The sequence below is a fragment of the Gymnogyps californianus genome, chromosome 5 (genome assembly GCF_018139145.2).
Source record: "Gymnogyps californianus isolate 813 chromosome 5, ASM1813914v2, whole genome shotgun sequence".
Lineage (NCBI taxonomy): Eukaryota > Metazoa > Chordata > Aves > Accipitriformes > Cathartidae > Gymnogyps > Gymnogyps californianus.
The window spans coordinates 17,931,121-18,001,407 of record NC_059475.1 but is presented as its reverse complement, the minus strand read 5'-3'; the positions used below and the strand labels follow the sequence as shown (position 1 = coordinate 18,001,407).

Genomic DNA, 70,287 nt, shown 5'->3' with positions numbered 1-70,287 from the left:
GGACATGCATGCCCGTGGGTGGTAAAACAGTATTAGCATGAAGGAAGGTGCAAAAGGCAGCACTGCAGACCTGGTAGAGGGAAATCACATGCTGGGACCTGTTTAGGCTTAGAGAGTTGTTTTTAGCATCAGTGCCATTATTAGCCCCACATGTCCCACAAACAGAGAAATAGTGTGGAGCAAGATGTTAGCAGGTCACCATTGGGGGGGAAATGCAGCAGGACAAATGATGATCATCCTCATCCAGGGACCCAAACATGCGAGTCATCCATACAGCAAATGCAACAGAGACACAGAAGCAGTGAGAGAGCCATTGCATCTCTTATTAAAGTAACATTCAGCAAAACCATACGAAGCTGGACTTCGAAGGATAACTTTAAGTGGCACCAGACTTTGGGCAGTCGAAACATATACTGTTCAAGCAACGTGAGTAGTGTGTGCACAGGGCCCAGTGCTTGCTGCACAGCTCTCTTTTGGGATGTGCATATTTTGTGACCTCATTTGAGGCACCTGTTTTTGAAAATGTAGCCCCAGGGCTTTATTTTATAGCTGCCTTCAGTGATAAACACTACCTCCAACCAGCCGAAGAATGAAACACTACCTCCAACCAGCCGAAGAATGCAGCTACGAGCGTGGCCAGCTGTGAGCAGAGCAATAGCTCATGAAGTCTTTCATACTTTGCAAACACAGATCAACCCTATCATCTCTGTTGGTATAAAAAAAGCCAAGGCAGGGGAAGGTGGAGTGAAGTCCCAAAGGTCATGCAGTAAATCAGTGGTGTAGTTTGGCACCTTGGTTGCAGACTTTTGGTACACCAGTGACCTGTGCACAAAAGAGGTCTCAGGAACCACCCGTAGGGCTGGATTTTTCACGGGGCACCGGAGCAAGTACAGGGATCTTTCTGAAACTATCCCATTAGGAGGGCTTGAGCGCATTTATAATACAGCTCCTCACCGCCCCCGTAGATGAGGTTTCACCCACCGAATTGCACCAGCCTAACCAAGCTGCTGGGGCCTTTCCTTAAGTGCCTCAACTCTGTGCAAGGAGGGAGTGGGACTGGAGCTGCGCTCAGGCAGGCAGCACTGCCACCCTCCAGCTTGCCTGCACTGGGATGCGCCTGCCTCTCCCTTAGCCCAGCAGGCCACGCGTGCAATGGGAAATTGCCTGGGTTTGGGCTTGACTGGAGGGAGATTGTTTTAACGGACTCCTTAAAATTATAAAACTGAGTCATGTAGGGAACTTTATATATATGCACGCACACACAACAAAGCTTTAAAAGCCTGTGGAGCATTCAAAAGAGGTTTAAGGGCTGAAGTGTTGACCTGGGTGCCTAAAGAAACAGACAAGTCAGTACCTAAAAATGTAGATTATAATCTAGTAGGCTTCTGAAAAGCTCAGTAGGTGCTCAGCTGCCATATGGGCCTGAATCAGCTAGCAAACCCAGCCCTCGGTCAGCATTGCTAATACGTACTTAGCCAATATAACATGTCTGAAGAAAGATTTTCATCCATGTTACACTTAGTAAAATGTTATAGCATCAGTATAGCTCCTTTGAAGAGATCCTTTAAGGACACAGGTAGCATGGGAAGCATAAAATGTATCTGTTATTGCAGGAAAGATTATTGCAGAAGAAAAAAAATGACAGATTCTTGTTAGCTGTCCTCTGCCATGACAATGAACTGCAGCTGGGGGTGACAAATTTCTCTTTGAATCATTCCTGGGTCAGGTTTGCCAAGATCTCAAATCAGAGAAGCAGAAACTCAGCCCATGGTGAGGTTCCTCCTGTTTCTTTGATTTGCTTTGCTCATACAACCTTTCACAATCAAAACTTCAACTCCTGCTCAGCAATGCTCCAAAGAGCTGGCCTGGAAGAGCTTCATGCTCTGCTTTGAAGTGTTTCTTCTGAGTAAGCTTTATCCACTTTGGCAATGAGGATGAAAAGCATGCTTATTCTGGTCTTGGTGTAGTCTAAACCGAATAATAATTTCACAGAGCAGTTATTATGGTAAATTTGTAAATGCAGTGGAAGGAGGTGTTTTGAATTAGTAGCTTATGGTATTCATGCTGTTAATAGGGCTTTCCCATTCTGTTTCCAAAGAAAGCTCTCAAAATAGGTCAGGGTCTGCGCATTTTGGGCGTTCAACGTTCGTCCCTTCTTGCAGAGGTTGGCACCAGGCTTGTAACAAGCCACATTGCACAGGTGAAGCGAATGACAAACATATTTGCTGACGATTGATGGGATCATGGTGATCCAGCATCACTCCAGCAGGACACAGCTGAAGGAAGGAAGACCACTGGGATGTCGGGACACGGTTTAGCCTTCCCACTACAAAGTGGAGTCCATCATCTGGCTCAGGGGTGGCAAGTGGCACATCCCTGAGGGAAAGCTTATGCTACCGTGCACCAGCATTGCAATCCGTCCTTCTCCCGCCCAGGATGGAGGGGACCTACGAAGCCTGGCGACACTTGCAAACTCATGGGAATGGTGCGGGATGTGGGGACACCAAAGGCCATGTCCCCCTTGCCTGGACCAGGGAGGACAAGTTGTCGGGAGGGCCAGCCAAATAAGTTAAAAACACACACACTGTCTCCGGTCTGACTCTTGTTTCCTGGAAGAAGTTTTATTGCCACTGAAATGCTTCAAGCTCTGTGAAGCCTTTGCCAGCTGGAATCGTCTCTTTGCACCTGTCTTTTTGTTTACACAAATCCCTTCTCTAATAGAACTAATCACTCTGCTTTGATAAATCTGCCAGGCCCCCGATATGAGCTCCCTTGGCGCTAAACAAACAGACCATTGTCTCGGCTGGGCCAGCCAGCCTGTTAATGGTTAAACTGGGAGCGGGCAGGATGGGGGGAAAGAGGCATTGGCCACAGGTGGCCTTTTTTTTCCTCCCCCCAAATCTGCAGGTTTCCCCATCCTTTGCAGTGGCTCACAGCTCTGCATGGGTCCCTGCTGTCGGCTGGGCCCCGAGCGTGGTCTCTGGCTGCTTGGGGACATGCAATTCATTGGGGAGCATCTAGTGCCAGGGCGTGGGGTAGGACGGCCATCCCTGAAAGAGGAGTGATAGGGTGGGGAGAGGCGCTTTTAGGATGTACAGAGGAGAGAAAAAAGTTAAGGCAGACTGAGGAGCAGGCCAAAAAAGTGAGGTCTAAGGGTGTCCCAAGTAAGGATGGGTGACTATCGAGAGGAGAAAGTTGGAGATAGAAAACTGAAAGCTTGGGCATAAAATAACACAACCTAGTTTTGAAGCAAGGGACAGGAGACATTTGACTTCAGCAGTGCTTTCCTCTGGCAGCTCTCCTCCAGCTTTGGAGACCTGATCAATGCCGAAACCTCGGACTAATGCAACAACAAGAGAGCACCGCATTATTCCCTGCACTCTGCTGCACCCACATAACCCTAGTGTAAGGTGGGTGATGCCACCATGAATACAATTTTGGTGCAGATTTCTCTCTCCTGAGAAAGCACTACAAGAACTGTTCCACACCACAGGGCCTTGGCTGGTCGTTTTTCAGCTTGTGTTGCCAAACCAGACTTTTTGGACAGTTAGCCACCTCCAGTGACACTGGCTACCCAGACTCTTCTGCGTGCATAAGATGAGCAAATGCAGCATTTTGATATGCTGTTTCATGGCAATTAAGCAATGCCTTCAAAATTTGGTCATGCAGACCAGCTCCAAGGTAGAGCAGCAAACAAGCATTAGCTGCCGGCCCCTCGCTGGTATTAGCTGCATCTGTAGGAAGATCTTTGAATGTAATAGCCAGGAAAGCTCTTTAGCAAGTTGTAATCAGCCCCACAGTGTTCAGATGAAACCAGTATACCCTTTACACCAGCTAACAAATCCATCAGCACCAGCAGATGATTTCTTGATTGCTTTGCTTGGGCCTGCTGTGTGCCTCAGGCAAGCATTATTTGTTTAAGCAGGGAGACAGGAGGTGCCCCAGAGGCAGCTCTGGCAGCCTCAGTTACACTCCAAGCACCGGACAAGGATTCAGCCTCGTGTTCCATCTGCATTTGCATCATGTCCAGCCTACACGCATCCCCGCTGCTGTCACATAACCCTGTGTGCCTTGATGTCCTTCATGGCTAAAAGGGAAGAAACAGATCCCAGATTATTGTTGCTTGGAGATGCTGTGCATAACTGGTGCCCTTAGGGTCTCAACTTAAAATACATGCACTGGTATGTCAAAGTGCTTGGAGCCACACTCATGAGAGGAAGAGAGCTCTTCAGCTGAGGTTGGCACAGGTTTCAGGCTGGAAAGGGGGGAGGGAAATGGCACCAGAGCTGCCACAGCATCATCCACACCTGAGCCCCTGCAAGTGCTGGTGCTGCTCACCAGAGGTGCCACACATTTGAGACATGGAGAGTAGCTCCCCGCCGGGAGGGGTGAGGTGGCTCACCGGGAGATTGCTGAACCATATGATTAGGGACTTGTTCATGCACAGTCTAATCCTTCTCCACTGCTTGTGTGGGTGCAGGAGCCTTCCAGCTCCTTTACACCCGCCCCCAGAACAGGACAAAACTTGTGCCCGAGGAACTCGGCAATGAAGGAGAGCCGCGATGTCAGGAGCCTGGCAGCGCCCTGCAAGGGATTACACACGGTACACGGAGAGAAAACAATAGCAGGAACCAAGAGTGATACAAGACGCTAAGAGGTTTAAACCACCAAGAGCTTTAGAAAGCATGCAGATCCTCATGCATCATCCAGGAATGAAGCAGTAGAGGGAAGGCAGAGCAGATGCAGGACTGGCACCCAATGGGTTTGGGTGCGAGGGCTGGCTTTGCCGCAGCACCCACGGACTCGCTCGCATGCCCTGCACCTGGCATCGCATCCCCTCCTGCCTCCACGGGCGTGCAGCACCCACCGCGACACAGCCCCGCACCGGCTCGCCTCCTCGGCTGCTCGGGGCACAGGCACACGGCCACACACGCGGCAAGAGGAATTTTTTTTTCTTCTCCTTCCCCAAACAATTAATGTCAATGTGGAGAGGCAGGTGCTCCTGGCACAATGCCCTCCGTTTTGTTTACAGAACACTCCTTGAAGATTATTTGTGTTGAAATCTTTCAGCTTTTCTCTCTCTCCCTCTTTTTCTGCCCCCTCCCGTCTCTCTTCCCCCCCCCCCCCCCCGCGTCTTGTTAGCGTTCTTCCAGGCAGTTTTCGTGCCCCGCAGGCCCTGGACAACAAGCCCAGCTGCAGCCTGCGAAGCAGCGGGGAGCCCCGGCAGGGCTCGGCCCCTCGCTCTGCCCCAGGCCGGAGGAGAGCAGAGAGGGGCTCCTCCGGCAGCGTCTCCCCTTTCTTTGTAGCCTCGGGGAGTGGAGCGAAGGAGGCCATTGTCCAAGGGCTGCTGCTGACCCCGCCATTTCCATCTGAAAAGATGCTTTCATGTGAAAGCGGCAGCTCCCCGTCCCCTCCGCTTCGCCGCAGACCCCCTCCTCGCCCGCCGGACCCCTTCCACCCTTCTCCTCTCCCTCGCTGTGCGATCAGGCTGCCTGCCCCCTCCTAGTCCCTCCTGCCCTTCCTCCTCTCCTCTTCCTCCAGCCCCACCCTGCACCAGCATCCTCCTCCTCTCCCCCTCCTCCTCCGGCTCGGGGAGCGCCAGGGCAGCTTGTCCCGGGTGAAAGAGAGGGGAAGGAGGTGACAAGGGGGGCAGCTCCAACCAAAGCCCTCGGGGGCATGCGAGATGCTCATCTCTCCCTGGAGCATGAAAAATCTCAGCTGTGGCTCTGCAGAGCCTTTCACTTGCCTTTGTTACCCCTCTCAGCCATAGAAATCTTTCAGCAATGCTTATAAAGAGATAGCACAGGGTCAATGGAATAAACACGGCCTCTTTTCTTCAAACCCTCTTAAAAGCATGCCTTTTTAATGGTAAAATGCATGAAAAATTAGATAGCTGGCTGTATCACCTTCCTGAGAGGTATGTATAGCAAAACCAGGGTTTACAAAAAACCAAATCACCCAAGTTCCTGCATTAAAAGCCTTTATTGCCTTTCAAATCTGCTCACCTGGGTGCACATTTCTACCCGTTGCTCCCACCAGGCGGATGGGCATGAGGCTTCAGGAGCACCCCTCACTCATGTCCACCCCTGCCTGGTCCTCGCTTCGAGTCCCACTCGGGGACCGTGGAGCCACCATCGCAGACCTGTGGCATTTTGGAGTGAGTCACCGAGGTGAGACAGACAGATTATAGAGAGCTTTATGGTCGTCTTCTCACTGTTTCAAAACAGAAAGCAGCCGAAACAGGTTTGAGGCAGCATTTGAAGGTTGCAAAAGATTGAGACAAAAGGCAACAGTGCACTCTTTTTTTTTAAAAAAAAGGAAAGAAGAAGTTGGCGGCACTGAAATCTGTTGTAAAAATCCCCATCGACTTCACCCCCACCAAAATTTCACCCCACGTGCTGGGGATGGCTCTGCTCAGCCACAGCCCATGCTCCTCCCTGCAGTGCAGAGGGGGGCTTCCAGCAGCTCCCCGTCTGAAGGAGTCCATCGCAAAATGCCGAGTGAGCATCCCTAACACCCACTCAGAGGGAGAAGGTGGCCTTGAATGGTATCTGCATCTACTCAGCTCCTCCTTCGGGCTCCCAAGCAGCGGTCACCGAGCTGAACTCTTGTTCTACCCAGTCACAGAGTTCTGGTAAACAATGAAGGATGCTCTGGATAAACTGTTGCAGCAGTCTGGCTCGGCCAAATGTTTCTCTGCCTGTAAAATAAGCAAACAAACAACCGTTTAAGTTGATTGGTAGGAAAAAATGGCACATTGCAGAATAAACTCCTGAGGCATTAAGAAACCACGTGGAGAAACTGCCCAGCACAAAATGAGACATGCAAGCTTTTATGCTTTGCAATGTATAGCCACCACATGAGCAGGAGAGCTGGGTATAGTGGCAGTGGACAAGAGATTTACACAAACTGTTAGAATATTTACAGCGGGTCTTTAGCACGAGAGATGTTTAAATCTTCATCTTGAAATGACAGGACCAGTGACTTTCTGTCACTTCGTTATGGTCACGTTGTCGTCTCTGCTGCTGCTGCTGTTAGTCCTAGCCCAGCAGCCAGCATTTCTGCCAGCGAAAATAGGTCTAGCTGTGTTGATTTTGGTAGTGCTTTGTCTCATTTACCCTGCTGAACTGGGTTCAACATCTCTGGCAGGTTTATCACGGCAGAAATATTCCAACCAGCCAGGCAGGGAGGGCAAATGCCCAAGGAGCCCCTGGGCAGCCACCCAGCAGCTAGCAGCTAAGGCAGCCAGCAAAGAGCTGCCCAGCAAGCTGCAAGTGGCTCCTCCGCCCGGCCAAGGCTCTCAGCTGGGCTTGCAGGCAAGGAAACAGCTCTCAAGCCACCAGCAGCTCCCTAGAGCTGCGGTTCCTCCTTGCCAACACCGACCAGTACCTGAACGTGCAATTTCATGGGTTAGATTATTTTCTTCATTTTTAGCTCTAAGTTTCATTTCTTACTCGTCCCGGAGTACCGCAGGCGGTGCCTTTGCGAGGCATTACTGCATGGCTCAGATGCTCAAAGTCACCCCCTTCAGCCTGGTGCCTCTGAACACCCCTGCGGCAGAGCGAAGCCCCCAGCAGCAGCATGCTGCTTGTCAGGTCGCATTGCTCACACAAAGCATGCAGTGCTTCCCCCCGCCACCACCAGATTTCCCCCAGCAAGAGCAGCACCACTCCGACACACTGCGCACAGGCACAGCATCCCTCCTCACGCCGGAGCCAATGGTGCCTGCCCATCATTTATGAAGTCGTACTCTTGCGATCCTCGCCCTCTTTTTGCAGAGAGCTGGGTTTTGAAACAGGCCGGTTGCAATGCAGAAATATTTCTCACTGAGCAGATAGATAGGTTAATTTTCACACAAAGATGTTGGTCCTCATTGAGGAAGGCAGCTATAACACCTGGAAGAGAGACCAACAAGGCAGGCAGCTGCCATGTCGCAGCTCCCACCTCTTCAGCTGGTCACAGCAGGGGAGAGGAGCAGCCATGCCAGTCCTGATAGTGCTGCCCATGCAAACACACAGAGGGAAACAATGAGACTCAGCCTCCTTCGTAGCCCTGTGTGACAGTGCACGGGGACAGGGACCACGCCCACAACACGGGGTCTGCTTCTCTGCCTGGCAATGCCAGGGGAGCTGCATTACATATATATAGTGTGCACATCTGTCTGTTTGCACATTTGCATGGGTCTCAGGGATAGGTGTTTTCTAGGAGGAGAAGCTGTCAATGTTGTGAGGTTTTTCAGGGAGCTACCTTAACCTTCGGCAGAAGCATAGGGCTCCTCCAGGCTGCACCCCACAGGCAGAGGCTTTAACCCTGGGGTTGGACAGTTGGGCAAGTCAGATCTATGCTTTTGAGCAGCCATCCTGCATCTTCTTCAGGCACCTCCATGCCAGCGCCAGGACAGGGCAAGAGAGGTGCCCATTACAAGGCTCTCCACAACCAGGCAAGCAACTGAAGTGTTTCAATAGCAGCTTCCTTTTGAAACCAGAAAAAAAGCCAGCAAGCAGTTTCAGCTAACCCTTCCCTCGGCGTGTATGTTGTTTGTGTACATGCATGGCTGGGTGGCTCTCCACGTGTGCATGGGGGAATGTTAAGCCTCCCCAAAAAAGAAGAAAGCAGGGCAGAAAACCAATCCCCCCAGGAGCAACAGAAATCGGTGGATGGGTTTTAGCTGTGCATTTTTTTTTACCCAAGAAAGGCGGCTTTGCAAAGGACTTTCTAACTCATCGTCTGGGCCCAAGACTTCCTTGTAAAAGGCTGTTGGGCTTGTTGCAACATATTCCAGGTGTGTAAGTGATGCCCTGCCTTGCGCCTTTCACAGCACAGACCCCGGGGCCTCGAAGCGAGCAGGGAGGAGGAGGGAGGGAGAGGTGCGTGTGTTCAAATTAAATGAAGCAGAAAGAGAAAGCTGGAACCCGCAGTGCCTGGGGCACCACTAATTGAACAGGTTGAACCTGATAGCAGCGCAAAGGAGGCAGCAGGAGGGATCTTCCAGCTCCCGGCCGATGGTGTGGAGCCGGGCACAGTTCAAGAAGCCAAGCTTGTAAAGCTCAGGTGGTGGGAGAGGGGGGACAAGGTGAGAAGGCGGCTTATTTGGGGCTGGAGGAGGGAGACTTCAAAAGAAAAAACTAATTCTTCATTGGTATGACAAAGGGAGGCAAATAAGAGAGAGGGCAGGCATACTCTTACTCGCTTGCTCCTGAGGTCCCTAGCTATTGCCCAGGGCTTGGTGGGTGCCCTCCTTGCTGGGATCAGCTCTGTCCCACCGGGGGACCTGGGGATGCAGAGATGTGAGATGAATGAGCACAGAGCCGCTCAGCAGCCCTGTGCCCGCGAGACCTGGGGGCTCCTCCCTGGCCGCCTCCTCCACAGATCCCAGCTAACACTACACGCAGCATCCACTATCCCTCCTTCCCCAGCAGTGCCCCAGTTGCAAGGATGTCATCCAAAAGCCAGGGCATGGGGACAGCTGTATTCTCTTTCCTAGTCTTAAATGAAATAAAAAACACCAAAAACCAGGAAAATTCCCATTTTCAGGCTTTTTTTCAAGATAGCCTCACTAGACAGTTGCCCGAGGCTTGTCAGCTATTTATTCTGGAGGGACTCAAGGTACAGGCTGATAACATTTTCCTCCTGGCTCTGATTTGAAGAGTCAGCCGAAGGGGGTGGAGGGACCCTGTGAGACAGAGAGGTCCTGGGGCAGGAGGGCTTGCCCTGGGTGAGAGGAGGAAGGTGGAGAGCATCCAGGTAGCCCCCCAGGGAGGGCAGCGGCAGCAGGACTTGCAGGTGCCTGCACAGCCCCAGTGCTGAGAGTGGCCAGCGCCCTCCGGGTCTCTCCGCTGTCCTGAGCATACCACGAAGGCTGTCGCCTGCTTTTCAAATAGTGGCAGCTCATTGGGAAGCTGGGAGACAGGGGAAGAGGCAGTCAGAAATGCAGGAGCTTTGCAATTTGACAGCAATTCTCCATGAGTGCTCAAGGGTGCCAGGCAAGGGCTTGCCTTCCTTTGCAGCAGCGATGGAGGGTGGCTGGAGGAAACACCCCCTATTTAATTAGTGATGCCCAGGAAATTCGAGAGCAGCAGGAGCTCTGGCCTCTGCCATCTCCCAGGCTCTGAGATTGCTATTTCAAACCCCAGAGGCTGCAGGAGCCGTCACCCATTGCCTTTGTCCAGGGCTACAAGCCACAGGCTGTGGGGCTTCACTCATCCCCTGGCTGCCTCCTGCCCTGCAAGGGAGCCACATCGCCACTCTCTCACCTGCAAGATAGTCCCTGTCACCCTGTCCTGCATGGGAACCAGTGGTGATGGGGCACTGCAGAGGACCATGCCTGCACTGCCGTGATGCCTTCTCATCCACTCCCACCTTCTGCTCCTGTCTCGGCCCTGTTCGGAAAGAGAAAAGGCTCCCTTGGTGGGAGAGAAATGGCTCCCAAACTTTGCAATGCTTGCAGGGCCTGGAATGTCATGCCTCTTTGGTTTTTCCTTTTTCTTTTTTTTTTTTCCTGCTTCTCCCTCTCTGTGGCCTCTGCATCACAACCCAGTGAAAAATAGCCTGAGGGGAGAAAACATTGCATTGAGGAGACAAACCCTTTGCTACTAATGACTCTGGCAAAAATAGGGGATGTGGTAAGTCAGTGTCCTTTCTGGACCTGGTTCCCAGCCACTCCGTGCGCTCTGCAGGTCTCCCCCACCCTGAGTCCCCACTGGTGGCCCCATGGCAGAAGTGGTCCAGCATGGTCCTCAGGATGAGATCCACGGACACACCTCTATCCCCCACTGCTTAAAACAGGGCAGTTCAGAAGCATCCCAAGGTGCAAAGAACAGTTTTGTCGGGATCTGGGCTGAAAAGCTGGGTTGAGCTCGCGGTGTTTTCGTGGGTAAGCTCTTCAGGGCAGGGACTCTGCCTACCTGGGTGCTTCCTCACCGGACAGCACAGTGACTCCACGCTGCTAATTCAGACCTGTAGGCATTACTGCAATATAAACTGTGAATAGTCATAATAATAATTAATAAACATGCCGAAACAAAAACGTCCTCCTCGTTTAATTAACATCGGTCTTCAGCAGCTTTATCTTGGGGTGAGTGGCTACTTTGTTGGTGCTCTGCCTTCACACTGTGCCTTGCCTTCTGTGGCTGGGGCGGGCAAGTCTTCACTGTGCAAATGGGAAAGTCTCTTTTTCACTCAAGCTCCTACCGAATAATTTTGAACTAGCATCTTGCAAACTATCTCTCACCTGAGAGAAAGCTTATAGCAAGAGAAATAGCAGCTGGAGGAGCCTGCTAGCTATCTTTACCTTGCTCGGAATAGAGGCCGAGTACATCCAGGGACAAGCTGTACTCTTAACAGCCAAAGGAAAACAAGAAGTGGAAAACTTTTGGGTGAACAGGCTTAGAAAGAAGCTTATAAAATAATGCACAGCTTGAAGTGGGAAGCTGGCAGCCCCCTGGAGTAAGGGACATGCGTTTGTATGCCGTACGTCGTTCCTCTAAGGAGCACAGTGCTGCAGGGGGGCGTTGCAGGTTCAGGAGTGGGGGGGTTACCTGTGGGCTGCAGAGCCTCCCCAGCACAAACCAGGGACTGGCTGGCGACGTCCAAAAAAACTTCAGGTATAGCTGGGGAGCCACAAGCATTAGATGTCGAGTCCTCACCCCTCACCCTGGGGTGACAGCCAGGTTTCTGAGGGGCGCTGAGCAGCACTTGGGTAAAGTCTCCGGAGCAGGAGACCTGCCACCCATGCAAATGTGTTCCTGGCTGAGGACATAGCACTGGCCACACCAAACACCAAGCTGAGGCGGCTGGAAGCAGGCAGCGAGCTCCAGCCTTGCTCGTGGCTCCCTCCCACCCCACTTATTGGCAGGGCTGAAGGCTCAGCCCTTGACCCCTCACAAGCAGATAAGGCGGAAAGGCGTCCCCTTGGGCTCGCGTGGCCCCGGCGGGAGCAGGGTGGGCGTTCGCCTGCCCTGCGCTCCAATATCTGCCGCTTTGAAGAAGCACGTCTGTAATCTTTACGAGGCCTTGGAGATAGGAGTGCTCCGGGTACATGATAAACCGTGCCAGCCATCTGCTCCCCTCTCCCTCTGCTTTCCCCCCAAATCCCTCCTTGCTGACCCAATCCGAGCCTCAGCCATTGCCATCGCACTGAAGATTTATAGGGCTGTACCTGCCGACAGCAAGCCAGGTAAATTCAAGGTCCTGGGCTCCTTTCTAAGGCAATTGGGAAGGAGGTAACGAACGGGAGGAGAGTGGAGGGATGGCCGTGCTGGGAGCTCGGGCAGCATCTGAGGCCAAAAGGGTGGCAGGACAGACAGATGAGCAAGGTCAGCGCTCGGCTGTCTCCTGCTTGGCCTCATCCTGCTGTCACCCTAATGCTTTGTGTGTCCAAGAAATGCCCTGCTCTGCTGTGGGGCTTATTGGAGAAGTATGGACCAGAGGGGCCATCAGAGCTGGCACCGGGGTCCGGGCAAGCACATAATTCCCAGGATCTTGTTGCTGCCTGTTCAAAAAGGGATATAAAACATACACGGCATGCATTGTGGAGGGCAAAATGGGGAATATAAGGGAAAATAGAGGGCTCTCAACACCTGAGCTGCCTGGCCATGTTGGGCTCTCGGTCCAAGCTAGACACTGTGGTGGCCCCAGAGGCATTTCCCAACAGAGCTCACCCTGGGCAGCACGAAGGGTTTGGACTTGCCAAAACAGGGACGGGACGGGGGTGCTGTGGACCAGAATGGTGCAGGCAGGCTCTACCAGTCTGCTGGCCATGCCCTCTCCCTCCATTGAGATGCAGGAGATAGGGCTGCAGCTCGCCCGGCCGCCTGGGTACACCGGGGATGCAGACATACATGCAGGCTCTTGCAGGCTTAGGCTTCCTGATGGGGATCTGCTGTCCTCCTGTTTTTTTAATGAGAACTTCTTGTAATCGCCCCTGTAAAACTCAGGGTGGGGAGCTGTTACTTATTAACGTCCGTTGTCTCCAGGGAAAGTGGAAAGGGGGATATGCTGGCAAAATCAGATTCAGATGGGCTGCAGCACACCATAGTACGGCAGAGACGTACGCACACCCGCATGTGCGTGTACCCACACATGCGCGCACGCTCGTCCTCTGGCTGTCTGGTGTGAGATGCCATCACCAACCCACCTCTGCTACCACGTCCTTGGGTCTCTGTGAGTCCTCAAAGTTCTTTGCAGCAGCCTGCAAAGTGGGAATGATAGCAGAGGTGCAAAAGTCCTTTCTGGTGATTAATACATCATGTGTACAAAGAAGGTCTGTGGTGAACAGAGGCTGGAGCCGGGATTAATTGCATACCTTGAAGTGGAGAGATTTATGTAAGGAAACAGACTTGGCGGGCTGCCCTGCTCCAGGCTGTGTTTACCTGCCTGCGCCTCCACACCTGTCATGCTGCAGCAGCAAAATATTATTTAATAACATTTGAAGGGAGATCTTAATAGCTGTGCACCCTCCCCGCCTCGCCCCACTTCCCCGGGTGCCGTGGTGAAGCTCGGCCTAGCTTTTCCAGCCTCTTTGGCGGGCTCCTTGGGCAGCGAGTCAGCCCGCTCCCCCCCAGCACTCACCTGCAAGGGGCAGCCCCGTGGCACCCTTCAAGCACCCACAGTCTGGGGTGAGGAGGGATGGGGTGGCCAGAGAAGAAGATGAAACAGGCTAATGCTGGAGGCCGACCCCTGAACTGATGCTAACCCAAGTGGCTCCCCCAAAATCCACAAGCAAAGCGAGCTTTCCTCCTCCTGAGCTTGAAAACATCAACTGGACACACAAACATTTGCATGCATGCAGGACTGCATGTGTGTGTGTATATATATATATGAACAACACCGTTCAAAATGTTCATAATGTCCATTCAAATAAGAGACAAATATTTGGTAAAACCCTGTTCAGAAATGCTGGAGCGTGAGGCTGTTTCTTGAAAGGGATTTGGTTATTAATTGCAGTTCGTTTGTTGATTTGCATACTTATCAGCAAGGGACAAGACCAAAAAGGGCCCCACGGGCCTCTAATGGGAGCACGTGCAGCTTTATTTCTTACCAGCAAAGCCTCTCGGTGATTATAAGCAAACGAGGGAGTGCTAAGGACTGTTGGAGGAGGGAAAGGAGAAGTGCATCCCACCTGCCAGAGCATGATCTCTCCCACCAGAGCTTTCCTCCTGGGATTACAAGCCCTGGGTTGGTCTCTACTGAATGTGCTGGCTGTTTCACATACTCCCCTGCTGTCGCAGCCGGTGTGTGACCCATCAGATGCTCACCCTGCACTGACAGCCTTGCCTGCCTGAGAAATGCCAACCCCAGCAATGAGCCACCACCACACAGGCAGGCAGGCAAGCAAAACCTCTCACCCAGAGGTGTAAACTTTGGCCTTGAACACCTTCAATAGAAAATACCCTGCATTAACACGGAGCGCAGCAGCGAAACACCGGGTCTTAAGTGCAGGTGTAGTTCAAACGGTCTCATTGGCTTTTCCACCTCAGCCTGCCGCAGCGTGCCAGACTGCAGTGCCTGGGAGCCCCACGTACCCTGCTGAGGCTGGGCTGAGCTCAGGGCAGCGGTTCCATTTTAACCAGGAACCTGAAATAAATCACAGGAGACTTGTTTTCATATAGGTACGGTACTTCTGTCCCAACAGCACGCAAGGTGCACCGTGCCGCATCAAGGCAAGCCACGCTGCTGCTTGCAAGGACATCAGTCTGGGTTCAGACAAGCAACCCCGAATATAAGCACTTGGCATAGGCAGAAATGGGAGCACCTTCCCTTTCCACCCCCCTCCAGTGGCAGGGATGAACAATCCCGGCTGAAGCCATTAAATGACATTGTAATAAACTAAGAAATCATTGCCATGACTTCTTGAAAGCAAAGACTATATTTCATCCTGTGTTGGTACAGCACTAGCAGAGCCAGGGTCGCCTGATGCTACCCAGACAGCAGGGAAAACAGGGAGAGGTCAAGTGAAACTCTGTCCCATATGATAATTGCCCCACGGTTTTACACTTTCTCTTCTCGTACAAGGCAGGTGAGCCGACTCCTTTTGGCACCACCATTGACACTAACCCCGACTGTCCCAATCTTGGTTCCCTCCTGCATTATTGAAGGAAAACGCTGGGGTTTGGGGTTTTTTTTACCCCTGCAGAACAAACTTCAAAGGAGCAATTGAGACCTCACCATTTCAATATGAAAAGACCAGAAGACCTGTTCTCCAGGGCCCCCCATACATACGTATCCCGCCTCATTTCACCCGATAATCTCAGCGGGGGGCTCCGGAGGAGGATGGCCGGGGGGAGCAGGGGAACAAGGTTCCCCAAGGTTAATCGCAAACTGCCTGCCACATTCATCACAGCAGTGCTTGATTGATGGGCACCATTAATCACCGCCCAGAGAGGCTGGAGGTAAGGCAGGAGCACTGAGGGGGCTGCAGCAACAGGGAAAGGGTGCCAGGATGGGAGCAGTGACACCCAGCCAGCTCAGGTTGGGAGACAAACAGTTGCCACATCTGCTCACCTACAGAAAATACATATGATACGGCTTCTTTAAAGGCAGAGAAGTATCTGTCCCTTCACTCGCTGTGTTGTATTTACATGCCCTCCTGCAATGCAAAGGGCAGAAGCAGAGGCAGAGAGGAGAAGGTCTCTCCAGCCCTTTGAAATTGCCCATGGCTTTCGGTGGGGGATAAGGATTTGGGATTCTGGCAAGGAGGAGGGCTCAGGGCAACGTAGGGGTGGGCTTGTCTCGCAGCTGTAAGGTAATTAGTAGAGTTTCCATCTTCTTTATGGACTGAAATCCATCTGAGATTTTTATAGGAACAATGAAGGCAGTAAAAGCCACCCAAGTGAGGTCAGATGAGGAGCTTGTGTGGGTGAGTGACTTCATTTAGAGATAGGATACCAGCAAGAGCATTTTCTATCATTCCTGACAAATTAATATATTTTTTCTTTCATACTGGTCCTAGCTGATGCTCACATTTCTAGACAGGCTGGGGCTCTGCCTGCAGTAATGAAATTTGCATCAGTGTTAACTACCTGGCTGCAAAGGATAGCAAGGGCTTGCAGCAAGGCTTGACATGCTGCAATGGAACCTGCTGCCTTACGGAAGCAAGCCTTGCTTTCCACTGCAGAGGTATGAGCCATGCTCGGGCAGCTGTGCCAGGAGGCTTGGGATGATTTGCTTGTCCCATTGCAATGGCTTGTGACATGGGCTGCAGAACAACTCATGTTTCTAAATGATCCGACATTTCTCAATTGTCTTCTTCATCCCACCTCCTGATGTCACTTGCGTTGGCCACAGGAGTTAGTGCCTCAAGAATGTGTGCACACACCAGTCCTTCTCCTAAGCCTCCTATCCAAAGCAACAAGAAGGAAAGTGTGATTTTTAATAGAAATATCCTGCAAGTTCACTTTTTTAATTGTTTTCCATTAAACAGCTGTATGACATTTTCAGGTTTTGCTCTTGCAATGTCAAAGGCAGTAGCATTTGAATCCCATATGACTGCTAGGACATGAAAAACATATTACCCAGCATTTGCTGGATGCATTTAGTATCATTTAAAGATGAAGGCTTGATGGCCAGTGGATGAGGCTGTGGGCTTTTTCAGTCTGATCCGTGTTGTAGATCAGGTATGGTGACCATCAACAATAAAGCGGGGTCCATTTCTGATACTGCCTCAGATAGTACAGACGTGATGCAAAGGCCACTGAAAGCTACAGCAACCTGGACTTCAGTGAACTTTGGGCTGAATAGGTGTTGTTTCAGAGATGACTTCTTGGACAGGGGGAAGTGCTTCAGCCTCCATGAGCACTCGGGTATATAGGGCAGGAGGCAACTCATCTACCCGTGACCACCTAAAGCTGGCTACGACTGATGCATCTACTCACCACGGACCCACCTACAGCCATCAGGAGGGACAGGCATCACCCAGGGGTGGTTGATCCCATGTCAAATAGTCATCCTACAGCAAGCAGAAAGAATTGCTCTCAGAAAATGCCTCTGTCTTCGTGGGCTATTAAAGTAGATGACTAGTCAAATGACTAACTTAAAGTAGACACCACACACCTAGATGGCTGAAGGGAGATATTTGGGCTGCATTTTTGTCCTCTCCCCTTGCACCCAAGAGTGCCTCTTTCACCAGAGGCTGTTGACTTTCAAATGGAGTTTCTGCAACATCCACTGACAGAGAAGAAATCATCAGAAAATGTGGTTTTCTTTGATTTTACAATATTCTTTCCATAACTAAGGCTATCAGGCTTGTGGACACAGTCATTTTTTTAAGTATAGCCATCTCTGACCCCCAGGTAGGGCTCTGTAATTCAGGAATTATGCTGAATTAACTTACTCTACGTCAGTTATCCCCTCCCAGCAGCACTCCTTCCTTTCTCTTTGCTCCTGGCCACGACTACGCTTAGTTCTTTCACAAAGAGCATCTTTTAGCGTAAGAGTTTTCCCCCAGAGAGTCAATCATCAATAGCTACCTTACTTTAAGCCCCTATTTTAATCTGAATTACATTCCCTGTGTAGACCAGCATTAAAAAAAGATAAGCGATATGAGTTCCTGTTAAAGTGAGTGCCATCATTGCCCAGTTGCAGTGGGTCTGGGCACTTCCAGCATGGTCCAGGCCTCTTGGGGGTCTATGGAAAAATTAAGCTCCATTGGGAACCTGCACTTAGGCTTGCTCACCGGCTTGGGCGGCCTGGGTGAATCGACATCTTTTACCATCACCGCCTCACTTCTACTTCTGCTTCTCGCTCCTGCCTTACGAAATCTGCCTGTTGAACTGCATCAACAGGGATGAGGGTGGGCTGGGCATCTCAGAGCGGGCGGCTTCTTTGTGGGAAGGGAGGCATGGTCCTTGGGCCTGGAAACATCTCTAAGTCAGGGTTGTTTTGCCATCCTGAGTGCATGTTTCAACGGCAACATTATTGTAAAACAGCTTTGTGTTTACTTTGTGTACAGAAAAGATAAAATCAGCATTTATATGCAAACATGAACCAACAAGGAATTTCAAAATCCTGCCATTTCACTCCTCTGAGAAGGAGAGCCAGGGTTATTGTGTAACCAGAAACATCTGAAAGCCGGGGATTTTCTGGGTCTAAATTCAATTTAGATTATAAGAGGCTAATTTAGGATCTGACTGTATCACCTTGGGCAGCCAAAATAGGATCTGAAACACACGGAGACAAGGACTTTGGGATGGAGAGTTCTCTGTTTCAGACAACCTGGGGCACTGCGTGGATCTGAGCTCTCCCTTTACAAATAAAGACAGTGAAGTAACAGGGGCCAGGTGCTCAGCCGGGATGAGCCACCCGAGCCTACTCCGATGTCCCCATCTGCCCTGGGGGACAGGGGATGTTCATGCGCCCACCCCAGCCCTGCCTTTCTGGGGCAGCCAGCGTGCACAGCTGGAGCAGAGATCAGCAGAGGTGCAGCTGCTGATGTCAAGGCCTGAAAGCATCAAACATGCAGAATAAGGGCTTTTACTGGGATTTCATAGCTGGAGAGCTGTATCGTGCCTCCGCGCATTTGTGATTGCTCAGGGACACGTGCCAGGCTGGGGGGGGTGGGGGGAGGGGGGGCAGGCTGGGAAATACAGGGTTCACAGCAGAGAGTTGCTCATGGTTTTCTAAAAGAAAATACGCACCATAAAAACTTCAGGTCACAGGTGTTATCCATCTCTTGGAGGTCTTGGTGTCTGTTAAGTAGCCTGGAGAAAAAGGCTGCCTCCATTTAACGCAGCGCTTTAGCCCTAGGCATGCAGCCTCAGCAGCGGCGAGTGTGGCTCTGCCTCTGGCTGATCAGAGCTGTGTGCCTCTTGCTCCTCCAGCGCAGCTACACCAGGCCCAGGGCATCATTTCTAAATACCTTCACCAGCTTTAAAAATCATATGCAAGGAGAGCCCAGCACAACAGATGCTTGCTTTCACGGAGAAAAATAACCCCATGGGAAACACTTGTGAACAAGACCACCTTCCTCACCACGTCCAACGCTGTGCCATCAGTCCCAATGGTGGGTTCAGCTTCCTGTGGGCAGGTGCATCCCTGCCTGGTAAGTGGGAAAGCAAGGTGCCCAGCGCTGCCTTGCTGCCCACCTGCCTGCCTGCAGGGAAGCAAGGGGGTGGCAGGACAGGAGGGTGTTTCTTAGGTGACCTGAGGAAGAAAAAGAGGAGTGGTGGGACTGTTTGGGGTGCTCACTGAAGGGACCCCATTGCACCACCATCCCCTGCAGCCAGCAAAGGCGAAGCCCCCATGCAGGGCCACAGGCCCAGCAGGTGACTGAGCTCTACCAAAGCGAGTGGAGACTAATAAAGATTGATAAACCAACAGGAACTGAAAGAAAACAAATGCAGGGGGGAGAAAAGCCAGGAGGGAAGCGAGCAGCCCGCAGGCACAACAGGACGAGCTGTGGGTAGGCTCTTGCTGTGCCCAGACCAGCAAATGGTTCTTTTTTCTCCCCCAGCCAACATCCTTGATGCAGGCTGTGGCTGAATATTTGTTCCTCAAAGGCCCATGCGCTTGTGTGTGAATGCCCTCGGCCACCCCAACCCAAAGCTGGCTTGGCTCCCTCCCACAGGGCTGGCTGCTATGGGCATTTATATAAAGTGGAAAAGGGGACGCACTCTCTTTTAGGGCCAAATCTACAAAAGCCCTCTGCAACTCCACCTCGCTGCGGGATGCTGGGCGGGTAGATCCAACCCCGGGCACACGCCACCCCCTAATAAACTCCCCATGCTCATGTCCCTGGGGACACCCCTGCCTCGCCAGGGCTAGTGGGTGTGCAAAAGGGAGCATCTGCCCCAGGGCCAGCACTCTCCTTCCCAGCTTCCACCTTCCCCTTGCCCCGCGGTTTATTTACCCAGAGGCACAAGGATAAACGGGGATAAGGAGGTAGAAAAGGTTGCCTGGGTGGTGGCCACAAAAGGGGACATTGTGCTTCCAGGGAGGGGGCGGAAAGGCTTGGGTAGACAGGGGCACTTTGATGCAGTCTGGATGAAAGCGGGGAGGGGGGCAGGAAGAGAGGAGGGAGAGCAAACAGGGGGAGAGGACGACACCAAAACCTGAAAGGCAACAAAACCTCTCCCAGCTGAGACAAAAGTCAGGACGGTCCCTTTATTTAGATGGATAGAGCCAGGCACAATGTGGGGCAGCCAGGGGCCACCCTGCCCCTCTCCCCCCCAGCCCTTTCAAGCCCTTCCTCCTCCCTCCTCCCCTCCCTCCTCAGCCTCTCACTTTCTTCCATTTTTTCCATTTTCTTTCTTTCCTTTGCTCCCCTCACTCCACCTCCCACTTCAAGCTTTCTCCCGTGGTGAAAGCACCAAGAAAGTGGGGTGATATATGATGCAAAGTTAATTTTAAGCAGAGGTGGGGAGGGGAAGACCAAAGGCAGCAGTGGAGAGAAATGGCTTGGGGAGCCTATGAGGAGACGCCCTCCATACACACAAGCCATGACATCTGTGTTTCAGCATGGTTTTTTGGTCCCCGGTGCAAGCTGTGTGCGGCAAATCCTATGGCAGGGCTGAATCCTGGGCAGAGAGTGCTTGGGGTTGTTACGCCATACAGATCCCTGCCCTCTAAGATGCTTTAGGAGCATAAAGGTGGAGCATCAAGGCTACCCTGATGGCTGGAGGAGTTTGGGGACAAGCTGTCTCACACATCCACACCTCTGCAGATGCCCCCAGCTGCTCTTACGGGGGTTGCTGGGGGCAATTTCTTGCCATGGGGGGGCTGCAGCCTGGGGCATTGCCCCTCACATGCCCGAGCTCATTCCTGGCTTGAATCTCCTCGATGTTTCTAGCCCCTCAGTAAGGAAGGAGGTCCAAAGTCCTACTGGCTCAAGTCAAGACACAAGGCAAGCAAACAAAACCAAAACCCCACCACACATGTTATTTCTTCCAACCTGCCAGTTTTCAGCTGGCCACCTGACTTTTTCTAGCACGGACTTGCTAGCACTTTGTTAAGATAGAGGCAGAGCCCAGGATTTTTCTGGTAGTTCAGATGTCGTCGCTGTACTTTGATGCTATAATTCAGAGGTGCTTCAAAATTTCCAGAAAACTGGAATTTTAAAATAAGTTGACCCAAAGTGGAGTCTTTGCTTCAGGAAATGGTCTGTTGTATATTTTGACCATGCAGAACTTCGGAGATTTCAATAAAATGTTTAACATTTTGGAATTAAAAGTTGTTCCATTAAACAACTCCTGAAATGGATCGTTTTGTAACTCAAATGCTGCACTTCTAAAATCCTTCTTATTCACTGCATCTGCTTTTCTACTGAGGGAAAAAAGCTATATGGAAAAAATCTCAATTCAGACAATAAATTATCAGGGAAAAGAAAGCAGCAACAAATTCTCCACTTAGTTTATTTTCAATAAATAACTTAATTGGCTCTGGCAAACTAATAGCTTCCATAATGCTCAGCTCAGAACTTAGTTAGAAGTTCATTACTTGCTTTATCGCGTGCTAACAAGCAATGCTTGAAGTGAATTATTTTAACTCTCCAACAGAAGTCTCAACTCACTTCTCTATTAAAATAGAACAAAACAAATCTAAATGGGCACGAATAAATTAACACAAGAAATTTACTTTGCACTTAACTCTTCTGGCTTACAACAATTTGCTAGAAAAGAGCTATACAGCTCTTCAGATTGCCTGTGTTCAAGGAGGCGTGCATCGCAACCTGCTGCCTTGCGATGCAGAAGCTTGCTCCAGAGCCAGGGCTAATCCAGCCATGCAGCGTGGCTCTCTAGCAGGATGAAGTAGCCTACGCTGAGCTCCTTCAGTGACGCCTAAGCTGCTCCTTGCTGTCTGTGTACCGACTGCCCTCCGCAGTGGCTGAAGAGAGCAGCCGCAAGACCTGGTTATTGTATCCTGTGCAAGGATGCAGTGATGCAATGGTGCACCAACGCGGTGATGATGCTACTTCATCGGGTCAAGGCTGACGGTGGTGACAAGTTGGGATGTGAAGGTGGCAGCACAGTGCAGGTGGCGATTTGGTTCACTCACAAGGAATGGTCCCCAATCCTGTCCCCCGAAACGCAGCAGAAGCAAACAACTTGCAGGCAGCCTGTCTTGCCTCCTGCCCCAGTCTGTGTCCCCAGCAGCCCGAGAAGCCCTCTTCCTCTGCTCCCTGTCCAGCTCTCTGCTCCTTCCCTGGGTGATTTCTGCCACACGCACACCAAGTGCAGCCCCTGTCCTATGCCCCAGATCCCACCAAGGGTCCTGTCCATGTAGCTCAGGCCCAAACGGCCATGGGATGTGCAAGACATGGACACCGGCCTTGCTTTCTCCAGTGAGTTTTACTGCACAGAGGGGGTTGATTATGATTTCTGCTGGGCCTGAAAGAGTGCTCAGAGGTCCCTTTAACAAGTTGTGTGATTCTCTAACGGCAAGACTTGCCTGCCGGCAACCATTAGCTCTCCTCAGCATCATAAACAGAGTCAAATTCAGCTTACACCACGTCTGAACTTGGCTTAGGCACTAGTTTTTCTGCCAGTACATTGCTGTTTTCAACTCCAGTCAGCACTGGTTTGAAGTTATTACTGTCTGGTGGTTGGGGTTTTTTTGGTGGTGTATGCATCCTAAATGAGCTTTGTGGTCTCCCCACTTCAAAAGCCTCTCTGCTCTCACCCCTTTTTCCTGGCTGTCCTCTAGCAAGACCAAAGACTGAAGGGTATAAACTATCTCAGCAGCATCCCAGGTCCATGCAGCATGCGGGGATGCAGCCTGTGGGACAGTCGTGCGGGCTGGTGGAGAGGGATTTTGGGGGAATCGGGCAAGGAGACGGTGCAGAGCCATGCCGGGGCGTACCCAGACCTGGTCCCCGTCCTTGCCTCCATTCAAATCAGACCCAAATACAGTGTGCGCTGCGAACTTCAAGCTTCTTAAAGCATGTTTCACCCTCTCCATTGTCCAGTTTGCTCTGGTGCCAGGTGTCTCCTGGGCGAGGAGCAGTGATGGCGGCCGGCTGGCTGGCACAGAGCCCCCTCGGCAGGGAATCGCACGCAGGTGCTTCACCAAGGGGAGCAGCCGCTTCCACTGACACCAGTTGGGTTCCCTTCGATACAAGCAAGCCCACACTGAAGGCAGGCTGGTGCTGGGGATGTGTGAGCTAGCAGCCTGTGAGGAGGGCTTTGCAGGTACTGTGCTGGTAAGAGGATGATGGTATTTACTAATACTTCTAAACTAGATTTTTATTTACCCAGTGGGTTTCACCTGCTCTTTCTGTGTATGGTTCTGCTAAAGGGACTGGCTCCTTTGTGGAACCTTGAAGGAACTGTGTGTGTGAAAGTGGGAAACAGAGAGAAAGGGAAAACGTGTTACAGTATTGCAACACTTACTCCTAATGTTTAATATCCTGACAAAATTAATAATTTAAAAAAAAAAATCTTTAAGTTCTTCACTCAAGGGAAAGATATTTGCTGTGTTATAAAAGTGTCAACATTTCACTTACAAATTGGTCATTCTTTTGGCAGTGACTTTAACAGAAAATTCCCCTTGGGGCTATCATGCCTCTCTGTTGATTTTTCTTCCCCTTTAAAAAAAACAAAAACAAACAACTTAAGAAGCAAGCACAATTTACTGAGTCTAGTGAGTGGATAACTATTGTACTCCAGGCTTTAAGTGGTGGGGCTGAGGCCGGGAGATGAAAGGAGATCAAGAGGGGAGAGAACTGAGGCTTCTCCAGCAGCAAGGTGGATGCTCGTAGGTCAAAGCTTGAAGCGCTGCCCCAGTACCTGCAGCCAAACAATCACCTTACCAGAAGTTTCTCCTTTTCTGCTGTTTATACCTCTGATCTTACTAACATCTACCCATAAACAGAAGCTTTTACAGAGTTGGGGAGGGGTCACAGCCTGATACTTGAAGTCATTTCTCTGTGCTTGTTGCTCTGATTTAATGCACTATGCCTTCCACTGCTGACCACTTTCTTGCACTTGTTTCTCATTTCCATGTTCTCCTACATGACTGTTTATTTCTCCTCTATTGTAAAACAACACTGATAACTTGGGCAGATATTAAATGTCTGTCTTGGGTTTTTACTGCTCATTGTGTGTGAATGCTGGTGTTGGAGCCTACCATCTGGCTGGGGTTTCTCTGAGGATCTCTCTCCTGCCTCACCTGTATGTAGCACAGCCATGCTAGGACTTGTGTGGGTCACTTCACTTATTCTTTTATGTGCCCTGGGACAAAAGAGAGGTGACAACAGGAGTGAGGGGGCAGGCAGCACTCTGCAGAAAATGAAGATTTATTCATCCTGATCTGAACAATGATCTCTCTCTGATTGTAGGCTCTCAAGAACAGGGGAGAATCTCCATTTAAAATACAACTGAAATCCCAGTTCCTGATGGTTTTGCCACACTTTACCAAAGCTAAGGATGCTGATGTTCTCCTTTAATTTTCCCCTCTTGATGATGGTGACAGCAGAGGTGCAAAGCAGCCCCTCTTACTGGAAAGTGCCTTAGCTATGCAACTTCTCCTGTTCTTGTACTAGCTTTAGCCTCTTCCTCAGTAGATCTTTATTATGGGAAAATAATGGATGGAAGAAATTACTTGGATATAATAAAAAGACTGAGCACTGGTAAGTGTAAAACCTCTCCATGTCCTCAGACTCAGCTACAGGAACATCCGCTCACTTCTCCAAAGAGCAAGCCCCAGGAACTGGCTTGAGAAGACCTGTGGTGAGGTCCCAAGGGATGCTCTGAAAGCACCTGGCAGAGCTCCTCTGTTCATGTGTGCCAGGGTGTGCACAGAGCTCAGAAGGAGTCGGGGGTTCATGGTGTGCCCAGGACTTTAAGTCATTTGTTATACTGCCCGATAGCTTCTTAAGGGTGCAACATCAACTTGTTAATTACAGCTGGTGCTGCTTTAATATTGTTAGTCCCATTACTCCCAGGTATACCTTTGGCTAATGCTTCATTGATGGTAGTTTCTAGGAAGAAAACCAAACCCTTGTTGGCCAATGCCCAAACTGGGCAAAGCCAGGCCAGCTCTGCCTGCCGTTGACTGTGCAAGGGGCTGCCTTTCTCTCTTAACTACGCACACTCCCAGGCTCCTGGCCCACATCCAATCCAGATAAGAAATGACTGAAAATTGTTACTGTTAGCCGGCTATTCTGTGACCTGCATGAAAAGAGTGAAATGACCTCAGGACTAGTCTTAGCACACAGCCGTCTGCCCACAAACCATGGCAGACGAGAAGCCTTGGTACGCAGACCAAAGGCTGGCAAGACAAGTATTTTCCTGACAGCTGCTCCCCACAGACGGGAGAGGAGGCAGAAGCAAGCTGATATGCAGAAGCTTGCCTCACTGCCTGCTGTGCTTGGCCCCTAACAAGATCTTTATGAGGTGTTAATGTAAAAGTGAGTTGTTGTTATAAATTGAAACCAACCGTTGGCTGTTCTCTGCAGGAGGGTCTGTGGTAAAGCTGATATTTGCTGGTGATATCATGTGATGGTAGGAACAGGAGAAAGCCCTCTTCCCTTGGACTCTTCTCTCTTAATGTGCTCCGAGGCAGTGCTCTCCTGGAGACCCCTGCGGTGCTGGAGCTCTGCTGCAGCCACTTGCCCTGCAAAGAGGACCAGCAATGCCATCCTGCCATGGAGATGCTGCAGGGCACCCTCGTGCCTGCTTCCTAGTGCTTCTTGTGCGCAAGCCTTCAAGCAGGCTGCATAACCCTTTCCTACAAAATTACTCTTTTAATAACGTGAAGAAATTTGGAAGGAGTGTAGCCATGGAGCTGAACCTGAGGTTGCCCATGAGGGGTGGTATCACCATTTGAACACTACAGCACAATAATGCATGGTTCATTGCAAGGAACTATTTTTACCACGTGCTGGGCTTCTTTATGTGCTTTGGGTAACAAGAAAAGCTTCAGCCTGAGCAACTCAAAATGCCAAAGGAAGGGACCGTGGTTGAAAATTGAAGGGTTCTTTCAGCCCAGGGAGGGGGGCAGCTAATCCTGACACCATCCTGCAATTTGTTTCTGCTTCATTAGACATGTCTGTGACCTGTGAAATGCTGCTCAGGAAAATGGGAACCCATCGGTGGATGTAGATGTGAGAGGTTTACAGAAGTGTGTTTTGTAGCTGCACACTGACAAGCCTGTGCCTCCTGGCGCCCTCCGCTTGCTGCTGCCCTTTTTTTTTTTTTTCTTAATTCTCAGAATTCCTCAGCATATTTCTTCTGCCTGAATCTGACGCTCCTGCAGCCCTGTACCTTAGGGCTGGGTTTGTGTCTTCCTGAGGAGCTGGAGTTTCCACTTTAGGCACTGAATTTCTAGTTATACATCTAAAGAGAAATGATGTGCTCATCAGAGACATTCCCCATCCCTGCCACAAGTGTTTTGGGTAGCAGTTTAGGCAGGCACCCAGGCTTCCTGGAAGTCCCCACAGCAGCCCTTCGTTGATGGCAGCTAACCCGGACACTAAAGGTCTCACCATCACATGGAGGTGGCCCCTCCAGGCAGGGGAAGCATCTGGCTGAGAAGGCAGATCTGGTGTTACTCTTGCTGCTTATAGGTGACCCCAATGGCCTTTCATCTCCAAGTCTTTGCTCTGGCACTATTTTGCATAAATGGAGCAGAGAGGTCTAGGTGTGAACTTTTAGAGTCAGGAGTCTTCTCAACTTGGTCCAAGCAGTCCTCAGGTGGCTGCTGAAGAGAACAGGAGTGAGCCAGGCTGTCTGAAGGTACCTGCTGTCTCTGCAACTGCCAAAGAACCTACCTTGCATCCTCCCTAATGCTTTCTTAAAAGGCCAGAATGATTCAATAACCTTCTCTCTGGTGTAGCCTCTTTAGCAGCTTGATCTGAGAATCTGCTAGTGACTTGTGGTCACCGTGGTGGCGGAAAGAAGTCCGTCTGTCCATCTTGTGTTTCTAAAACAGGCATACATCCTTCTCCCTGCACCCTCTTTCCCCTCAAGTGTTGGGAAGACTCATGACCACCTTGTTTTTTTCAAAGTAAATTGTACATTCCTGATTCTCCCTATTTAGTTTCTACTGAAACACTGGCTAACAGCATTAAGGTAACTTGTGATGCTGACTAAGCTCTTTTTTTCCCTAATATTAATATTGCTTAAGTAAAAACTGTTCACAGCTGATTTCTTGCCAATGCAGTTACAGTTGATGCTTCTTTAATGTTGCTGCAACAGTATCTTGGGTGATCTGATGAACCTAGTAATGATGCTGGGAGTTAGTTGACTGAGAGCCAAATAATTGCTTTTGGAAATACGAAAATGATCAGCGCTCCCAAGGAAGGAAAACAAACACCCTGCCAAGCAGTAGTAAAACTCTCTAAACAAATGCATTGTGCCATAATGGGACACTTGTGCAGATAAATACAGCAGTCCTGATTTCTAAATTGCTTGGAAAAGATGGCATGCTGGTTTAGGCTGAGAATAAGTATGTGGGAATCTGCATGGGTTTATGCCTGACTGAATTCTTGGAGGTCATCTGTGAGGATGAAGCCCCTAAACCCCCACTGGGGAAAGGTACCACGTCACCTCCCCACCCCAATCTGCTGCTGCCAAGTGTAGCAGATCACTTAACACCCAGGTCAGCTCACAGCTCTCACCGCTACCTGTGGGGCTGTTGAAGAGCCATACAGGGCAAAACCTTTGCAAGCAATTTATTAAGGACTTGAATTCCCAGGGCCTTTTGAAGGGACTGTTTATTAGAGCAACTTTGATTAAGTAACGAACTTGAAGCACAATAACTATTGCTCTTGCTTGCAGGCTCCTAAATGCTACTTACTGTTAGAGCCTGCATTTTCCCATGGGTTTTTTTGCTCTTCAAATGGAATCATGTATGCAGAATACTTTATAGATCTGGATTACAGAGCACCCACTGCAATTACTGAATTTGGGACTGCCGAGTGATCATACTCCTGAAAACTTCTACCTTCCCAGTACTAATGCAGCAGAGAGATTATACACACAGCCACTGTAAAGTAGGTCAATTTTAATAACCCTTTCTGCTTTGTGTTCACTCAGCATATTCTACAGGCCAGCGCATTTTGCCCCATTCAACTAGTAACATTCACTAGAGCTATTTAAGGGAAGTAACAGCCTCTGCTGTAGTTTTTCATGCCATCATCACCGTGTTTTGCTTCACAGCAATCTGTCTTACCTCTGGCTCACCTCCACTGAAGCAGGTCTGCAGCATGAGCCCAAAAGTAATGGACAGAGCTTAGGAGTCTCTGACAATAGTTTCTAAGGAGCAATTCATGTTTGCTTATTGCCTTTAGACAAAGTATATGTACATGCAGCTGAAGTTAGAGTAGGTCAGAGTGGGACAGTTGGTTATGTGTGGTTTTTGAATGACAACGCTGTTCTCCGAGATGCTGCTCCCCTGAATAAAGACACCCCAAACTAACTCCTGACAGTAGCTGCCAGCACAAACAAACTTCAGACACCCACTCCCTCCTTATCTTCCCGTGACTCTCCCATCACTGTAGGCAAGGGCAGCACAGCCTGCAGCACCTTCTGCATGTCCAGGAAAGGAGTTACCAGCACTGAACCTGCCTTGTCTCCTATACACATCTGCATCTCCCCATACACCATCTCTGCAGTACTTGCACAAAGTGCTGAGTTTATAAAAATTGAAAGGGGGGGGGGGGGGGGAAGCAAGTCTGGAGGTTATGCTGTGCTGCTCCTTACTCCTTTCTGCACGTGAAACCTGGTCCAGGAGAACTGCCTCTCTGCTGTATCACTCATTACTCCCCTCTCCCACTCCCTCAGGCAGAAGTTACTTTGGGCATTTCTGGCAAATACATGCATCTTACAGCCCTGAAGCCATTTATAAATAGATTTTTATTTATAAAGTCAATTCACATAAAATATGATACTCTTTTAAAAACTGCATATGTACAATTTAAGAAATCCTAGCAAGTGCATATAAAAATGCCTTCAATACATTTTTAAAAAAAAAAAAACAACTTCAGTTTTCAGAGAAGTGGACCTTCACACCAGGCAAACTCAGACACCACGTTAAGACACAACATAACTTTACATTTTACTAAAGTGTTTGGAGAGGAAAAAAACCCCCACCTTTTTATCTAAACTGTGTATGTTCCCAAAACATTCTAGCTGGCAGTGTTCAAGAACAAGGGAATAGGACTTGCTAAAAATAGAACCATCTCCTCACCCCTTTTCTCTAAGGCTTCTTGTACAAAAATAAGTCTTCATACACCAGTGTTCCCACAGGCTGTTCAAGTTACATATAAAATAGAATCTGACATGATAAAAAATTCCCTCCCCCTCCAGAAACAAGGAAGCATCAAGTGTTTTTAATTTCTTTTTTCCCACCCCTCCAAAGCAACACCAGAAAGCAGCCGTGGGGGGAAGCGGGGTCGCTCGGGCCTCCTCTCCGTCGGCAGCTCCCGGCGGGCAGGTGGAGCCGCTGCCCCGGAGCAGGTAGCGGAGCCCCGCCAGTCATTTACACCATTGCACTTTCCACAGCCCGAAGACGACGGCTGAACCCGGCGAGAAAAGCAGCCAGTGGGGTCCCGCCGGGGTGGGGGCTGAGTATTTTGGGGGGGATTGCTGGCTGCTGCGGAGAGCGAGGGCGCTGAGGTACTGCAGGCTGAGAGCGGCTGCGGAGAGATTTGCAAAGACCCTTGATGGGTACGTGCCCCGCTCCCCCGAGCGCCGGGGGATGGGGGAAGCTGCACCCCCCTCCCCTCCGGCTCCCCCCTCACCTCCCGCCGGGTCAGTAGCTCCCGAGCCAGCTGGTGAAGTCCAGCAGCTCCCGCTCCTCGGGGCTGAGCGCCGCGTCGTAGCCGCTCTCCTCGGAGGAGCAAGGCGAGCCGGGCACGGAGGAGGCGAAGGAGGGCGAAGCGGAAGAGTAGCCGCCGCCGCCGCCGCCTCCTTCCCCGACGGCGGCCCGCCCGCGGCCGTCGGGGAAGGCGGCGGCGGCGTCGTGCTCGTCGAGGAGCCGCTGCAAGGCGCGGATGTACTCGACGGCGGAGCGGAGGGTCTCCACCTTGCTCATCTTCTTGCTGGCGGCGCCGTGAGGAACGTGCTGGCGGAGGGCGGCGAAGCCCAGGTTGACCAGCCGCACGCGGTTGCGCTCCCGCTCGTTACGACGGGCCACGGCAGCCGCCGCCGCCGCTCCGGTGCCCGGCAGGGCGGCGAAGGCCAGGCGGCGCTTGCAGCGCAGCAGCTCGGGGGAGGCGGGCCGCCGGCGGCCGCGGGGGGCTGCGGGGGGCAGCGGCGGCAGGGCCCCGCCGTTCATCGCCGGGCGGCCACGGCGGCGGCTGGCGGAAAGCGCGCAAAAAATTTTTAAAATAAAAAAAAAAAAAATTAGAAAAACTTAAACCCCCCCCCCAAATTTAAAGGGGAAAAAAAAGGGAAAGGGGGTGGGCAGCGCGGGGGTGTTTCTTCCCACGCCCGTCCTCTCCAGCAGCCGCCCCGCGCCTCTGCGGCGGGCGCCGCCGCCGGACGGCCCTTATCAACGCGCCGCCGCCGCCGCTCGCGAGTCCCCGCCGGCCGCACGCGCCGCGCCACGCGCGCCCGCCGCCGCCGCGCCCCCCACCCGCCCTCCCCCGCGCGCGCCCCCGCCCCCGCGCGCGCCCGGCGCGTGGCGCCGTCAGCCCCGGCAACCGCCCCCCTCCCCTTCCCCTGCCCCTCCGCCGCCGCCCCGCCCGCGGGAAGGGGGCGTGCGCTCCCGTCCCTCATTTTGCAACTTCTTCCTTTAATCACCGCTTCTATTTTTATGTTTTTAATGTTTTATTTTAGTTTAATCTTTATTATTATTCGGGTGAGCGGCTCCCCTCTCGCCCCGCCTTCCCCCCCCCCCCGCACACCGGTGCGGGCACGCACGAGCAGCTGGGGCTCCCCCTGTCCCCGGTGCGGTGTCAGCCCCGGTCCTGTCCCTCCAAATGTGCCGTTTCCTCCCCCTCCCCCGCCCCCCAAAACCGGGCACCTCGTGGGCGACAGTGTCGGTGAAGGCGGCGGCAGGCGAGGAGCGGCGGCGGCGGCCCCGGGAGGGCGGCTGCCCCCGCGGGGCTTTCCCCGCGGAGCGGTAGGTGGGAGCAGCCCTGCCATCAAACACCGGGGTCGGAGCGGTGCGGGCACCTGGCTGCCGGGTGGCGTTTGTGTTGCAAAGCGGAGGGATGCACCGGGACTCTGCTTTGTTACATGTTCAAAAAAAAAAAAACCAAACCCAAAACTTACAGCAGTTGCGTGAGTCATCTTACGAAGGCCGTTCTCTGCAGGCTGACTTTTCAGGCTTAAATGAGAGCTTCGAGGATAAAGGCATGGAGAGGAGAAGAAAAATGCAAAGCTTTTGTGGCTCGGGGGTTGCACCCGGGCTTCCCTTTGCCGTGGCAAGCAGCCCTGCTTGGCTGTGCACCAAGCAAGCCTTGCTTCCAGCTCCAGGGGGAAGAGCAGCAGGACAAGGTGCTTTCAGATAGCTGAATTTAATGGGGAGGACAAAGGAGCTGCTTCTTGGTATCCTGGGAGCTTGTGGTGAGAAATCACTTTCACGGTGTTTTGCTAAATAAACAGGGTGGATGGAGGGGGTGCTACACGCACCCACTGCCCAGGGGCCGCGGTGCGCTCTCAGCTTCAGCACAGCTTGCAAGATGTGCTGTCCTCGGGACTTTGCTCCTGCCCAGCCTTTAAAAAAAAAAAAAACACCCAACCAAAAAAAACGAAAAACAAAACAGTGTGATGCTAAAACATCTCTGACAGACCCTTTCAGTGGGGTTAGCTCAGGCTCTTTCTGCCTTGTCCCCTGTGCCAGCCGCCAAGCTGGTGCTCATGCAGCCCCTCAGTGTAACCATCTGCAGGAGGTGGAGGGTGCTCATCCACTTGAGGGTTTGCAGCAGCTGTTAATTAGAGTAAGAGAAGTGCTAACTGCCTTCTGCAGGGTCTCCCTCCACCCAAAGGTGTGCAGGCAGGGAGGTTTGAGGCAGTTCAGTTATGGGGCTTCATTTTTTGGCAGGGAACATAACCCCTTCTCAGGAAGATGCTCAAAGCCAGTGTCTCTGGCAGCAACTTGGTGGTAGGGACATGTGTGCGCCCACGGCAGAGCTGTCACCACACAGATAGGTGCCAGCCAGGCTCTGTAGCACAATTTGGGTATCAAAGTAAGGATCTGTATCCCACTGGCTACCCTGAACTGCTCTGGTGCTGCTCGTAGGGTGTATCTAAGCCAAAAATAGTACTACAAAGAGCCATCCATGATTTCTAGATGTGACACGGAGGGGGCTTTTTTCTACCTGCGTGGGGTATTTAGGGAGCAGCAAGGCTCCACCACGTTGGAAGAGAAATATTTTTCCCGGGGATCGGTTGCAATGGCAGCGGGTTGAAGGAGCGAGCCCCGCTGCAGCGTTGCAGGTGGCCAAGCTGAAATTCCTGGAACTGATAGGAAGGAGCCTGCAAGTGCTTTGCATTTCTGGTAATCCCACTCAAGCACGCATCAGGCTTAGCACCCAAATTCAGTGGCTTTCAAGACGTTCTTGGCTGTGCCGTAGACCTGGGGGAAAAACCGTGAGCAGCTGCGCTGCTCCTCTGAAAGGTTTGGCCCAAGAGGAGCAGCTCGTGGTATGCGGCAGAGGCAGGAGTGTTTTGCCTGGTGGGTTCCTGGGAAGCACACGGGAGCTGCTTGCACATATAAATGTGCTTGTGTGCGCGAGCGGTCACAGGATCGCTTGCTCAGCTCAAGCCATGTAATGCTGGCGCTTGGCTTCAGCATCTGCAAAGCTGTGTTGGCTGGCGCAGGGGGCTTCCCTTGCGCTCACTAGTAATAGTGGCTTAGGCAGAAAGGGCATTACTGCAATGGAGTAATATGGATGTTCTTTTATTACCCCGTCTTTAATTTCTGATGCAAGCCTTTCTCACAGGAAAGAGGAAGTTGCTGTCTTTGAAGCTTTTCAAGAGAAAACCATCTGTATCGAAGAGCCACGCTCAAGAGTAATAACTGGATTTTTATCATACAAAAATAACTACAGGGAATTTTTTTCATTAATAACACACAGTTCAAACACCAGTAAATCCAGTCTCAAGGGAGAGCGTGCAGCCTCCAGCCCCAGTGATTCCACGCTTAGCTCAGGGATGAACTTGACTTGTCCAAATTGGCTTCAGGGCTGCTGATCGCGACGCGTGTTTCCAGCCAGATGTGGCTGTCAAGTCCGGGCCAGGGCACAGCACAAAGCAACTGCTTACGCTTTCGTAACAATACAGCTGTTTTCCCGATAGTCTGAAGAAAGGTAGGTATATCTCGTACTCTGAGAAATGTAATCTTATTTGAAATCTCTTTATGAAGTTAATGACTATGAAAGATCCAGTAGAACAAGACATCATTAAACACTGTCTGTGTTCACAATCAACTTCCTGATCGTAATCTGGGGAGACAGAGTATCCAGTGATGTGCTACCCATCCCCAGAGGGTGGGGAGAAGAAATTCTCCTCTCCTGGCACAGGTAAGGCAAAAGTGATAAAACGCATGGTCGGCGTGGACACCTCGCAGCCCGGCGTGGACACCTCGCAGCCCTGCGTGGCTTTGGCCAGTGTGGTGCAAGGTGGGCAAACTCTGCTTGGAGGGGGTAACTCTGCGGTGAAGGGCCTCTGAGCCCTCATGCTATGTGTTATTTCTTGCATCTGCCAAAGGTGAGAGCAAAATGCTGCCACCTGACTTGGCATGTGTGTCGGCGGAAACGTGGCAGACGAGGTGCTGGGTCAGTCCCATTGTGACCCATGCGTTACAGGCAACTGACATGAGCTTTTTAATTTTTTTTGCCAAAACTTTCTGAACCTCAGTGGAAAGCAATAGAGTTCCTGTTGCAATAAGGCTCAAGAGGGCGAATGCCAGAAATAAATGGCGATGGGCAGTCAAGCAGCCCCGTTCTTGGTGAGCAGGTGAATCCCCGTTTGCCAGGTTGGCTCTGCTTGCGCTGGTTTTGCTAGCAGCAGGGCTGGAGGGAGCAGGGCTAGAGTTGTGTCTTCAGGTCTATCACTTGCACAGCTGGCTCCTGGGCAGTTGCAGTTTGCAATTAGATACCACGTGGAAAAGAAAAAAGAATTTAGTTTAAGTAAGGGGGTGTGCTTTAGAGCTATGACTACAGTTGTTTCACTTTCGGGGGGGGAAAGAAGTTTATTTGAGTTTATTCTTTGAAGGGAACTCCCTGTCTTCAGTTATGCTCTTTTCAAATGTAATCTTTCTTGGGCTTGATGAACTTTTTTTAATAACTCTTCTGACATTCTTTTTGCTCACCTATAATTAATTTCAAAATGCCTGGGAATCTCTGGAGGATTTCTGAGACACGCTTTGGAAATAATAATAAATAAAAAAGCCCTTTGGGGATTTTATGATTTCTCTCTGGTTTTGTTTCTTCCAAGGCAGCCTCCGGCCAGCCTTGTTTCCATTCACAGCAGAGTTGTATGGTGCATCTGAAGCTTGGCAAAGCCCAGCACCTCCCCCTTTTCTCCTCTCCTTCCCTTCTTGAAAAGAGACAGCCCTGGGTTTAAAAGTTGATTTTTAGCTTTCATTGTGCATTTGTGCTATATGAATGCTAAGCAGCCTTTACAATGCATCCTTGTGATGTGCCCAGGAAGGCAGACACAGGCTGTGAGGTCTCTTTGGCTTCCCGTCATTCATACGGCTTCAGCGTGGTTTGATATGGGCATGTTTTATTTAAGAGCGAACTCTAGGGTGAATATAGCCATGTTACGGGCAGTAGCTGAGGGACTGAATGGGCTGAGCCAGTGACACTTGTAAATCTGCCACATTTGGAGCTATTTTCTACCATGGAGGAGAGGTACTTTCCCTAACAGTGGTGTGGGCTGGCAAAGGAGTAGGCTCCTGAGAGGCAGCAGGGACCTGGCACGGATGTGTCCTGCCTGGACGATGGGTGTAGTTTTGCCTCCTTGGGGCAACCTCCTCTCCCCTGCCTCCAGCGCATCCTTTCATGGGAGCATGAGTAGCAGCGCCCCAAAGCCGAGGGGGAGGTTTCTCTTACCTGCTGCCTGGCTGGAGTTCAAGCAGCTGGGGCTGGGGTGCTGCTGTTGCATCATTGGTGGCTGCACCGACGGAGCAGGAGCCAGAGGAGTAGACGGCAAGAAAGCACTAGCACGAATTCAGCCTCTTCACCATTTATATTTAGTCTCCCAAGTTCACCCTATGCAGCATGAACGCATCAAATCCCCCAGCTCTTTTAGGACGTCCATCTGACAGCGTGGGCAGTGTTTCCCTCCAGCTCGGAAGAGGGTTGGAGGTTTTTAGCTCTGCAAAAAATGTAATCTGGCTTTGTTCCCTTTTTTAAATCAATCCTTTCTTTCTGGACAAGGTGGCACGTCCTTCCGACACACGTGCAGCTGAGGCTGCCGGTATGTATTTTCACAGCCTAACAGAAGGCTGCAAGCTGCCACAAAGCTAGAGGAAGGGGGCACCTGGCCTCCCCAGGGTATTTTCAGCCTCGCCACCCTCTTTCCATGCTCTGGCTGATAACCAGAGATAACGGAGGAGGCCGCAGGCGGGAGCTGTGGTCACCTGTGGTTTTTGCACCGTGTTTGGGAGCAATAAGTTGTGCTCTTGCAAAGGGGCCCAACTGATAAAACCTGGCAGGGCGGGCAGGAGGCCGAGTCTTGCCGGAAAAGCCACGCTGCCATCCAGCCCACACGCCGGCCACAAGAACGGTTCCCCAGCGTGCCTCCAGCCCTGCCTCTCTTCCCATTGGGATGGGGCTGGGGGGACACCCTGCTTCTCGCCAGGGCTCCCTGGGCAGAGAGCTGCCGAGGCAGGTGTATGCCAATGACAAGGCACCCAGAGGAAATTCAATCCCAGAGGAAGTGAAGTGTTGTAAAGACCCCCTTTCAATGGCCACAGTTAAGATGAGCACGCATGCTCCCCCTGCACTCACTTCGGTAGTGCTCTTGCATGTGCCAAATATGCCTCCCTCAATCGGAGCCCAGCCTCTCTTAATGCCCCAGCTCTACTAATGCTCCTGTTACTGACTTTCTTTTGGGGGGAGGGAGTAACTTCTTTTGCTCTTTATTATTTTTTGATGTTAGAAATTCACATATGTTCTGCCCCAAAGAGAAATCTTTCAAGCCATACCTATATGGGATAAAGTGTAAGACAGAGGGAAGAGAAACAGCAGAAAATGCCTCCACCTCCAAATCCAGCGCAGCGCTGGAGCAGGTAATCGAGGCAGCAGGCACGAAGGCAGAGCGCTGAGCACTGGAGGTGAGAGAAGCATCTGCAGCGTCAGAGGACATGGGCAAACTACCCAGGAATAGGCATTTGCAACCAAACCAGAGGAAACATCTGTTTAAACCCAGGTGTTTAAAGTTACAGACCTGCTTTGAGAGCTTGGTGAGGCGATGTAGGTGCCTGTTTTTAGGGCTGGAGACAAAAGGAGGTAGAGCATCTTTTGTGGAGAGACTAGGAGCACTTCCAAGGGGTGTAGAGGATGACTTTGTGACCTCTCAGGTGGTCCTGCAGTGAGGTGCGAGGCTCCTGCAGGGACAGAGGAGACCTTTGTGGAACTGGGAAGGGAACTGCTCGTCTATTCCCTTCAGAAAGCCCTGTTGAATCATCCAGGCCTTTGGGAAGGGTTTCTGCTGGCCTGTGGGGACCTCTAGCGTGAGATCTGGCTTTCCACAGGTCTCTGTTCGGTGGCATGCGTTTAGGGTTGGGGAAGGAACCTGGGGTCTAGGGGAAAACGAAGATGGGCTGCATGGTTTTCCTCTTCTCCCTCGCTGTGAAACAGGCTCCAGGTGTGCTCACGGTAGGTGACACGGCTGCGCCCTCGCTTCTACCTGACCGCCGCTCTTGTTTGGGCTTCCCTAGCTGGTTTTACACACAGAGCTGTGCTTTGTACCTTGTTGCAACGCTTCCAGATTTAACCTGTAACTCCACCTGTGGACCAACCCTGCTGCCTTTGTACCAGTGGTCATTCCCCTTGAAAATGCAGGTGACAACACAACCGTCTGTCCCATAGCACCAGAAGAAATGATGGGTGCTAACAGCTCTGCATTTGGATGCAGTCCTAACTGCACCACAGTGTTTTATAAGGCACTTTCCCCACCTAGCCTGTCCCTGGGGGACCTGCTCCTGAACATGGGTGGCTGGGCATCAGCTGCCTCACCAGCCTGTTTGCCCGCTCTCTGTAGCCTCTCCCCACTGCTCTGCTTCCCTGCTGTCCATCTGTTGGACTTTCTCAGGTGGTTTCCAGCTGGTGGCTGGAATAGGAAGGTCTCCATGTGCACACGGGTACACCAGTGTCTCCCACCGGGCATCAGGGAGCCCCACCAGGGCAGGGACCCATGAGCCATGGGTTGTTTTAGGAAACGGTTGTGGCAGCTCTCATTGGTGTCTCAGGAGGTTGCAACTAAGATGTTTTGCAAGAAAGCTAGTGATGTAGTCAGAAAATCATGACATGCTTTTTCCTGTGCACATGGCTTTGTGCAACTCACTTTCTCTTGCTTCTCTTTGCTCTACAAAATGCATCTTCCTTCCTTTTTTCACTCCCCTCCTCCTTCTTTGTCATTTTCCTGTAGCTACAGTTACTGATGTGGGATGGTTTTACCCTTTTCCCCCCTTTCTTTGCCACCTGGGGGGAGTGCAACTATTTTCCGTTATTCTGTTTCACCTCCTTTCCACCGGTCTAGCTTCGAAACTAAGGATGATTAAGGCACTTAGTCACGCGGTCTCCCTTTGGCCAGATATTGTTCTTGAGGCTTCTTTGTGATTTACTTTTGGGAAATATGCATCCAGCGGGCAGCTGGTTTTGAAGACCAGAAGTCACCTGAGTCCTCTGTAGCCGTGGGTCTATGGGGTCTTCAGTGCTAGGAGAGGGGAAAGGACAGAGTCAAAATGTCCATGGATGGTGAGGGTCTCCTGAGCAGGGGGTTATATTTATGTATAACCATTTTCCTGAATGAAATACTACCAAAGGGATTTTTTTCCCTCGTCTGCAAATAGAAGTTTTAATAAAGTCTCAGCCAAAGGTTATTGCCATGTGGTAGTTTTTAAATGGGGAGGGAAGACTCATGCAGATCTGTTTGGGGGTTTTGATCTCTTCTGTAAAAAACAGGGGTTTTTTTCTAAATAACATTTTCCTAAACTTTTTCCCAAGATACTATTTATGCAGATTTTAAAAAAAATAGTGACAATGTTCATTAAGCAGAACTGCATCCCAATGAAAGCGAAAAACAGGGTATTTTGATACTGACTCTTGATTGAACAGTTTCAAAAATTTTTTTTAAGGACCTTTGCTCCGAACTCCGTGAAAGGCTGTTTTTCTGTATGCCTTTCCTCCTTTCCCAGATGGCTGCGTGTCGGAGCTGACGGCAGCCCACCAAGAGCCTGGGCAGAAGGCGGTTGCTCTAAACAGGATTTAATAATCAGGCAGGAGGAGGTGCATCGGCACGTGGTGGGGACTACACTTCCCGAGAGGCCCCGCTGTGGCCATGCTTCCCTTTGGTGTAAACCCAGGCTTTATCAAGAGCTGGAGGGACCAACTGCCAGCTCTCTCTGGGGACAAGCAGCCATGGGACTGAGGTGTGGGATGAGGACCACCAAGTGCCAGCTGCTGGTGACCAGCCTCTGTGTCATGGTGAGCAGGCAGGTTTGGGGGGATCTCTGCAGAACTGAGGTTCTTGCTTCGTTGCCTTTCCTGTCCCCACTCAGAGAGGGTCGGGTTTCCTCACATTCTGTTTTTTGCGGGCAGAGGGCAAGCAAAGCCAACTGCCTGAGTTATCATTGCACCCTGGGTGGTTATCGCTGGCTGCCAGCATCGCCCCCCCTCCGCTGATAGACTTCTGGTTTCTCAGGGCTGTCACGCCGCTGCAGCTCTTTCACAACCCGGCGGCCACCTCGAAGGAGAAAGGAAAGGTCGCTGCTGTTGGAATGGGTGGTTTTCAGCAAAAAGATATTTGCTCCTGTCTCCTTGGAGCAAAAGAGGGAGGATGGACCTGCTGCAGTCACACTTGTTGCTGGGAGGGTGGTCAGCTGCAGGCGGGATCAGTGAGGATATGAAACCACAATGCTTCAGTGGAAGTATATGTGAGAGACCTGTGGATCTGCACCTCAAAGTAAAAGAATTCTAGGGATCCTTTTTATCAGCTTTTGAAGCAAATTGAAGGGGAGCTTCTTGACATCTGTTGTTAGAGCTAACGGGCAATGGTGGAAACTGGGAAATGCTTCTCCTGGATGTTTTCAAGTTGTATGTACTTGTTGCCTTTTCACTTCATCAAAACTTGCAAGCTTGAAAAATAATAATAATCTGTATTTAGCTCAAAGAGGGTTGATGGCTTGGAAAGAGTGTAATTAAAAGGTAATACCTTATTTTGGGCCCCACATTAAATTTATAGTTTGTCCAAATTTCAACGTATCAAGACTGTTGGCTGTAGGGGCTGTACGTTGTTCTCTCTTCCAAATAACAAAATATGTCATTTGGCAGAAATCAAAGGAGGATTGGTACGAAACATGTTTAGAGGAGATGTTAAGGCACAGTTGCTGTGGATGGCTAGAATCATGTTATTGCTCCTGGGAGGATTTTAGACTGGTGTTTCTCAGAAATCTGAGCTAACCAGTGTTGCACTTAGGATTTTGCTGGGTGTGGGTCAAGATATGCAGTAATACACAGCATGAAGGATCAGTAGGTGCCACAAATTAGGTTATTTATAAGGAGAAAATGCTACAGTTTGCATGTATTTAGTCTCCGAAACTGTAAGTCTCCAGCAAAAGCTATTAGAAAATGTCATACAGTGGGGATTATGTTGACACCGGACTGTCACATTTGACACAGGGATAGCTACCTTGTGTTTCCGTATTGTAAATGCACAAAATGATGAAACCTTATCTTAGGAGCTAGGAGTGGCCTCACCTCTTGTATTTCCAGGTTCATTACACTAGAGTTGGAGCTGGTTTTAACTGTCCTGCTGCTGGTGCCTCTGTCCCAGCTCTGCTACCAGTCGTGCTGGAAGAAGCCCTGCCCTAGAGCCAGGTGCCATCAGAAATGTTCCCTCTCCATCGCCTGGACTTGCTCTGGGCAACACAGAGGGTAACATGCTGGTAGTCACCCCATGCCTTAGGCATATCAGTGCTTTCAGGGATGGGACAGAAACACGGACGGCCCAGCAGCATATTGCGGGGACAGAAACCAACACAGATTACTTGGAGTAGTACAAGACTCAGCTCTTTGCACTCTACAATAGGAAATATAGCCAACAACAGGCAATGGGACTAGCATTGCAAAGAGCAAAGCAGAGAACCTCATCCTTGCCCAAAACCACTATTGAAGCTGGCAGCCCTCATAACTGCATGTGAGTACTCTGCAGAGCGAATTGGGACTGCACAGGTGTGCTGCAAGAGCATGGATCCTCTGGGTTTTCTTCATGCGGTGGGAATTTCATCCACGGACACTGGCCGTGGGCTGTGCAGTGTCACGTGCATGCTCATTGTGCAAGAGAGAAAAAGAGCTTCAGTATGTTTAAGTGTCTGGGCTTTGTCCTTTTATGTGCATTGTGGGGTACGTGCAGTGGTCTTTGGATGATCAGGCTGTCTGCATCTGCATAGGGCTCAGGAGTATCCAGATACACCTCAAAGCTTTGTGTGTGCTCAGCAGGAGCTGCTACCGTGTAAATCCCTTCCTAAAAACCTTCTTTTCCAGCTGCTGGGGTTGTCCGTTGCCACGCTGAGCACAGTCACCCATTACGGGCTCCATTTCGCCCTCATCAGCGACATCTCCCTGGAGAGCAACTCCTACAGGGTCATCCACCACGCAGGTACGTTGTGGTCACATCCAGTGAGACCTTTGGTGAACCCAGGAGCTGCAAAATCCCCTAAAGCAATTGAAGGAAATGCAGAGGTATTGCAGGAGGAGGCAGGGGCTGGCTTTTGGAGGATGCATTAGGACTAACACAGTCCCACAGGCACTTTTTTCCTGTATCAGATCCACATGCCAGGCACCAAAGGGTGCTGTGGGAGCACAGGGTGCTCAGGTGCTGCTGCGTTCGCTCTTGTCCCTCTATTCACCGTCTCCCCATCCTTCCCCTGTGCTGCGGTGAAAGCTCAGGGGGAGCTCAGCCACAGATGGACCTAAAGGTGCAGTGGGGCTGGAAGGGCCCTGGGAGCGTGGGGAGCGGGACTGTTACAAGAGTTGAAGCAAAGCATAGAAAATTGAGGATGGGAGGAGAAATGCATGGAAACACCTATTTTTGGAGGAAATGTGAGGGTTTTTCCCTACACAAGGGAGAAAAATAAACTGAGTCTCGGGTACAAAGCTAGAGCAAAGAGATGAGAACAGCCCAGATACTAAAATACTCCGCTCACCTCTGCTGCACTCGCATCTGCTGCTTCTCCCAAGCTATACTCTGGACGTAAACATGCTCATACCCTGTCTAGATCCTGGCTCTCAATTTCAGTTTAACAAGGCAGGTGTAAAAACTATGTTAGTCCAAAGCTAAGGTACAGCCCTCCCCCTTTCCTACACACACCAGGGGCTATATAGATTGGGACTTAATCCAGCCTTGCAGGCTCTCCCTTCCCAGACAGCCCTCTAGAGCGATGCTTCCACTTGCTTTGCTTGCAAGCGTTAACTCTTTGCACAGTCAGCCCTGAGTGAGGGTTGCGAAGCCCTTCACAACGCCGTGGTCCCTGAGCCCTGCCGCAGGGTACCGGCTGTGACCTTGCCTTAGCCAGGAGGAAACCGGAGGGCAAGTGTTGCACCAGATTAGCAGCGCACGAAGTCCCGATAGGGGCTGTGGGACAGCTGCTGCACGTCAGCCCGCCCCATTCAGGGGGATCCTTATCTGAGTGCCAAAATAATTGACAGCTTGTGGTCCGTCGGGTGGACCGTCACCCTTTTAGGGTGCTTCACTCTGCTGGAGCTGTGGGAACCGCCTGGAGGTGTACAGCCCTGCCGGACAAGCAAAGCATATGCAGATGGGGGGTTATTGAATAAATTATAAAACATTTTGAGTTCTGCAACCTGGTCCTCTTCGACCAGCTCCCCAAAACGCACCTTTTGGCCCCTCTCTGGGCAAAAGCATCAGGCCAGGCCTCCGTTAGCCCTAAAGTCTTGGTGTCTGACCGCAGCTCCCATGTCCAACTTCCTTCCAGCTTTCTACTTTGGGATCTGCCTCAGCATGACCCTGATCCTCGCCGCCCTGCTGAGCTCTGCTGCCACAGTGCGGGAATCGCAGTGCCTTACTGCCATGGTGCGTATCGGGAGGGACTGGCTGGGAGGGGCTTTTTGTAACCTTGGGCTGGTACCCTTACAATGTGGTGCTGGGAGCTGTTTTGCCTTGTGCCTGGGAGCATGCACGCCTGGGGAAGGATGTCCTGTTGCTCCACCCTGTGCTGCAAGGGGACGTTTTTGTAAAAGACATGACCCTGCAGATCTCCTCCAGCTGAGGATTTGCATCCTTCTGCACCTTGTTTCTTTTGCCAAGGTGCTGTGTGCACAGCTTTCGAAGCGGGGTCAAAAGGGGGTGCTTATCTGCCAGAGCAATTGCAGTGATGACGATTCCCAGCGTATTTTTTCTCACCGAGACAACACCTGGTTTGTGTGGGGAAACATTAGCAGTGCAATTTTGAGCAAGAATGTAAAAGTCCCACGTTGTTCCTCTCGCTTGTGACAGCAAAGCTAGCTCCCCTCCTTCCCGCCTTGCTGCAAACATCCACCACAGTGGTGGTGCAGGGCATACAAAGCATGGCAGCAGGCATGGGGGCTTTGGGCTGGACCCTCAGTTTCAGCCTCCAAGGAGAAGGTGGAGGGGTACCACAAGAGCTGAAATGCCACCTTTCTCCTCTCCATCATCCACAGTGAAGTGCCTGTTTGGGCCCGGACCATGCCAGCATTAGTAAACTGGACTGTGAGCTCTGCTCCATTTAAAAACACAGCCTGCCCACAGGGCTTAGTCTGAACGGCGCAGCTTCCAGCCTCGGGGCCGGAGGGATGAGCGGAAAAGTGCTGCTCACTGCATGTTTGCCCATGCTATGTGAAGGGCAGGAGTTAACAGGTAGGTTGCTGTGCATGAAGCCGTGCTTAATATAAAATAATTGCATTGCTGTCATACATAAACTAGCTTTAAAGAGATTTATCTTATCTATGTAATTGGGAGAATGATACTGATGGCAGAAATGAGAAGCTGACACCTTAACACTTAGTGCAAAGCAGCTACTGAAGTTAATGTTTTCACCTTCTCAATACGCAGTCTTCCTCTCTCTATCTGAGATGCTCAAAGGGGCCTGGGTGACACAGTTCCTATGAATACTGCTAGCAGAGTATGGATAATTCCCCTCTCTTTTGCTGAAGCATACTTTAATGTGTGCCTGCAATTACCGCATCTAAAACAACAGATGGGTATGTACAGGCTAGTGGAGACTGTCATGGCTGCCTGAAAATATTGTTGAACTTCTCTATAATGTTTCTTTGGTTGCCTTACTCTCTGTGCAGTATGGTTTGGGATATGCCACTAGGTTAAACAGGCTGTTAAAATTATAGCCATTCCCTGAAGGGATAGTTAAAGAAAAACATACCCAGCAAACTCCTGAGTTGCTGTCCTCCTCTGAGGGCTACCTGCTGCTTCTTTCCCTTCCCCTTGCCGCCAGGGCGAGGACCAGCAGATCCTTTCCTCCAGCCACCCATCGATTCCCCCAGCCTGGCTGGTTTGGTGTAACACAGCCAAGCTCTGGCCACCAAAGAAACCTCCGGCTGGCAGAAACCTCAAACTAGCTATTTACCTTTGTGACTCCTAGTGTGTCCTGTTCACTTTGCTTTAGCATTCACAGTGTGGGTCCTCTGGGGGAGGTGGTCATCTTCATTTTTGGAACTCTGGTGATGCCATTGCAGTGAAGACACGGTATCGTTGCCCTGTGGGAAGAGGAGGAAGGGTGCGAGGTGCTTTCCCCGCGGCTGTGGCAATGAGGCATCCCACTCTACTCTCAGCAGGGGATAACGGGATGCCCCTTGTTGCCTTTAAGCTCCGTTTCCGCCGTCTCCGGCAGCGTGAGGGGCCCGCAGGGTGTTTGAAGCTGCCGGGCAGGGTGGAAGGGGAGAGGGGGCAGCTCGCACCCGAGCGAGGGGTCGCTCCACTGCCGCGCTTCCCCGGGAGCGGCCGGCCCGGCTGCGCCTCCGCCGCTGGAGGGGGCCGTGGGCCCGCCGAGCTCCCCGCTCCCCGCCCCGCCGGGCCCTGGCACTCGGCACCGGGAGATGCAAGGGAAACGCACTGGGTGAGGGTGCACTGGGTAAGTGGCTGCACCGCAACCACTGCGGGGGTGGCGGCATGTCCCCAGCCCTTCAGAAATTAACGAGGGGCCCTGAGAAATAGCAAAGAGCTGATCACCAGCAACCTTATTCTCTGCTCCTCTTTGTTCAAGCAGCTCATCAGCATCTTAAATCACATAGGGGAGCTTTGCTATCCCTATAAATTGCCCCTCCACCCCGTTCTAACTGTTAGTATCTTACAGCAAGGGCCAGCCGGCTGCTTGTTTTCCCACCAGTTCCTACCCTCTCCCAAGGCTCATATTTAATCTCTGAGCTGCAAGCGAGAAATGCAGACAGGGAGAGCCAGCCCCTGATGGCTGCGGTGAGATGTAATCGCAGGCAGGAGTGGGGTTCAGCCCTGTGGGGCTGTGAAACTTGTTGTTGGTGTCGCGTCCTGCCCTGCTGATCCCCGCTGGGCTGTAGCTCGCAGAAGTGATCAGCCCCCTGGCTTGCAGCTTTTTTTCTACTGGTTAATAGAGAGGATTTTTCACCTTCCCCTGCTATTGATTTTAAAGGACTTCTCCTCTCCTGCAAAGCATGTGTCTTGTTTAGAAGACCATTTAATTCACTCTTTAATCAAAGAGGGAAAACACCAGAGTATTGGTGCCTGACATCTGTGGCTGTATAGGAAACAGAGCCATGCTTGGGGTTGTCTGCATCGATGGGGCTAATCCACAACAATGCCGCTTGGTAAACCAGCCACCCTGGGGAAATGCTAGCCAGGATGCAGATGGGCTTAGAGGAGCATTGCCCTGGTCACTGACCTGTTGGGTGGATCCCATCTCCTTCTTTTGCCTCAGTTTCCCTACTGGCTTTTTTTTTGTGGTCTATTTAAATTATAAATGCTCACCCTGCCTGGCTATCTGGGGTTTGTGTGTATAAAGAGGAGGGGTCTCGGTCTTTGCAGGCCTTACTGGTGCTGTCCTAATAATGATAATGGGTGCAGAGTGGTTAGAAACCAGAACAGGTCAAATATTGGTTAAAGCACACGTATCTCAGGAGCTTGACTTGTAGCTGCATTAGCAGCATCACCAGACCAGACAGATGCTACTCTGCATCTACTGATGCTTGTGAGGAAGCTGGTTTCTAGAGAGTAACTGAGAACTTAAGAATAAAAAATTATGTTCTAAAATCCTGGACCATTATCCCCAAAGCTCCTCTTAAACAGGGAGAGTAGTAACAGCTTTATTGACTGTCCTCCAGTTCTGGCAAACCCTGCTTTTTGGTGATCCATGGTCCATCAAGCAGCCAGTCCTGAATGTAAACATCCTGCAGCTCTCACAGCCCCTGAAAGCCATGTCGCTATCGAAGGGGAGGAGAAGGAAGGAAAACTGCAGTTTTGCTAGTGCTGCTTGTACAAAGGAAAGACTCCGGCTCCGGTGGGGTTTAAGGCACTGTGTGCTGTTATCTGGTCAGATGGAGAGGGGGGAGAAAAAAAAAGCACGGAGCAGCACGCCAACCAGAATATCCCAACTGAAATTCTTACACCTGAACTTTCCAGCCTACAAAACACTTGTGTAGAGCAAAATTTGTGTTCAGGATGGAGCAGCTGTTCCAAGCACCAGTTCCAAATAATTTCTGTGATAAAAAAGCCTTAGGGAATGCCCGATATAACCCAGTTTTTCACCAAGAGTGATGTGCCAGTAGGGCCAGCACACAGCACAGGCTGTTTGCTTTACTGTTCCCAGGTGTATCATTGTAGGCAAGTGTGTAGAGGGTCCTTAATAACACCGCAGCGCACTTCAGCATTTTGCTTTCACAATGGATCTGTCTCCCGTGCTCTCCCTCGTGGTGCAGCACTCCTGAGCGAGGCATCCGTGCGCCGGTGGTCCCTGGGGAGCAGGTGCAGGCAGAGCCCATGTGCTCAGCTGCAGCCGAGGACGGACTCCTCCTTCGCACTGAGATCACTGGCTCGTGTTTGCTGTGTAGAAAGGCAAAAACATTGTGTGCTTTTAGATGAACTGGGTCAGGGAGGGAGGGATGCAACCTGATAGATGCATTCGGAAATTATCTCCCCCCTTCCTCACCCCTGGGCTGTGAAGTCTGGCAGGGAGCTGGCCCTTGCATGGCCACAGCAGCACCAAAAAGCAGCTGGAGCTGAGCAAGGCACAGGCCGGCTCCTTCCCTGAGAGTGTGGGGGTTTGGCAGAGCTACCGAATCTGGTCTGAGCTAAAGGATCCCTCCCTCATCTGAAGTGGACCCCCTTAACCAAAGGGGAAGCATCAGAAAGGTGAATTAAAAGATACACCAGCCAACAGACAAGACGCTGTTTCTGCGGATTCTGCCAGGTCTCTTGAAGACAAATTGTTCCTTGCAGCAAGGATGGAAACAAGGTCATTCATAAAAGAGTAATTGATGTCTGGCCAGTGACAGACCTCCGCGGGGCTGATGTGACTGCCTCCTGCAAAGGGAGCAGGCAGCAGCCCGCGGCTGGCTCCGAGGAGCTCCAAGGGTCTGGGAGATGGTGAACCAGCTTCGACCTTTCCACATTTTGTATGCAAACTACGTGTTGCCTTTTTCTTTTTTCATCCAAAAGTCTTCTAATGTAATTAGAAAGTTGCTCTTCCAAAAGCCTTTTGGCTGGGAAGGGAAAAAGCAGCCTATAATTCATTTATAAGATGTTCTCGGAGCCATGTAATTGTTCCGCACTGGATGGATGGAGGGGGAGCTTCCCAAGAGGCCACGTCTCACTATTCCCAGAGAAGCTAGATAGAAATAAAGGGGGAGTCGATGATGGAGGTGAAGGACTGAGATGTGGGGTGGGGCCGAGGAAGGGAAGATGAGAAGGAGGATTTTAATCTGCTGGGGTTTCTGGCCCCAGAGAGATGTCTTAAGTGCTGGAGCTGGTGGGGGAAGAAAGGGAGAGCACGTCTGGAGAAATCTGGGTGGTACCACTGGCACGCTGTTTTTCTCACTCTCCAGGTTCATGGTGGGTCCTCTCAATTAAACCCTTACTGGAACGATGTGCGGAAGAGCTTTCACATTGCTATCAGTGCTGTCTTTTTCATCTGCCATAATTTTCTCTTTCTTTCTTGTCTTTGAGCTTGATTTTGGTGAAAACGTTGACTTTGTTATGCTGGGTTTTTTGGGGGGAAGTTGTTGGCGAAGGTGCAAAATGCAGGGTCTGGTCCTAGTGAGGAGCAACCTGAAATGCCCGTGTAACCTCACCTCCTCCCCCCTCCAATTTGTGCTGTACCTGCAGGGGTTGAACCGCCCACCCCGGCCGGGTTCGGGCTTGGTCGTGCCGTGCTTTGGTCCGTGGCATCTCGCCCTGTGTGCTCTTCCCCATCTTCGCTACTTGTATCCCCCTTGTCACGTCAGCGTTTGATCAGACTTTCCTCTCATCTCCTTTAGGGTCCTCTGTTATCCCATTTCAGCTTCTGGCAAGGCAGCGAGTGATCTCACCACCTATATGGCCAGGCAGCTGCCAAAAAAATAAAAGAAAAGGAGAGACTGGACATACATAATTTAAGGTTTTTCGTAAGAGACGTACCAGGGTTTTCCCCAGCGTCTGATGCAGAGCCTGAAACAAGGCAGCCCTGAAAAAGTGGTGAAATGCCAATGGCAGTCTTGTTCCCCAAGCAAAGCCCCTGGGCATGGCATCGTCCTGCCGCAAGCAGAGAAACACAGCAGGCAGCAGATGGACAAGAACCAGCAAAAGGCAGTTTATTGGCATGTTCACGTTCATTTCCAGGATTTGAAGTAACACTTTTTCCTTTCTTGCTGCATACGGAAGAATTTGGGGCTTTTTTATTTAAACTTACTTTTTAAGCAACAGTTTTTTGGTGAAGCAGAATTGGTAGTGGCAACGCTCTTCTTCCTCTCCTTAAGCTTGAATTTGGTAAACTTTCATAAAAGTTTTAATCTTTTTTAAGTTATTTGTTTCAGCTATATCACACTATTAAAACACTCATAGAAAAAAATTAGTAGCCAAAATAAGCTGCAGTCGGTTCGGTAACTTTCTCCTGCTACATAACTTCATGTTGGAAGAGGGACAGTTTCACGGAAAAACTTGTAAGGGCAATAATTTTCAACTGGTGCTTATTCATCATCTTTTGCCATTCCAAGGCTAAGCTGTGGATTCATATTTGATGAGCCCATTTAGGCTTCAAATGCTTTACAGGCACTTTTTTTCTTCCTTTTTTAAATTTTTTTTTTGATGTGAACAAGATCCTTTGGTCCAGCTGTCACAACAGGCAAGCGCTGTTTACATCAGGGATTTTTTTTTTGAACGAGATTTGTTCAAATAAAGAGGCAATGCATGTAAGTTCCAGCTCTGCAAGCCTAGGGAAGAAGACAAAAGTCAAGTTGCCTCCTGCGTCGTTGTCGTTATTGTTTAGACACTTCAGGGTCAGTTGCTGGCCTTGATTATATTTCTGTCGTCCTTTTGTCTAACTAGGATGGTGCTGATTTAAGGAAGGCGGCTTGGCCGTGCAGCTGCCACCTTGCTAACAGAATAAAGTCCAGGTCCTTTTCCAGAGCAGGTTGCTCTCCATCCTGGTTACTTGCTTCTTTATGGACTATTTGTGTGGTTTTCTCTTTGAAACCAATAGCCGAGTTTTAAACACGGGGGATTGAATCCCATGAGTAAGGAGATGCTATTCTGGGGCACGGTCCTGCTGCAGAAGAGATGCATACTGTAAATATAATGTTTTTCTCTCCTTTTTTTTTTCCCCCAAGGGAAATTTGGACAGAATAGGTTAACTGCTCCACAGGAAGCCGGGTGCTTTTTTGGTCAACCCCTTCAAATGGCCACAGTGTAGTTAGAGGGCTCCTGACGGAGAATCACATTATTATCCATCTAATTTCTTTTAAGTAACCAGCATTATGAGGGATACTAAAAGAAGGTGATGTTTAGCTCTAACTTTAACTAAACTTGCTCAAACAAGCATATTAAATAGGTCCCAACTGTGTTTTCAAATGGATATTTTTCTCCCCATGCTGTAACTGATGGTATTTTTCCTCTTTATCCTCAGGGATTTTTCTGTTTTGCCCTGGCCTTCTGTGGATTGATCCCAGCTGCATGCTGGAGATTCACGCACAGCACGGAGGTAAGCATCGGCTGCTAGGAAATACCACCAGCATCTCGTCAGATAGAGGTTTTTTTTATAGCAACTATTTCTGCCATAAAAGGGACATCTGGTGGTAATTAAGCCGTCCATGCTGAGGTCTATCAGATGCATGCTCTGTCGCATCCATCCTTTGCAAGAATGGGGCCTCCTTCACCAGCTGCCCCTCCAATGGGGTCATCTGAAGGGAGAAGCCATAGAAACCCTCACGCAGGGCAAACGCTTTGTCCTGAAGGCAAAACAAAATGCAAGTCTCATTTTAAATAGCTTTGGGATATTTTGTTTTGTTTTGTTTAATTTTGTTTTGTTTTAAATGAGATGCTTGACTTTCGAAAAGTCATTTCCAGCCAGTTTTAATTCCTACTAATGTCAGTTGGGAGCCTCTATTCAAAGGCGGTGGCAGGTTGTGACCTGAACAGTTGTCTCTGGCAATGGCCAGGAGAAACACCCAGGAGATGTGTTTATTAACCAGCAGCAGTGGTACAGTAAAAACACTAGTGTGAAAAATGGTGTTTTGGGTTGCTGTCACAGTGGACAAGAAAGAGAAGATTGTATGAGGTCGAATTTGCAAGAAAGTTGAGTTTTGAATTGTTAACCCAGAGCTTGCTGGTGCTGTGGTAGATGGATGGTGTTGGAGATGCAAGGTGCTGGGGAAGTTGAGGCATGCAGAGTTGCTACGGGACAGCCCTGCGCATCGCAGTGGGTACCCTTACCCCGGGGCTGGGAAGCCCCTGGGGCCAGGGTAGTAGGCTGCTGGGGAAAGCAGAAATTGAACTTAATATTTAGTAGCCAAAAGAAGTTTAGACTTTTTTTTAACCCTTTCCTAATCTGATATAATTTGCTTTTTGTATATTTATTCCTCTTTCCATTCAGAGGAATTTGTTACTGCTTGGTCTTAATTCCCCTTCCTGCATCCCTGCACTCAAAAAAAAAAAAAAATTTAAGAGACTTAGGAGTGCAAAAAAATCATGACTTCTTTTTTTTGAAAGCAGAACACTGACATTTTAGGCAAGTATCCAAATTATCTAACAGCAATTCAGATAAGTGTTTGGGACTTTGATAGACGTTTCATGCAGTGGGTTGATCCCCGTCTCTGTTTTGCTCCTCCCCAATCCCAGGCATGTGCCACAACCTGCAATGTTCTGGCCAGCAATGAGGATATGAGTGATGTGAAACATCATCCCAGTGGATTAGGGTCAGGTTGATAGTGCCAGCTCACCTCTTTAGGGTTACAGATGTTGTGAGGGATCGAAGACCACTGTGTCAAAAGCTGGCCATGAGATTTCGTTCTGTGCTGGAGGAGCACAATTCCATCAAAACCCCAGAGACTCAATTCATGCTAGGACTGGGGCAATTGCACTTCTCAGGGACAGGAAGCCCTGTCCCATAATGGTTCAGTGTCCTGTGCAAAAATTAAAACCAGTCCTTCTGGAAGCAGAAGTCTAAAGGGCAAAGTCAAGGTTAAGGTGAGAGGTAAGGTCCTGCTTCTCTAGAAAGTTTGTCCTGAGCTGACCAGTGCCACAGTAGTTGAAAATCATATGAAATATGCAGATGGCTACACTGGATCAGACCAAAGGTACCTGCTCTCAGACAGGCACACCCACTGTTGGCCTAGGTAGGAGCATAAAAACCCAGCGAGCACAAAACAATGCTTTTTCAGATGCCAACAGCTCGTGGCTCAGGTGCCTGCTGGTGGCACCTGCTGGTGCCTTTGTCTTTAAAGCTCTCAGTGGATTTTTCCTCTGTAAATTTGTCCAGCTGCTTTGGAAACGTTAGGGTGAGTGCTGATGGCACAGCAGCGTCTTTTATCTCTACACTTACCTGGCTGAAGCGGATTCAGTCAGAGCTGAGACATCCATGAAAAAGAGTCTTTCCACAGCCTCTGTATATATTTCCCCTGGTTTCAGGCAAAACTATCAAAATTTATTATAGTCACACTAACAATTTAATATGGAAATAATTTTGTTTTCATGACCAACACAGCAGGGAGGCCTTGAGCACGCTTTCCTCCTTCTTCTGCTGAAGTTTGTAATGAGAGATTGAAACAAAAGCTGTGTTAGTAAAGGAGAAATGGCACCAGAAAGTGTGTCTGGTTGGTCTTGTGAAATTACGTTATGCAAATAGACTATTTAGTTATACTTTTTAATCCACAAACATAGAATCATAGAATCGTTTAGGTTGGAAAAGACCTTTAAGATCAACATGTCCAACCATTAGCCTAGCACTGCCAAGTCCACCACTAAACCATGTCCCTAAGTACCACATCTACACGTCTTTTAAATACCTCCAGGGATGGTGACTCAACCACTTCCCTGGGCAGCCTGTTCCAGTGCTTGACAACCCTTTCAGTGGAGAAATTTTTCCTAATATCCAATCTAAACCTCCCCTGGTGCAACTTGAGGCCATTTCCTCTTGTCCTATCACTGGTTACCTGGGAGAAGAGCCCGACACCCACCTCACTACAACCTCCTCTTAGATAGCTGTAGAGAGCAATAAGGTCTCCCCTGAGCCTCCTTTTCTCCAGACTAAACAACCCCAGTTCCCTCAGCCGCTCCTCATAAGACTTGTTCTCTGGACCCTTCACCAGCTTTGTTGCTCTTCTTTGGACACGCTCCAGCACTTCAATGTCTTTCTTGTAGTGAGGGGCTCAAAACTGCACACAGTATTCAAGGTGTGGCCTCACCAGTGCCGAGTACAGGGGGACGATCGCTCCTGTAGTCCTGCTGGCCACACTATTTCTGATACAAGCCAGGATGCTATTGGTCTTCTTGGCCACCTGGGCACGCTGCTGGCTCATATTCAAGCAGCTGTCGACCAATACCCCCAGGTCCTTTTCTGCTGGGCAGTTTTCCAGCCACTCTTCCCCGACCCTATAGCGTTGCATGCGGTTGTTGTGACCCAAGTGCGGGACCTGGCATTTAGCCTTGTTAAACCTCATATAATTGGCCTCAGCCCATCAATCCAGCCTGTCTGAATCCCTCTGTAGAGCCTTCCTACCCTCAAGCAGATCAACACAACATGGAGTAGGATGTAAAAAGGCTGCAAGAAAAAGTGGTACATTGGGTTAATACAGGGATGTGCCATTCAAAAAAATATTTAAAGGAGAATTACTTTCTCTGTATTTCTCTTAATCACTACATCTGGTTTTACTTCAAATTATTTTCCTGTTTTTTTGCTTTGAGTGCCCTGCCCATAAATGCACCCATGTGTTGTGGTTAGCTTTAGCAGTTGGTTCGGTTTCTTTAAGCAAGACAGCTTCCACTAGGCAAAAATGAGGTGTTTTTGTAAAATGTTTACTTTCTGGGTAAAGAAAACCAGCAGTGTTTCTGACAACATAAAAATTAAAATACCATTAGAGATCGTCTTGGGTTTCTCTGCTTCCTAAAATGCAAAGAGAAACAGGGAATATAAATGAGGAAAGAATTAATCAGGAGTGTCACTTACAAAACATATGGAAATTCGGTTTCACTTGAAAGGTAACCTGTCTCACCAGTAAGAGAAATGCAGATGTGACAGAGAAATGCAGAAGTGACTGCCCCTCCAGGACAGAAAGACAAGTAGTACAGTGGTACAGAAAACTGAATGGAGCAGGGGGAAGACTCCTGAAGTCTCATTATAGAGCCATTTGTTTGTCTGACTTTCTCAAAGCAAAATTAAAGCAGGTGTCCTCCCCAGCCTACTGCGTGTCAGTACTGTCGGAAATAGTTAATTGCGGTAATAGGGCGGGAAAAATCAAACTCAGCCAAATTGATGGGTGTCTTGTAAGCCTGATGGGATGTACACAGCTATCAAGAAAGGAAGAGAATATGGGGATGTAAAACTGAATATGGATGAATATGCCTATTACACATGCCTGAATCAGTGCCTCTGAGAGCATCGAGGGGTTACTGCCCCCACGTTCATGGCTAAAACAAAAATGTGCATTTTTCCCATGCAAAATACGTTGACTTTCCAGTGAAAAGCCAGACAGAAAATCAGCCTATTCAGTTTGGAAATGCCGACTGGGAGCTGGCATTGGTAGATCCCATCCTCTCCTTCCCCCCAGGCAAGGTGCCGAACACAGGCAGCGCTGAAAGTGGAGCCCTCCCCTCCCTCTGCAAGCCAGGAGATGGGAGGTCTCTCCTGCACCAAACCAGGGTAGATGCTCTCAGAGGTTTGCTCCTCTTGATCAAAAAAAAAAAAAAACCAAACAAGCCTACATCTCCTTCATAAAACAGATCTCTCTTACAGAAAATCATCTGAAATGGAAAAGCCCACTATTCAGTTGAAAAATTGTTTTGATGGTTATTTTCAAGAGGCAATAGACAGAAATGTTGTTTGAACATGATGAAAGCAAGATGCCTTTTTTGCCTTTGTGACTCTTTCAAAGCCCTGTTTACAGTGCTTCTTACAGAGAAGCTACTCAGGACAGGGAAAAAAGAAAAGTTATTTGTAAATATTTGATATTCTCAGACTTGGGCACTGTAAAAAAAATGTGAATCTTCTCATTTCCCATTCTTTTCTGCTTTTGTGACCTCCTGTAGGTCCTGAATGAATTCTTTCAGACAGATGTCACATGTTTTAATTTCAAGTTACCTGCATTCCAGATAGACTCGGTGTCACCATAGTCTTTATTCTTAAAATAATGTATACCAGACATGCAGAAATCATGAATCTGAGATTTATCGTGCTTTGTCCTAAAAGGTTGATCCCTCTGTTCAGCATCATAATTATTCCTGCTCTATTGACCCATCCATGTGGTCAGTGAATGGGTTCTGTGAGGTCCAGGCCTCCTCCATACTGTCTTCTCAGGCTGCTTTGCATCCATCTGTCTGCGTTAAAGTACTTTTAACGAGGAACTAATAACCTACTCATTCCCAAAGTATGTTTGTCTGGTAGGTTCTGCAAAGAAAATGGTGTACAAAATAGGGAAGAACAAAGAAGTCAGAGTAACATCCCAGATCCTCTGCCTGTCTTGCCAGCATGTATAATGCAGCTTTTCTGTTAAGGTCGACCCCTAGTTTACAAAGAAACACTTTGCCTCTTAGCCAACAGCACCAACAGAAAAGGTGCTGCTGTCACTTGGAGAGGTGTCAAAACTTCTCTGGGCAGGTCAGCTGCTTGGAGGAAAATCTGAAATGAAAATATTTGTAATCTGGAGGTTGTTGAAGTACCTTTTCTCCTGTTAGCTGTAGTGCTGAGCCATTCATGTTTCAGTATTTTCTAGCTCGGCTTGTTCCTGAGGCCCATCCTCACCTGCTGCGCCCAACACTCCTCCCTCACCTCCGTCCCATCACACTCTCAAGCCCATGGCTCCAGAAACACCAAAGCCCAGCCTCCCAGTCCCTGTGAAACTCTAGTGTGCTTTTCTGCTTGGCCCAAATCACCTGAGACAGTTGATCCCTTTCCACGTCTGACCTAGTGCAGACGAGGGTCTCCACGAGGGTGAGGAGCACATTTGGTTGCCCTCCCTATGGGCCATCTGGCCAAAATGTGGTCTTGGTAGGGAAGTGTGACAAACCTATCTGAGTAACGACAATGATGGTGCAATCAAAGCGAATGAGAGACCAGCGTACAAGGGAGGGCAGGGAGGATGACCTCTATGCAAGCACCTTTGATGGAACAGCTGTGGTAACCACAGAAATGATGAGGTTTTTGGATGGTTTTCAGCCACATTGGGAAGTCCTGGTTCCTGAAGCCAAAGAGCTGAGTCTTGTTTTCCAAAGTTATTTTTATGGCAGCTCCTTTGCCACAAACCGCTGCCTGTTTAGGTGAGGTCTCTTAGTCATTCCCAGTGTGGCCCAATGCAGCTGGGACCTGGAATACGGAGAAGGACGTAGGAGAGACTTATGCCACATCTGGCACAGCTGGTGGGGAAGGCTGCCTCTTCCTTCTCCTCCCCAGCTTCCCTTCTCTCCTCACCCATTAAGTGCTGCTTTAAAAACCTGCCCGCAGAGGCTGGAGGAAAGGGTAGCCTTGGAGCTGCAGTATAAAAGACTTTTGGTACCCTTACTAACCAACACAAAAATAGGTTTGGGGTTTCGTTCTGGGCCCCACTGTGAAAAAGGCCAGAGGAGTTTCAATGTCACACCATCTTTTGCTGTTCCCCTTCTCTGCAGCAGCTTAGAAGATCCTTCCAGCAGCTCTGTGATGCTGGCCCTGTAAACTGGTCAGGATGGCAGGGTGAATCGGCAAAAATAAAATCGCTGCAACGTGAAAGGAGTTTTGCAACAGAATGAGCTTTTTAATTACAGAGATTCATTCACAGGTAAACGTTAGCTTAAAACTGATTAAATTATGATTTCCCAACTCAGGGGAAAATTTGAAACTGGTGCAAATAGTTACCCATACTTCTGGCGTAAAGGCCAGATTTCCCATGTCCTTTAGATGAAGAGCTCGCTTGGATTTGCACTGGCTGCAATGATATGGCAATCTCTTAATTATCAAATGGTTTCTCAGGATGCTGGGTGATTTCAAAAGGAGGTTTCACCAGTGGCTTTCGTCTCCACATGTGTAGAAAGGCATTAGCCTCTTTGCGTTGCACTGCTTGTACTTGGAGAATAAACGTGAGGATTTAGCTTTTTATGGGCAAGGAACACAAGCCACCCATGCACGCTCTGGTTCTCCTGCAGTCTTGCTCTGCTTGCAACTTCCTTCAGAGGAACTGTTTGCTCTCCCCTCCTCGTGCTGGGAAGAGGAAATGTAGTCTTTTATGCTTTGTTAGTGAGCAAGGTGGTATCTTTTGAGATGGTGATTTTCTAACAGGGCCTGGGGTGCAAACCTGGAATTAACAGTTGCAGCTGTTTGTTAAATAACAAACATTGCTATGCCTGGGGCCCGTTCTTGAAAAGAGCAGCTTCCCTGCTCCCCTGCATATGGGATCAGCACTGGTCTTCTCCTGTCTGTGGGTCTTCCTCCCAATCAGCACCTTTGCAAAGCCAGGCACAGCATTGCCTGGGTCTCCAGGACACAAATCCTGTCTTTGCGTGCACAAAACCAGCACATGCATGTGCATTTCTTGTTTCTGCAGGTATGCAAGGAGTGACCCTGCACTTCCCAGGTAATTTCTTAAGTGGGATTGTAGAGGTCCTTGTAGTGGCAAACCAAGTCTGTGGTTTTTCCAGGGTGTGCTTGTGTCTGTCACCACTGCCACTGGTGCATGTTGGGGCAAACTCTTACAGGGTTCGGTCCGTTTCATCTGAAGGCAATGCTTAAATGCAGGCTTAAGTCCTAGAGATTTTAATGGGACTTAAACACAAGCTGAAGGTGTGTTCAGGTGCTTTCTGAAACCAGACCTGAAGCATAAAGGTAGTTTCCTTTGGGTTTTTGATTCAGTGGGGCTGGATCAGGATTGTAGCCACTCACAGGGGTCTTTCAAGAGCATTTTCAAAAAGCAGTGATTTGGCTGTGAAAACACTGTGAATAATCTGATGTCCTCCCTGCTCTTGCTGTTATTCAGCCAGGCACAATCACTGTAAGGTAAGCACCGAGCTTTTCCCAGTCCCTGAAGTCCATGGGAAAAACAAAAAAGGGGGAAAAACCCTCCCCCTTCCTTAGTGCTTTTAAATATTGTGACTCTTTCCTAGTGTTTATGTTCTCATCACACAATAATGGCCCACTCCCCCCAGCGAGACACTGCTCTCCTTTGTCTGAGTTGCCACACAGGCATTCGCACTCATGGAGTTTATAATTTATCGCTGCCCTGACGCTGAACCCGTGCGGCCCTGTTTCTGCTGCTTTCCATGGCAGAGCATTAGCTGGAGCTCCCTTCTCCAGCAGCATCAGCTGTGGTCCCTGAGGCCACTCGGATGGTCACCGTCACTGTCACGCATCCAACCTTCACGTGGCTGTAGGATGCTCACCGCAGCGGGGCAGCCACCGCCAGCTTGGAGGTGACAGTGCTGCACTGGGGCTAGCTCTACTGCTGATACAACTTTTTTTAAGCTAAAACTGTTTTCAATGTTTTTCAATACTTTCTGTTGGGAAGCAGTCTTGCTTGGCACTGGTTTCTAGTACTACGGGCGAGAGAGCGGGGATGACTGAGATAATTTGACCATGATGTTAGGAGGTTCATAAATTGCTGGGCTGTGTGTCTTGAATGATGGGAGCACAAAAGGCCGTTGTGGGCAGCCTGTTGGTTTTGCAGTTCTGTTATAAAATGGACTGAAATGCTTAACATTTGTTTAAAAAAACCAATCAAACAAAAAGCAAACAACAACAAAAAAAATGACCCAAAAAACCAAGAGGACCTTGATACACTGAGGCTGGTGTCACTCACAGGGAGTGCAGCCCCAATCTGGAGGATTTAGGGAAAAAACTTGGTGTTTATTAACTGCCTGCCTGGGTTTTCTGCGCTTCCCTGTAAAGCATCTGGTGCTCTGCCTGGCTGCATCTGAGTAGCACAGAGGTGGCTTCGGGGGTTTATGGCTTGGCTGAGAATGAGGTTCTGATGTCCCTCTGCCTGCTGGCTGAGCGGAATGTATAGCGCCTATACAGTTAGGCTTTTGCTGTTGTTTTGGGACGTGGAGATGGGAAATGAGGAGGACGTGAGCAGTGTAACAGCTCAGCACTTTCTCCTGTTTTAAATGTTTTGTGCAAGGACCTGATGGAAGCGCTGGGATCGGAGAGAAACAGTTTTGTAAGGCTTCACCTTTCCTGAATTTTTTGTTCCACAATGGTTTTTGCTCTCTCTCCTTCTGTGTATTCCCTTAGTGATAGACCAAAAGATGGTCAGGGTTTGCCTGGTCCTCTGGCGATACCAGAAAGTGTGGGGAAGTGCATATATATATTTTTTTTTTAGCTAGATAGATATAGGTATAAAATCTATATCTATATATAGATATTGGAAAGAAAAGGTGAAAACCATCTAGCTAAAAGTCTCATCTGGATCTTCTCGCATCAGTGGTCTCCAGTGACCACCAGCAGTCAGAGGGGGCAGAAGGCAGCACCTTCTTATATTGTGCAATTTTTCACAGGGGGCCTCAAAGGCCGCCCTGGTTTGCAGCACTGGCTGGATTTCTGCAGCTGGGATTGATTGGCTTGAGGAAGGCTGGAGAGGAGGGGAGCTGACATGCCATGAAGGAAATAGAAGGCTGCAGCAAGTTGTAATGACTGTGTTAGATATGGCAATGATGGCCTGGTTGAGCATGGGGCAGGGAGAGCCCATCTTACCATGTGCTTAATCCACGTGGTGGGAGTTGCTCTGCAACCTGGCTAAAGCACAACTAAGCTAGAGCAGTTTTCCCTCCTCTGTTTCGCTGCAGTTACATCATTGCTTTATCCAAACCCAAGCAATTGCATCTGCCCACCCCCCCACTTCTGACATGCTGTGAACACATGCATTTCTGCGCGCTGGGGAGGAAGGGGAAGATGGAGATAGAAAAATGCAGAAGTGTTTTTCTTACTGGAGCAAGGAAGGATTTCGAGTGAGTTAACCACTTTATTCCAGTTTCACATCTTAACTAACTTGCAGTTTATAGCTAAGCGAGGGAGTCTGTGGTAGCTGCCGCTGAAGCGATTATTTCTGAGAGACGCTAGTAAGTACATACTTCTTGGCGACCCTGAAAGAACATGAAGTGCTGAGGTTGCAGTTTCTTCTGAGGCTGCAGCACGTGTGCTCAGTTTGGTACCGCAAAGGCACGAAAGGCCACAGGAGAAGAGGATCCTCCTTCTGCTTGCCATGCTTCTCTTCCTCCTCTGCCATGTCAAGAGCGTTCCTGTTAAGCAGAAAGGAGAAAGGTGGACTTGTCTTTGAGACAGTCCTGACATCTCCTTTCACTATATTCTCCTTGAGCTCCAGCTTTGTGGAGGGATTTTTGGCCGATGACTGTTGCAAAGATGGGTCACTGTGTGTTTCAGACCGTTGTTCTTGGTACAAGTCTACATTAGTTTTCCCATGTACATCTAAGCGACTAGCTCAGGTTGCCTAGGCACAGATATTCACTGGCAGCGGGAGGAGGATTCATTGACACCTCTGGCTTGCAAAGGGATCAGGAACTGAAGGCTGACCTCCTTGTCTGATCTTTCTGTTCCAAATCCAGTTACAGGTTGTGGTGGTTTTGGCTGGGACAGAGTTAATTTTCTTCATAGTAGCTAGTATGGGGCTATGGTTTGGATTTGTGCTGGAAACAGTGTTGATAACACAGGGATGTTTTAGTTACTGCTGAGCAGTGCTTACCCAGAGTCAAGGCCTTTTCTGCTTCTCACCCACCCCACCAGCGAGCAGGCTGGGGGTGCACAAGAAGCTGGGAGGGGACACAGCTGGGACAGCTGACCCCAACTGACCAAAGGGATATCCCGTACCATATGACATTATGCTCAGCATATAAAGCTGGGGGAAGAAGAAGGAAGGGGGCATGTTCGGAGTTATGGCGTTTGTCTTCCCAAGTAACCATTACGCGTGCCGGAGCCCTGCTTTCCTGGAGATGGCTGAACACCTGCCTGCCGATGGGAAGTAGTGAACGAATTCCTTGTTTTGCTTTGCTTGTGCACACAGCTTTTGCTTTGCCTGTTAAACTGTCTTTATCTCAACCCACGAGTTTTCTCACTTTTACCCTTCTGATTCTCTCCCCCATCCTACTGAGGGAGAGTGAGCAAGCGGCTGTGTGGTGCTTAGTTGCCAGCTGGGGTTAAACCATGACACCATAATGATGCTTATGTGTGGGGGGAGTGTAAGACCTTTCGAAAAGAAACCCAGACAGACTTTCTCTTCTCCATCTGTATTGGTTCATTATGTGCTAACTACTGTCTAAGTTAAGGGATGGGGCACAGCTGTGGTTTTCTTAAAGCATGTCATTAACAGTATCAGCATAACCACTCAAACGGCATCCTGTTGCTTAACCGTGAGAGAAAGCACCCTAATTATTTTTAATTTTTTTTTTCTCCAACCCCTGGTGTAAGAAACAGAAAAATAAAATTATTTTGAGGCAATGGACTCGAAGTTGCCCATCAGTGGTGTGTGCAATGGAAATCTGTTGAGGATGGCAATTGAGTACAAAGCAGTGCTGCAGTCTAGCACTTCATTGTGTTACGTCCCAGATCAAAGGAAAATATAGGGATAACTTGTGTCTGCTGGATAAAATCATGTTGCAAATAAGGATAGGTCATGAAACCACCTGGTGACTGTCTTATGCTTTTAGGTTTTATTTTTTACATCACTAGGCATGCATGAGTGTTAGCATGATATTTTGGGCTGGATAGATGCTGCCATGCGTGACTGGTGCTTCAGAGCTTAGCTGCAGCTCTGAGTATAAACATAACCTCATCCCAGGCAGAAAAGTTGCTAAGATGATGGTTTGTTAGTGCAAATGTTAGCTCTTGTATGTCTCCTCTTATTAAATCAGACCTCTCATATGCTCTGTGGCACGGTCTCCTGCACAGAAGGAAACAGCCAGCAATAAATATTGAGATTTAGTACTTTATACTTAACCTCTGAAATATTTAAATGAGAAAGTTCTCTGCAGTAATCTTTGAAAACAAACTGCTGCGTTGTATGAAGACAGCAATTTTCCCCTCCAAAATCAAATGATCCTAGCAAAAACAGAAAGATGATGTGGAGGAACTACAGTCAATTCACTCTCTAAAAAATGATTTTGTAGTTTGATATTCCCTTACTAGGATCTGAACAGCATATTCAGATAATCACTGGATATAAATGCTAGATATAATTGCTAGATAGAAATGCTGAGAATGACTAATCAGCAAATTGTACTCTTAGGCCTGCCCAGACACACATTCTAAAAGGAAATTATTGCTATGAAACATTTTCCATTTAATCCCTTTTGCTTTCAGTTCTTGGAGGCTGTTTGACAAAATGAAAAAAAAAATCAGTAAATAACTGAGAAGCCAGCTCACGAGCAAGCTCAGAAATAGGGTGCAATTGAAGTCTTTAGTAGTCATTATGTACCTGGAGATTACCCTCATCATCATCATCACCATCACTGTAGTCGAGCTGGCTGTGAAACGGTGACTGTTCGTGGTTTCTTCCCTTATTGTTTCCAACAGTTGGAATAATTTTCTGCCATAGCTTTGTTATGGGCATCTTGTTCCTTCAGCTCTTTCCTACCCACTCTTATCCTTCGAACAGCCTTAGTCTCAATGTATAATGTTATTGCATGATACCTAAAATAATGAGGAAGGTGCAAACATGCACCGTGCACCACTGCATCAGGTAGGACCTCTCCTGATCAAATTGATCCTCTCATGGTTTCATGCAGCCGGCAGGAGATCACCAGTCTGGCAGCTGCTGCAGGCAGCTACAGGCAGCAGCCAGCAGCTGTCAACAGCTGGGCAGCTCACCTGTCCTCCTCCCAGGTTGCTTAGTGCAGCATGACCACCAGAGAAGATGCTGAGGAGGACATCAGCTTCAGTTGGGCCCTGAGGCTTATTATCAGCACAAAACACTGATGAGCATTGACTTTCCCGCATAGTGAATTGGTTCTGGTGGCGTGGTCAGAGCCTGCTTTGCTGCTAGACCGCCCGTGATTGTCTTTGCAGATGAAACATCATTGGACAAAGTCTCATCTTACCTTGGTTTAAGTTGAATACAGTTGTAAAGTAAGCAGCTAGATCCAGCCCAAAACTCACTGCAGTCAAAGCAGCATTTTTGCCAGTTTTTGTGAAGTTTTGGGGAGTGTGCCCAGCCAAGGCAGAGGGCTTAAAACTACCTGTCCCAACATTTCCTGGCCCAGAGTTCAGTAGACCTTTAGAAGTAGTTAAACTTCTGGATTGCTTTCAACCCTTGAACCCTTGCTTGAACCTAGCAACTTGCTTGAACCCTTTCTTAATTTTTTTTTTTAAGTCATCCAAATTTAGGCCTTTTGGAGTGAAGCTCAGCATCCTGAGCCTAATGATAAATATGAAAAGGCAAAAATTGCATGTGCAGCACTATTACCTTACCAAGACCCATACGTATGTTGTCACAACACAAAATAGTTTTTATTCCTGCATCTTAGACTGGGGTTGGGATATTCAAAAGGTAATAATCTCTTGGGTTAAGAAGGCAGCTGCTCTGTTTTTTCCTTCCTTCCTCAGCAACACGAGGCCACAAGAGGCGGTCAAGAGAGTATTCTTTTTTCATTATTCTTAATCCAATTCTTTGGTGGAAATGGATGCTCTTTTTATTGAATCCATTTATTTAATTGCGAGGGCTGAAAAGCTATTTCATGGCCCACAAGAAGTTAGAAAAGCTTGGATGTTTTCCTTTTTATTGGGGTTTAAGGTTTGTTGAAGGCAAGCAAGGTGCACAAGTCTGCTAGACATCTTGTGTTACTGCTGCGCCCATCCTGCTCAATGCACTCTCATATACGGGGGTGACAAAATGAGCATCCTCACTCCTCACCTGTGTGGGACAGCTCAGTATCACGCACCTTGCTACAGAAGATTTTTTCCTTGGCTCAGAATATCTGTGCCCCATCTGTCATCAGACCTCTTTCATTAAAGCTGGGTTGCTCCTGCCTCACCTACTGATTGCTCCATGACGGGTGATGGAGTGTCCTGGGGCGATGGCAGCTTTGCTGCAGATAAACACAGAGAAACCCCCAAGCCCCTCCACTTCTGTGCCATGTTGATAGCTGTGGAAAATCTTCTGATGTGAGCCTTTAAACTCTGTTCCTGGTGGCATGGAGCTGAGTCAGATACAAGTAACCTTCTCAACCGCCCTCTCTCCCGTTCCTGGTTATCAGCCTTCGTTAGTTGCTTGCATTTTGGACAGCCGGGCAGGGTAGAGCAATATTGCAGTAATGGCTGTGATCACCTTGAATGACCCCGGTTTCACCCCTGAGCAGACAGTGTTGGGGTTTTTTCCCCTAGAGTAATTTCCAAGTGTAGCCCCTTAAGACTGAGCTGAAAAGCCTCGCTGAGAGATGGCTCTGTTCCCAGAGCGCGGGGCCACCCGCTCCATCTGTCTCATCGATCGATTTTCCCTCCTGAAAGCCAAGCGCTGCCTGCAGGCCCACTTGGATTGATGCTGCTGAGGAAGCAAGGGAAAACGAAAGGAAGAAATAAGGTTTTGACTCCAGGCACTGAAGGCAATTGTCATATTTTTTCCTTTGAAACTCGAGCGGGAGTTGCCTGGGATCTATCAAGCTGTGAGTTCTCAAGCGTTTGGTAAATATTTAGGGTCTGATTCACTACTGAATCACTCTGTTATTTTTTTGGCTCTATTCAGAGGAACTGCTCCATCACTGGGATAACACCAGCCATCTGAGGTCCTCTCACCTTTGTATTTTAGCATCTCATGGTCATGTGTACCTGTCCTCACAGTCCTCCATCAGGATGGGGAGATGGTGTTATCCGTGCCTGGCAGAGGAACTTGGAGGCACACTAGTCACAGGCACCGGAGTTCTTCTTTGACACTAAATCCAAAACTGGCCAAAAGCTCCAGCCATCAGCTGGTGATACCCCGGTGTGATGCCAAAGGGTCCACACATAGCAGAAGGTGGTACACATGCAGTAGCACAGCCTCTCTCATGGGACTTGCCATGTCGCAGGTGCCCCTTGCTGTGTGGTGGGTTGTACACCAGCTCCTGCTGCTGCATGGTGGTTGTTTAATAGCTGCACTGCTTGTCTTGCTATACCTGGGAGAGCTTCTGGGGGGATGCGAGAGGAGCATGTTTCCCTCCAGAGATGACTGCGGTCGGTGTTTTGCACATACAGATCTCTGCTTTCATTGCAGGTGGAAGACAGCATGATGGATGTGTACGATCTTGTGTACGAGGAAGTGAGGAGGAACACCTCCAGCTTCAGGAGGCATGAGCTGACTGCCATCCACGAAGCAGTAAGTTGTCTTTCAGCCTTAGCAGAAAACCTTGCCCTGGGGTATCTTCCTGATGGTTTCGGCAGGCTGGGGCTGATGCCTGTGCTCTGCCTCGTGGATGCTACAATGCCGTTTTCCCTTGGGAACTGAGTCCTCCAGCCTGCTGTGAAGTCTGCTCCTCCCTTCCTACTCTTCCTTTCCCAGGTTTGACCAACCAGGGGGAAAGGGCCACCTACCTGAGCATTGCTCTGGTGCAAGATCTTCAAAGCTTCCACAGGGTAGCTGATATATATATTGTCTGTCTCAGCAGGCCCTCTGCCGTGCTCCCTGTCTGTGGTACAAGAAAGTGGATATACACCTCTCTGGTGTCCCCGGTCAGGTAGAGAGAAGGGGTGGAATTCCACATTGTCCAGCAGAAGTATGTGGACTTGTTTATTTCTGTTTACTCTTGAGCCTATGACTGAGGACTACTGGAGGCTATGTGGCCTCTTGCAATGCTGGAGACTGATAGCAAGCTCCCAAAAACTACCACCCAGGATGCTGTTGGCACAGGAGACTTCTCTGTAGCTCAGTAGGTGGGCAAGGGTGGTTGCCCAGAGTACAGGGAGGACGCTTGCCCTCAAAGCCACAGGAGATGAGTGAGGATGTCCCCTGTGGTGAGAAACTCCTGAGTCCCCGCTGAGTAAAGCAGATGCCGTCCCCTCGCGCAGCAGGGCCTGTTTGGGTAGTGAGTTCATGGCACGCAGCAGGGCTGGACAGGAAGGTCAGCTCCAATCACCTGTTTCCAGACACCTCCCACACAACTCCCTTTATCCTTCTGTGTTTTCTTAAATCATCATAACAAGTACTTTCCGAAGCTGCTTTCATCCGTACTTCTCAAAACACAGAAAAGGGCAAATGTTTCTCATTGCAATGATGGTGGTGGCCCTCAGAGCCATGACCAGGCATGGTGGCGCTTGCTCTGCAGGGTTGTGGAGCAGCGCACCCAGAGTCCCACTTGGCAAGGAGAACCAGGCACAATACCCAGCTTCATCAGTTGCTTATTTTAGCCACTTTAATTGGTGGAGAAACAGTCCTTCTACTCCTATTTTTTTTTTTTTTTTTTTATTTTTCCTTGTGCTAGAGCTCCAAGCTGGCCAGTTCACCCTGGCTACAGGAAACCAGCTCCACAGTGGGTGTTCCAGGGGGACCACCCCCCTCAGGCCACAACAAGCGCTGGAAACAGGAGTCTGTGCATCCCTGGGTTTTCCAGAACAGCCACTGTGAGAGCTGATGTGACCATGGAGGGAGGGCTTGGCCCCAGCCCCAGGCAGCAGTCCTGGAGGAGCACAGGCAAGTCTGGGGCCAGATCCATCCACCTCCTCTGAATTTAACCTCCATTGCTGAGTTGTCGATTGCATACCTATGTGCTTCGCTCCTTGCAGCCCTGGTTGTATAGCCCTGCCTGGGGCAGCAGGGAGGAAGAGTGGCCCATCGCCAGCACCTCCCGCCACAGCAGCTGGCGGTGAGGGGAGAGCCCCGGCTGGCGGCTGGCAGAACTCTCCCTCTCTTCCAGTTCCTGTGCTGCGGGAAGCACTCTCCATTTGGGGACACGGCCAACGTCGAGCGCAAGACGTGCCCACCTGGCCAGGTGCGCGATGCGGGACAGGTAAGGGAAAGGTTTCTTCCACCCCACAGTGGGGTTGTGCCACTACTCACCAACTGTTAAAACCTCACTGGTGTTTAAGTGTTACTGAGAATTATGGCTTTTTCATGGTTTGGGGTTGCTATGGGTTGGGGTTTGTTTTGTTGGGGTTTTGTCGTTTCAATACGGAGGCATCTCACCTGCTGGACAAGCCCTGGTGGATCAGCAGGTCTTGGACCTGCAGATGCAGTTTACTTCACAGCTCTAGAAAGCCTTCAAAATGCTTGTGTTTGCAGCTTGTCTCTTCCCTCCAGCTTCCTTCTCATCCCCTGTGCATGCAGAGTGTGAGATATCATGGGCATGTATCTGAGCTTAAAAAAACTGTTGGACTTTTCCACATGTCACTAGTTTCTGAGGCTTAAAAAGTGTCCCCCTAACAGCAAGTGTGGAATTTGCTGTAATTCCTTTTTCCCAGGGCATTAGCTAGATATTAAAATGAGAAACTCATGAAGCAGGATGATGATGCCCAGCAGTAGCTTCATCAAGTACACTTCATTCCTCCTCTTTGCAGTATCTCAATGAGGTTGATGGAGAAGCCACCAGTATTGGACTGCTTCTGTGCTGAAGCTGCAACACAGACTTCATACTCTCTGAGCAAATCTATTGTATGATTATTTTTCTTCCACTGGAGTAGCCAAATCAGCTGAAGTAGCTAAAGCCGCCAGCATCAATATGTATGTTGTCCCTAGGAAAAACAAAACCATGTTTCTACAGCTATACAAAAACATTTTTGTTAAGCAAAGATGTCAAGCGCTAACAGGATGCCGTGATGCGCAGGCACACGTCAGCCCACGGGGCAGCATTTCAAAGCTCTGCCCCCGGGACCGTCACATCTTGAAGCAGGGTTGAACTCAAAGAGCAGGAAGGGAGAGCAGAGCAAAACCGGGCACCGCATGGGTGATTCTATTCCCCCTCCGCTAATGCTTTGCATTTCCTCTGGTTGGGAGCCAGGATGGGTGGATGGCAGGATGCATTTTGCAACCCAGGGAACTGCAGAGTTTGGTAGCTGCACTACATTCACTCCTGGCTTTGAGCACTCTTACCTTGCTCTGCAAATCACTTCATCAAGGGCATGCTCTTGCATTTTTAAAGTGGCTCTCTTGGCTAACACCTCCTGGATTTCCGTGGGGCTGCTGGTATGCTTAAGGCTAATGTATATTAATGCTTGCGACACCTTGTGAAATTGAGCTGTTTATTAGTATCTTTGGGGAATGTATTTAGCATTATGGTGTGCTCTGCCTTTCCATCTTTTCATTTCCCTCCTTCCATTTTCCAGTGGGTGGAAAGAAAAAAGCTTTTGCATGACCACACTTACCTGTGCACACATGCATCCTCCACAGTCTGAGATGCATCATATCAAGAAAATTGTAGGTGTATTGTAGTAATAGGAAATATACTGCAGGTGTTTGTCCTCCCAAGTTGCAGCAAGCAGCAGAAAAAAGGAGAGCTGCCCATGGAGCAGCCCAGCTGTGCAATGCTGCATCCCCGCCTTGCCTTCATTTCTATTTGGGGTCATGGCAGCGCTGTTGGGGGGACAAAGCCCCCCACCAAGCTGCTGCCATGCTGCAAGAGGTGTCTCTCTCCTCCCAGGACTGCCTGCGAGAGATCCAGGACTTCCTGAAGAAGCACATGAACTTCGTCTCCATGCTCCTGGGTGTCACCATTGGCTTCACGGTAACTATGTCTGTTCCTTCGCATTTTGGCCCCAAGAGGCAGGCTCCAGCGTATCCTAAATTAGCCTCCAGAAGCTAGGATTTTGGATGATTTTGGAGACCGGCAGCAGAGAAGCAAGCTGTGGTAGACTCCACTGTGGAAATTAAGAAAGGGGCAGGACTTGTCTTGGCCAGGCTGATGGCCAGAGGGGTCTTCCTGCAGGAACAGGCTTGCTGCACAGTTTTTCTGCCCAAACTAGACATGGCAGCTGGGAGCGGGGAGCAGAGGGAGCAGGGTGCAGCAGCATTTGCATTTCATCTGCCCAGGCTTGCCTGCGCATCTTCTCCTGCAAGCAAGAGGCCATGTCGCCTGGCGCAGGGCTTGTGGATCAGGTGGGAAGCCGGCAGCAATTGTGGAAAAGGAGATGCAGTAAAAGCTCCATGTTTCAGGAAACTTCCTGCCTCTCCTTGCCCAGCGCTTGCTGACTGCCTCCCAGCTCAGCCTGGGAAGTCACTTTGTGCAGCTGGAGCTGGAAAGTCTTGAAAGCTACTGAGCACCAGCACTGGAGATGGAGAGCTGTGCAGAAAGGGAAGATCTCATTCTATTAATGACCACTAATGAACCCAGTAAGGTGCATCTTGGGCAGTGGGTGGGTGAAGCGTAGGTTCATAGAGAGCAGGCTGCAAAGGAGAGGAGCAGAGCACATTGCCTGAGCTCCCAGGTGCCATCTTTGAAGAAGGATATTGCAGAGGAGGGGTAGGATCATCTTTGGAGGACAGCTTGGGTAGATAGGGTCTGTACTGAATTTGTGGGTCTTATTTGGGAGAGGAGAAAAGAAAAAACGAAACGCTGCAAGAGGAGTGTGTCCTTCAGTGGTGAGGGGGCTCTGTGGCTGCATGGCGATGGTCCCTTCGGAGCTGGAGAGAGCCGCTAATTAAAACAAATCTGCTCGTATGCCCACCCACTGCTTGGCAGAGGTGTATCACTGTAATTACCTCTACACGAGGGCCCTGAACGTGTGGTGAAGCACTCCAGAAAAGACTACATTCCAGGAGGCTCATTTCTTCACCATGAAGGGAGGTTTGGTCTGCTGAGGTATCTCCATGCTGCTCCCCATTGAGCGACCTTTCCTCATTGAATGTGTATTTGGAGATTGTTTTACTACTTGTGTCTGCCTTGGCACAATTATGGATTAGAAGACTCTTCTGCATCTAAACAAAACCCAGAGGAACAAACACTTTTGTATTTTATACCGCTAGCAGTAAATTAGGAAAACCTAATTTAACCTAAAAAAAGGGGCTATAAAGGTAAAGAAGTCATGTGTGAATATTTGGCGTCGCTTTCTAATTTTTCTCAGGTATAGGAGGAATTTCACTGCAGCTATATTCAGACAAAAGCGGGAGTGTTTTTATTATATATATCTCTTTTCACAGCTTGATGCTATAGCCAGATAAGGCAGCTGTCTTTGAAGCGCGTGCAAGAGGAAATCTCGCTGCACGGTTCGCTATTGTGATGGCAGGATGCAAAGGAAGCGTGAGATGAGGGCTATAGCTGCTCTGATGTCACTGTCCTTCAGCCAACAATGCACGCATGTCCCCAGATCAAACCGCAAGCAAAGGCGCTTGCACGTTAAGGCAGACTTTTAGGAAAGAGCACATTGTTGCAGCCCTTGTTATCTTTCCGACAGCAGCCTTACCTTTGATATGTTGCCTATGTAAATCCTGATGGGTGATATACCAGGCAGAATATCATAATACAGAGGAAGTGTACTGTCCTCTGCATTCACAACCATGCATGTGCATGGGGTGGGGTTTGGGGTTTTTTTCTTGTTGGGTTTTTTACTCCAAACGATACACGACGTTTGGGGTTTTTTCTCCCTGTGTTATTTTTACAAAAGTCTATTATGAGAGAGATATGTTTGTTTGCATAGAGGAATGTTTTGTGGCAGGAATTTGAAATCTGAATTTCCTGGTTTCATCTCTTTTCTTGGTATTTTTAGGACCGAGTTTGAGCCATACTGTGTTAATTCCAATCAGATGCTTTAATCACGTGTTGAGGGTTTTTTTCTCCCATGTTGGAATTGGTGTTCACCATTTTACTGAAAAACAGCTCTCTTAAGAAAAATATGACATCCTGATACATAAATTCAGAAGTGCCAAGTGGACTAACAGGCAACACTTATGATCGCTTATTTGCACAGATGGAGCATTATAATCAGTTCAGCATGTAATTGTTTGTCTGTCTCATTTATTTCCTTTTAGGTTTACGGGATGATCCTGACTTCATTCCTCTGGTTCTCCATCCACTTCAGCAGCAACCTGGACCGGAAAGGCAAATACATCCTGCGAGAAAGGTAGAAACCCGCTGCCTGGGCATCCCTATCAGGTACAGCCAGCTCTTGGCGCAGGAAGATGTCTGAAGTCACCCACAAAATCCCCGGGGAAGGCGTTGCGTGGGAGCAGACAGTGGGACGTATGTCATGCATTTCCCCTTCCTGCACTATGAGCTGTTGTGCATTTCCAAGCTGGTCAGAGCGGACGACGCTCTGCGGAGGAGCGGTCCCACACCTTCACTGAAAACGGACAAGGACTGAGACACACACCTGGGCTTGGAGATGCAGATCGCCTCACCAGGGACGTATGGGCTGTAGCTCCACAAGCAGGACACAAACAGCTCCTTAGGACAAAAACAGAGAGAGAAGCCCAACAAAAATCACAGCATTAAACCAAACTTCTCTTGTGCTGTCATCTGAGCAGTTCCCTGTGACCCCCAAAGATGCAATGTTTCTAGGAAGATGGCTTTGGATCACAGCCCAGGACTGACCTTGTGCTATCAGCAAATACATGGACACGAAGTGTGTCATTGCTGATGGGAAATGTGCTCTCCTAGCCTGGACGCTCATAATGATTGACTTTGGGCACATTTCTGATCGTGCTCAAGTATGTAGGCA

At 49.6% G+C, this 70,287-nt stretch overlaps 2 protein-coding genes across 2 annotated transcripts; one reads left to right on the top strand and one right to left on the bottom strand.

Moving 5' to 3' along the window:
* Positions 1–28,764: 28,764 nt before the first annotated feature.
* Positions 28,765–30,280, bottom strand: ASCL2 (achaete-scute family bHLH transcription factor 2). Its single transcript, XM_050898087.1, has 2 exons — positions 29,675–30,280; positions 28,765–29,569 (listed from the first exon to the last, which is right to left on the bottom strand). Exon 1 carries the CDS (start codon positions 30,208–30,210, stop codon positions 29,686–29,688), a length of 525 nt encoding a protein of 174 aa, XP_050754044.1. The 5' UTR covers positions 30,211–30,280; the 3' UTR covers positions 28,765–29,569; positions 29,675–29,685.
* An 8,193-nt stretch (positions 30,281–38,473) lies between these two features.
* On the top strand, positions 38,474–69,694 carry TSPAN32 (tetraspanin 32). Its single transcript, XM_050898313.1, has 8 exons — positions 38,474–38,539; positions 40,598–40,712; positions 42,049–42,146; positions 49,174–49,248; positions 63,920–64,021; positions 65,556–65,648; positions 67,275–67,358; positions 69,599–69,694. The coding sequence occupies exons 1-8, from the start codon at positions 38,474–38,476 to the stop codon at positions 69,692–69,694; spliced, it is 729 nt and encodes a 242-aa protein (XP_050754270.1).
* Positions 69,695–70,287: the final 593 nt, after the last annotated feature.

Coding starts and splice junctions, on each gene's coding strand:
- ASCL2 (XM_050898087.1), bottom strand. CDS start 30,210: ATGAACGGCGGGGCCCTGCCGCCGCTGCCCCCCGCAGCCCCCCGCGGC.
- TSPAN32 (XM_050898313.1), top strand. CDS start 38,474: ATGGGACTGAGGTGTGGGATGAGGACCACCAAGTGCCAGCTGCTGGTG. Junction 38,540..40,597: donor TGACCAGCCTCTGTGTCATG/GTGAGCAGGCAG, acceptor CTTCTTTTCCAG/CTGCTGGGGTTGTCCGTTGC. Junction 42,147..49,173: donor CGCAGTGCCTTACTGCCATG/GTGCGTATCGGG, acceptor CTTTATCCTCAG/GGATTTTTCTGTTTTGCCCT.